At 39.6% G+C, this 72,089-nt stretch overlaps 1 protein-coding gene across 1 annotated transcript; it reads left to right on the top strand.

The window, feature by feature from the left end:
• The first annotated feature begins 38,710 nt into the window (after positions 1–38,710).
• YES1 (YES proto-oncogene 1, Src family tyrosine kinase) lies at positions 38,711–70,358 on the top strand. Its single transcript, XM_065399701.1, has 11 exons — positions 38,711–38,975; positions 44,876–44,975; positions 46,651–46,749; positions 52,599–52,702; positions 52,804–52,953; positions 58,768–58,923; positions 59,580–59,759; positions 64,771–64,847; positions 65,188–65,341; positions 66,333–66,464; positions 69,984–70,358. Exons 1-11 carry the CDS (start codon positions 38,711–38,713, stop codon positions 70,190–70,192), a joined length of 1,626 nt encoding a protein of 541 aa, XP_065255773.1. The 3' UTR covers positions 70,193–70,358.
• Positions 70,359–72,089: the final 1,731 nt, after the last annotated feature.

Genomic DNA, 72,089 nt, shown 5'->3' with positions numbered 1-72,089 from the left:
GAATGGATAGGCCTCCAATCCTACAGAGGCTTGTCCTTAACTTTATATACTGCGAGTAGTCAGATTGACTTGAATGGGACTATTTTCACTGCATAAAGTTAAGCATGTACATGAGTTCCCATAAGATAGGGACCATACAGTGTGTGTGTGTATATATATATACCTTGATTATGCCTTGATTGAGATACATGCACTTGCTTGCATTTATTGTAATGTATGCAACTCCATACGACCTGTACACACATTGATATGAAGTGCTGCACTTTGCGTTGTCAAAGTGCGATGTAACACTAAATAACTTTTTATTCTCAAAACAGATTTCCCCAAACATACCAAAGAATTTTTGTCCTCATTGAAAACTAAGTTTGTTTGTTCATGTTTAAACTAGCTATTTTTGAGATATCCTAGAGCAAACCTGTCTGAAAACAGTTTGTAATGTAGAGAATATTGTCAGGGAATGAAGTTGTTTGCTTTTTTCACATGCTGACAATTTCATAAAACTAAATGGAATTTTATGTCATTTCTCACATAGAATTAACCTTTAGTCACAAATCCAAGATGTGAAACTTCACTGTGTAAACCATAATTTTTTCTCTTAGAAAGTATAAGAGCATGAAACAGACATTTATAATGAATTTGCTTTCAGATATAGTGTTAGTGTCACTACCAAAGTTCTGTAATACAGTTTTAACACAGCTGTTTCTGCTGACTTAATAAATTGCAAAATTGACTCCTTTACTTTGGGCCTGAGCCTTACTCTTAAGTATGTACATAACTTTATTTACAAATGCTTCCATTGAGTTCATGTGCATAAAGCTAAGCATATACAAAAGTTTTGTAAAATCAGGTACTTGATATGTAGTCCCAGGACAAAGTAGTGTTTGTGACATAAATGAACCTTACACATAAGAAGGACTGTATCAAGTTTCAGAGAAAAAACAGTACAGTGAATGCAATTAAGTTTACAAGAAGAAAACTTTAGTGTAAAACACTGACAGTGATTGTTCAGGTCTTTTGTTTGGTTTTCATAAATCATTACTTTTGACCCAAATCCTGAATTTTTGAAGTTGATCGATGTCAATGGGAGCATGATTGGGCTCTAAGTATATATAATTTGTATTTTATGTTTATTTTTTTTGTCCTCAATCCATCTATACCTGCAACTAAACTGGTATTTTAGCTCTATAGAAAAAAACAACTACATCAAAAAATATATTTAAACTGTCAAACTTTCTTAAAGGGACAGGGTGGATGAGGTTATATCTTTTATTAGACCAACTTCTGTTGGTGAGAAGGACAAGCTTTTGGGCTTACACAGAGGTTTTCTTCAGGTCTGGGAAACTAAGCAGCTGTGGGTGCAGGATTGTTCATGGGTTACAGATTACAAATGCAGTGTGTCTATTCAGTCCATGGTTTTTAGTGTCTAGCCAAGTTATGAATTTAAGATTCCAGGCTCATCTTTTGAAAGTGTTGTGCAGGTTTCCTTCAAGGATGAGGACTTGTAGGTCAGATATAGAGTGATTTCTTTCTTAAATATAGTTGATAGCCTTTAGGGGAAAATATTGCAATTGAAGTGTTGTAGAATATTGGGAAACAGTGAGGTGGTATGTAACTACAGACTCTAAATCTGGCATATATTATACCAAAGTAACATAGAACAGCAGAATGTATTTTTCAAAAACATCAACTTTTTTTTTACCAATATTCATATAACATAACAAACAAGAACATTTTCTGCTCTAGAAAGCAATTTTTTTGATTAGATGGGAGGCTTTACCTTCTTGTTTTGATATGCAGTATACTTCCAGCAACTCCAAGAGAGTAAATCGGAACTGTGTTCGCAGTTCCACTGTGGTAAATGTGTATTGTCGTGACGAGTTAGTAAATATCTGTTTTGCGACAAATGTCAGTTTATATAACCAAATCTTGCTTTATGAATTAAGTGGTAACATGACTTTATGTTCTATATTTTCTGTTGTAAAAACTACTTATGGACAAAAGAAAAACATAAGCAACACATTTTCGGTGGACTAGTCCATATGTTGAAGCCACTACTGGGAAAAGTATGCTGTTTCATCTTTATTCACTGTTTGTTGGACTGACTACACTAATTCCATAATCTAAACACAGTTTGAACAAGCAATTTGATGTTAAGAATTTAAAAATTAATGTCAGTGCCAAAACAAACACTGTATCACAAGAACACTAGATTATTCTACTAGGTTTGACTAAACCAACTCTGTCAAATAGCATGCTTCTTCTCTCTTCTCCTCCCCCCCCCCCCCCATCCTCCCCCAAACCCAAACAAACATTAACTGTGTTTGAGAGATTCTAGAAGAAAATGCTCTGAGAACAGTTATTGTGAAAGATGTTAATACTCAGAGCAGATTCAGCACAGACAGTGGAAATGCAAAGTTTCCCACACCACCCTACTGGTGTGATTTAATCTTTCTCCTGGAGTCACCATCTCTGAGTGAGAAGGTAGGCTAACCTTCATGTTCACTTATATCTCTGGCCTCCCTGGGAATGCCAACAAGGGTGCTATTTATAATGGTGGCTTTTGTGTTTCTTTTTATATAAACCACTTCACAGTTGTGGTATGATAACCACTTTCTATGGCTTCTGTGCTAGGAAAGATTCAAACCAGTGACTGAGATTGCAAAGGCCCCATATTGCATAATTAGTTGTCACCTTCTGTAAAAACAAATCTGGAAAAGTTCCCAGGTGTATTTTCAATGTTATGGTAATGATGCTGTTGTCTTATTCTTGGTCAAGTATTTAGATTTTAATTTTGAAGGGCTAAATCTTGGTTCTGTTGAAGTAAAAGACTCTGCTAGGGCTCATCTAGCAAGCCAAACGTAAGTTTTTACATAAGCACACTAGTAGTCCTATTGAAGTCAAACTACTCCAATGGATAAAGTTAAGCATGTGCACAGCTATTTGCAAGATCAGTGGCTAAGATGTTAGTAACAGAAATAAACTGGTTTATAAATGGGTTTTATGTTAATGTTTTTGGTTTAAAATATTGCTTTCAAGATATAAAAATATTCCCATTACAAAAGTGTAAGTGTGTATTAAAAAGTCGATTTAAAGCACAATTAAATTGACATTGTGAGAGAAACTAAGAACTTTGGAGCAATAGCAAATAACAGCTCCTCCCCCACCCATTACTTCAGGCAAAAGTTTGAGTAAATGGATTGGCCTTGCCACATGCCCTGGAGATCAACAGACTTCGTTTCAGTGTATAGCTGTCTCCTTAGGAGTGTAAAAAATCCACACCCTCGAGAGACGTAGCTATGCTGACCTAACCCCTGGTGTAGACAAGAATTCTTCCATCGACCTAGCTACTGCCTTTCGAGGAGGTGGATTAACTACAGCAGTGGTTCTCAAACTTTTGTACTGGTGACCCCTTTCACATAGAAAGCCTCTGAGTGTGACCCCTCCTTATAAATTAAAAACCTGTTTATGTATTTAACACCATTATAAATGCTGGAGGCAAAGCGGGGTTTGAGGTGGAGGCTGACAGCTCATGACCCCCCATGTAAGAACCTTGTGACCCCCTAGGGGTCCCAACCCCCAGTTTGAGAATCCTTGAACTACAGCGACAGGAATACCCCTCCGTTGCTGTAGTGTTTTTAAGAGTATACAGACCCTCATGGTCTGTCAGCCAACAGGAGAAGTTAATTCCAAAATCAAGGACCTTTCTCTGAGAGCTCTAATCTCCTGATGTACCACAGTGGGGATTGTCAGTGAGAGTGCCTTGGTTAATCTCAGCTGTCAGGACTGAGGATGGGGATTTGTTTTGATTTGTTTTTCTTGTCAGGAGTAGTAATATGTAGTGTTACAGGATATGGTTAGAGAGTGCAGAGGAAGTAATGACCACTAAAACCTCAGACTGATATTTGTTTTTCAATTTCTTGAATACTCCAGGAGGCTGCACAGGAAATTAGATAATTTTTTTCCAGTGTGGCTTTGTTTTCTGTTTGCATTTTGGGGGTGGAGACAACTTGCTGGGTTTCTTGTGATCTTGAATGTGCTTCGGATATGTGTGCTACACATGTTAGATATTCAGACCATGTCTTAGCTCACTAGTGTAGACATGGCATCAAAAATGTTTCATATGAGAGCAAACTGTTGACCAACTCAGCTATGTAAACTTTAAATACTGACGCTGCTGCTGCATTTAAAATGATTCTTCACACAAATGATTGGTACTTCAGGGCAAAATCTCCAGTGGATAAATCTGCATGCCCACTGAATAATATTTGGTGTAAAGAACACCCATTAGAGAAGGATGGAAAAGAATAAAGAACACTTTATTCTACCTGGCCTGATTCTACAGATTAACACATAAATAACCTTACATGAGAAACCCCATTGATAAGGTGGTTGTTCACATGAGCAAAGATACTTATGTGTAAATCTTTGTAGATCAGACCCATAGCTCACTTCTGAGGAAACTTGTGGGAGATTTCCTTGTTAGCAATCTGATATTTAAGGTTTGTTAATATTACTATAGAAACAACCATGCTGGAAGAGACCCAGGTCCTCCATTGTTACTTCTATGCACATGTTTCAAGCACTTCCCAATCTCATAACACAGATGAGGCCATAACTATGTTTTAATCATACCATGAACTTCATGGTACAAATATAGTCAGGGTCTCATCTGCATTACAATATGTTTTAAAAACAGGAATGGGAGGGTGGGGGTAGACGGCTGAAGCGGTCATGATGTAGCCCTTAGTTCAGGGGTGGGCAAACTTTTTGGGCCGAGGGCCACATCTGGGTGGGGAAATTGTATGCAAGGCCGAGGCAGGGAGTTGGGGTGCGGGAGGGAGTGCAGGGTGTGGGACGGGGTGCGGGGTGCAGGAAGGGGCTCAGGGCAAGGGATTGGGGCAGAGGAGGGGTGCGGCGTGCAGGAGGGGGCTCAGGGCAGGGGTGTAGGAGGGGTGCGGACTGCGGGACGGGGCTCAGGGCAGGGGTTGGGGTGCAGGGTGCAGCGGGGGCTTAGGGCAGGGGGTTGGGGTGTAGGAGGGGTGCAGGGTGCAGAAGGGGCTCAGGGCGAGGGTTGGGGTGCAGGAGAGGTGCGGGGTGTACAAGGAGGCTCAGGACAGGGAGTTGGGGTGCGTGGTGCAGGCAGGGGGCTTAGGGCAGGGAGTTGGGGAGTGGGGTGCAGGTGGGGTTCGGGCTCTGGCCCGGCGTCACTTACCTAAAGCGGCTCCAGGGTGGCAGCAGCATGCACCGGGGCCTGCCTGCACTGTCCCCAGCCCCACGCCGCTCCAGGAAGCGCTGTGGCCCCTGGGGGTGGGGGGGTCGGAGGGCTCCGCGTGCGTTGCCCTTGCCATGCCTCCAGGTACCTCCCCAGAAGCTCCCATTGGCTGCGGTTCCCCGTTCCCAGCCAATGGGAGCTGGGGGGGGGGGGGCGGTGCCTTGGGGCAAGGGCAATGCACAGAGCCCTCTGCCCCCCCCCCCCGCCCGGGGGCCGCAGGGACGTTGTGCTGGCCACTTCTGAGAACGGCGTGAGGCCTGCGGCTCCACAGGGGGCAATCCCGTGGGCCGGATCCAAAGTCCTGAGGCCAGTGGACCGTAGTTTGCCCACCCCTGCCTTAGTTGCTTCTGCTAAGCTAAGCTTATGGAATGCTTAGCTTTGGGAGGAAAACAATACAGTGCTTGGGCTAACTGCTAAAACTTTTATAACCCTGTTTAATACGCTTACAATTTAATTGTAAGAACAAACAAGTGCTTGTTAATGGATGGTATTTAAAGAGTAATTAAATAACAATATTAAACCTTTATCCACCACAATCATTAGAACTTCTTTGATTTTCTTTGGTAGGACTTCTGTTCCTGATTGTGGATCAATTAATAACTTTCTAAAATAAGTATTGTTAGGTGTTTTCAGTCAATGAAACAAAATTGTTAGAGTTTGACTTAAATACACAAGAAAAGGAATTCAGAATTAGGGCTGGGTCACTGCTTTCTCCTTACATATAAGCTTTAATGGAAAACGAATGGAAATTTAAAGATTATGCAATACATGCTTTCACCACCTCTGAAAGAAAAATCTCAAAAGTGCTCATACCAACCTTACCTCGCTTCGATGAATGCATGTGTGGGGAAATAGAACAGGGGGGCCTTCTTTTTAATAGCCAGAGCTGTGAATCTGAAGGCCCCGAAATAAAGCCCCCAACAGAGATCTGTTATGCTGACTGCCCTTGCACAGGGCGGTGCAGGCCTAAGCCTGAGCAAGACTGAACAACACAGTTTTCTGCCAAACTCGGTCAAGGGTCATGACCAGAGGAGGGGAGGGGGCAAGGAGGGAAAAAATAAAAAGCCCCAGCAGCAGCACTAATGAAATATGTTCATGGCTGATGAAATATAATAACCGCTTGTGTGAAGCAATAGGTAACTTTAGCTAAATGCAAACTGACTCATGCAGCTTCTCCTTTGGGTGATCTGTGACCCACTCCGTGATTCCAGCTATCTGCAAAAATAGCCAATCATAGATCCTCTTTAGGCGTCCCATGGAAACCACCCCCCCCCTTAATCTTTAACCAAAAGACCCCGGAAAATAACATGTGTCTTGAGAAATGTACCCAAACTGGTGCCAAGTACCACCCTGGGGAAAACCACCAAGCGCCCCTCTACCCAAATAAACACCCACTTCTCGGAAAATTAATAAGGAAGGTACTGGGGGGCGGGACTGGACTGAGCCCGACCCTACTTTCTTAACTCGCGGTTTGGGGGAGGGACTAACCCCAACCCTAATTTCTTAACTCATGACGTATTGTTTGTACTTTGCTTGCGGTTTGACGAAATAAAAGTTCGCCTGCGAGCAGTCCTCAGGGTGTCAGTCTTCGGACTGCACCCCAGTGCACTGGTATGTATGTCAATAAACTGGCCTCAGGCTTGAGTCTTTGAACTAAAATCAATGCGTGGGTGTCTTTGACCACAACACATGCAACATATCTACATGACATGACATATATTAGTATTTGTATTACTGCTATCTACGGGTAGAAAAGGGAGCATTTTCTTTAACCAATAACACAATGTAATGTAAAGGATGTTCCATTAAGGAATTAGTCTAGAACTATCAGTTAAACTGGTGTTTCTCCTGGTGGTCTAATAACATGGTGGCCTCTTGCATATGTGCATGTGGTTTGAGCATTGGCCTGCTAAACCCAGGGTTGTGAGTTCAATCCTTGAGGGGGCCATTTACGGATCTGGGGCAAAAAAATTGGTCCTGCTAGTGAAGGCAGGGGACTCTTCCTGTTCTCTGAGATAGGTACATCTCCATATATTAAATATACATATTTGAGGTCTGCCATTGCCAGGCCCAGATTAAAGAATTTTGGGCCCCTGTACGCTATGGAAATTGGGGAGGGGATTCACCTTCCTTAAAGCACTTCTGGCCCATATATTCCCCACACCACACAGCTCCCAGAATGCCCCTCTCCCCACCCAATACACAAACCCACAGATGCCCCTCCCAACCCCATATATACCCCAACAACCCTCCACCAGCCCCCACTTATTCTGACAAACCCCACACATCCCAGCAGTCCTGACATACATCCAACTCACTGCAGCCCCACTGGCCCCAGCTCCCGATACCTCAGCCCCACTGGCTGCAGCCCCTAACCTCGTCATCCCCCAACACTCCACGCTTACCCCATAGCCCATCCCCAGCCCCTCACCCCCTGACTCAGCACTCCACTTCCATCTGAAGCTAGGGTAGCTCCTCCTGACCCTGGCTGCCCAGTTCTGCTCTCTCCCTTTGCCTGTCCTGCACTCCCATGGTCTAACACCACTAAGGTTTGGCCCAGTAGCCCCTCCTTTCAGACCTGTAAAGGCACCTGTTTTCGGTTCTCCAGCTTCTGTCCCTTCAGTTGCAGTTCATATAGTTTATTCATTGCAGGATACATATATGCAGTATCAAACTGGTAGTGAGCAATGTGGTTACCTTGAGTTTAAGGCTCAAGTCTGGTCTCTAATAGCCAAAAAGATCTACAAGTTTGAAAGACCAACTGGTTGAAATTGCACATTGCACACTTCTTCCCATCAGTATTCTCCATGGAAATGATAACATCTTTGTTTTCAAACTGTTTTCTTAAAGTGTTATGGGATTGTATTTCAGGTCAATAGGCAAAATAAAAATGAAAAATGATGAAAAATCTAAAAATGCAAATACATCAAGTGAAATGGTGACTGATCCTTAGCTACAGTGATGTTCATGTAACATTCCAATAATATCACTGCATTTTTAAATTATTTTTGTAAAAAAAACTAGCATGATTTATGAATTGCAGAGTTTGAAGTCCCCTGTTGTTTTTAATTGAAAATAAAAAACATTTATCCAAATAATTGTGTATTATCAATTTTAAAGAAATCAATTTTCATTTGTAAACTCTGGGAAGTATTTATTTGCTCTAAATGTATAGAAACCTAAGTAGTGTTGTTTAATTATGGTTCTGGCTGAACTAACAATTTATCCATGGACCCCGAGAGAAGTGATAAAATTATTTTCATAAACTATCTTCTCTGGGTAGGTCTGACTTGTGCAAAGAACATTTGTGTTTGCAGCTATATTATCTATTGGTAGAAGTAGTATACTGTAGTGGTTAAACCTAGGTATCTTTCTTTTTTTTCTTTTAAACACCTGAGAAGTCTGAGCTGCTGTAGGACTTCTGAATGCAATTTTGATTTGGTATGTGCAGGGTGAAATGGTGGCTAACCTAACACGTAGTCGGTACAATGTAGTTAGACTATACAGTTCTTTTGTATTTTCTGCCACTACTATTATATGAATTATATTTTGAAGTGTGTACAATATCTCATCTTTTTAGACTGACTCATCTCATTTTTATATAGTATGGGCAGTATCCACACAAGTGGATGGTTTAGGTTTTTGAGCCATTTTGAGGCTAGAAGTAATGTGACAGTTTAACTCAGAAGTTATTTTTATGATGCTTGACTGAGATTTGAAATTATCATTGATTTCAGCCTCTAGTCTTTTTAATCTGAAAAGACAGGGCAGACAAATTTAACGGTAAATCCTTCACTATTTAAATCCTTTGAATGCGGTGAACTTTTTTTTAAAGTCCTTGATCTGACTGGCTTCTGATTTGCAAGTCTCATGATTTCAGTCAAAATCAAAATAACACTTCCCACCCCTTAAATTGCTCAATAAAATTATAGAATTAAATTGGTGTGTTAGCTAATTAGGCAAAGAAAAATGTCAGCGTCTAGTGTGATTTGCTGAGATTTTAGCCTACTTATTTTAGGGCTTGATCCTGTTGACATGGAAGTCAGGGAGAGCTGGATTAGGCTTTACACAATAGGTCCAGATTCTCTGATGGAATAAGTGGAGGCAACTCTATTGAAGTCAACTTCACTGAGGTATAAAATGAAGAAAAGTTTTATCTGCTTATCCTAGCAGTGAAATTGGTCCTATTTTCTGAAGCCCAGTCTACACTTCAAATTTATACTGGCATAGCTATGTCAGTCAGTGCTATGAAAAAAGCACACGCCCTAGCGACATAGCAAATTTTTTTGTCAGCATAGCTATAGATGTAGCACAGAAAAGTGCTCCTGCTGGCTCAGGCTATGTCTGCTACAGAGTGTATGCTGGCATAGCCCCCTAAGCTATGGCTACGCTACCGCTACAGCGGCACAGCTGCAGCTGTGCTGTTGTAGCATAGACACTTACTACAGGGGATGGAAAAGGTGGTTCTGTCACTGTAGTAAACCCTCCTCACCAAGAGATGGTAGCTAGGTTGATCGAAGAGTTCTTCCATTGACCTAACACTGTCTACATTGGGGCTTAGGTCAGCTTAGCTATATATCTCAGGGTGTTAATTTTTCATATCCCTGAGCGACATAGCTGTGTTGACCTAACTTTCTAGTGTAGACCAGCCCTTAGCATAGACACAACCAATGTGGATGGAGTTTTTTCTGTCAGTATAGGAGCACCACCTTCACAAACATTAGCTGCATTGACAGAAGCCCATTTCTGTCAACACAGCTGCGTTTACATTGGGAGTTTTGTCAGCGTAGTTATGTCAGTCACACCCTGATCAGCATAGCTATGCTGATGTAACTTTCAAGTGTAGGCCAAGCCTAATGTCATTTGGGAGATAGTGTTCCTACACCAGCAGAACTCCTTCTGTCTCCATACGCTGCAACTACAGTAGCCCAACACAACTATGCCGACATAACTATTCCAATTTGTTTTAACAAACCATATACTGTATGCTGGGAGTTATGCCAGGTATTTCATATTATATAATCATAGTGGTTATTGCTCTTAAGTGTTTCATTAGTGGACAACGCTATATAATCTTACCAGGTGCGAAGGAAAATGAAGTGTGTTTAAAGAAAACAAAATAAAGTAAAAAAACTGGACCAAATTTCTGCCGCCTTTTGTTCCAGTGTTCATCCAGAATAACTCGTTTAACTTCAGTGGGTGAAGACATATTACGGTCTTCTATATAGTTACTAGATTTTATACAGTGATATCCAAATTGTAAATATGAAGGATATTGAAAGCCAAAGTATCCGTGTTTACAATTCGAATACAGTGCCTATATATGCAGTAGTGTCTTATTACCCTATTTTTTTTAATGATTCCATCTATTGGAAGCATTCATTTAATAACAGATCACTCTGATTTCTTTCAGTAAGCACTATATGATTTTACTTGGGGACAAAAAGAATGATTGTAATCATTTGAAAATTTGAATTTTAAAAAATACTTAGAGCTAAATTTGAGTACCTTTTATATCAAAATGTTATGGGCATAATGAAATACCATAAAATGTAAGAATGAAGATCCACAAAATTCTCAGTCAAGCATCTGTAGTTTTGCACAAATCCCACAAACCATACTCTACAGATTCAGCATGTGTTTGATGCTGATATTGTAGCTTGTGCTGAGTTAAAAGTCAAAGCAGGAGTTCTTTTAAATTTGAGCTGCTAAATTTACAAACAAGACACAAAAGTAACTTTTGGACTGATGAAATGCACTGAATCTTTAACTTCTCCCCGGAAACATTCTGTACTTATATCATCTTCAACTAGCTTAATCTATTGAGAGACCCACTGTGATTTTTAGAAACTCTTGCTGCAATTTCTTTGTGACTAAAGGACATTGTCAATCAACCCAGTCCTCTCCATGCCAACCAACTGTCCTCCTTAATGCAGCAATTCAGTTGAATGAATAGAGTTCCTACTTAAAGGATACAATTGGCTACCAGAGAGAGTGCCAAGTTGATTTAACTTTGCACAAGTGTGAAAGAGTTTTTAAATGGACACTGTCTACCAATGTTGGCCCAAAATTTCAATTGCCTGAAAATTGTAATAATCTGATTGGGATTATGTCCAAATTTATGTGTGTAATATTTTATAATCCACTATTCCTTTGCAGTGAGAGTTAAAGTCCAAGAAACTAGCTAGACAATGCTCCTTGGTCAAACAGAGCTGCAGTGTTCTGATCAAATGTGCAATGTGACTTTAAAATGGACGTTTTGGGGAAGTGCACCACTAAATTGGTGGAGAGAATAGAGGATTAATGTTGTAATCTGCTCCTCCACTATTGAATAACAACACAATGTGTGCTTGAAACACTGTCAGATGTGTGGTACAGTGTAAAAGCAGAACTGTAGTCTACATGACTAATTTCCATGTGTACTTTAACAGCTAAGTGTTAAAAACTGAAATATTATTTAACCAAACTACTGTTGGAGCATGCAGTATCTTGGAAATAACTGTGACTGGTGGGAAAACTTAAATTAATTTAAGAAGCTGACCTTGGCAAAATGCAGCCCTTTTAAACACCTAACCTAAACATCACCATCTTATTCCTCTTGCCTTCCCAAACCCCTTTGATACACTGTGTATGGAGAGGGTAGAAGTTTCTGGCTGCTTTCCTACTAAATGGCTGGCTGCAAGGTAGAAAGAAAACACAGCACTGAATCCCGGTGCAGTGCTCCTTCCTCCTCTTCAAGTGGTGTGAGCCGGAGAGCTATCTTACTGCAGTTGAGGTCTAACACACATGTCTTTGTCTACACTACAGTCTGGAGAGAAGACATGGGAAGAAAGATAGGAGAAAATCCAGGGGGAAGACACAGGATGTAGAAGACTTGTGGTGTCATCCAGAGGGGCCATGAGGTCTGGGGTGAGGCGATATTAGAGTCAGGAGGTATAAATAACAGAACCCATGGGAGGGAATCAAGGGAATAAAATGACTAATTTGTAGAAGTTTGGTGGGGGATAGCTGTTTAGCTACCTATGATGGAATGATCAGTCTATGAATGACAAGAGATTGTCAATTGTAATTGCTGTAAAGGCAGCCAGGCTGCTAATGGAATAATCTATTTTATAAATTAAGACTTAAAAAAAAAAAAAAAAAAAGTATTTAAGTGTGGGAGATTGGGAGAAGGATATAGGGCAACAGAAGGAACTAGGGTGAGGATGAGACAAAGCTATCTCCATCTGGCTTCTGAAAGAGAGACTGATCTTTTTGTTTTTGCTTTTTATCTTACCATTTCCTACCGACAGCCTCCTGGGGGTGTGCTCTACAACTCTGCTCTTCTCTCAGCTTTTTCCACTCCATTTCGTCCCTGTGAATATACCAGTGTGTTCCCCTGTGCATTCCCCCCCCCCCCCCCCAAAACAACATCATAGTGGAATTTACATGATCTTGTCACTTTCATAGCTGCCACAGGGTTCTTCATAGCACCAGTGAAAATTACATGAGTTTTGTTAATTTCACTGCTGTCTGAAAAACCCAATAGCATGAGAGGGTTTGAATTGAGAAGACAATCCTGGCCATTCATTCTTTCACATATGGAATGCTGATTTTTGCAACCACAGTGTTAAAACTTAATTTTTTCTTTTTTGTTTTGAAAAGTTCTGCAGAAATTGAGGGTATAAGCCCCTCACTTGCCAAGGTAATCAATCTTCTTGCCCATAGTGAGTGGGTGGGTGGACTTTTGTTTTCCCCCAAGCCCTAGACTAAGATGTTAAATTCAAGAATATTGTTTTATAGCATTATTAAAAGTGAATTATATTTCCATTAGTCTATTACATTTTGTATGTCAAAATTATAGACTGGGATAGGGAAAGACTGAAGTACATTGTGTTATTTTAAAGAAATATAATAATCTAATTGGAAACAAGCAAAAATGTCATAATGAAACCTGAAATTCCATTTGGGCCTGGTTTATTGAAAGGCTTGAGAGCACTTCGTAAGTCTGGGTTTATTTTCAAATCTTGGGAAGGGTTCTTTGGTTTTGAATGGACAATAAGGCAAAATTCAGTGTGTTTGTATAGATATTGAGAAAAACTTGGTGAGTTTGGCTTTGAGATTCAGGTTTCATTTGAAAACCCCTGTGAACAAAACTGCAGTTTCATATAACTGCTGAATATATACAGTCCAATGTATGTCAAATGTTGGATACTTTTGATAACTTTCATATTTTCTTTAGTGTCTGAAGCTACCAAATGGGCGATTTCTGCAAGAGTTCTGAATTTTTGTACTTTAATTAAATGTTTAAAAAGCAATATTTCTTACGAACAGGCTATTAGAGAATCTCATTTACGAAATAGATGATTCACCCTTCACCTGCCAATTTGGGGGGTGGGGGGGAGGGTCCTACTATAAAAGACAAAACAAACTTAAGATGATTGAACTGCTCATCCTTTTATGAGCATACATTCATGGAATCATACTCTTTAGATTGAATGGGTGGGGCAGAGAGAATTTTTCTTCAGTAAATGTGGCCAAAGATTGCAGTGGTCCACTTGAAGTAAAATTTCCTGTTCCGGATCTTAACAAAGAGACTGCTTAGAAATTTGCATTTTTTTCTTGGAATGTTTACATCTTCTGAATGCCAGAAAACTGTACAATAGACTTGATTTTTTTAAAAAAAGAGGGGTTGAATTTCTGATTTTCTGTTTGAAAATCAGAAAATGCATAACTTCTGTAATTTGGGGGGGGGGGGGGGGAAAAACCTGGAGATGTTAGAACAGCAGTAGAGATGGGAAATGCCAATTGGGATATCCATTCAAGGTGTTTGTGGTCACCTTTATTTGCAACTTTAAAACTCACTTTTTTCCCTGTGAGCCATTTCCCAGAATCCTTTAGGCTATATATCCCAGACTAATTTGTGCTGTGTCAACCAAAAATCCCAAAGTGGTGGTGTATGTAGTAATAATTTTCTTAAGTCATTATGCTATATTTGGCTTAAGAAGATATTTACATATAGTGCATATACACTTGATTTCACATTTTTTAAGAGTCAAAAAATGTGAATTGTTACTGAACAGTTCATGAGTTACATAGTTCTTAACTTTGTATTATTATAAAAGTACACTTTGGACTTAACTAAAGTAGATGTTTACAATATGATATTTATGTTGCTAATAACACCTAAGATGATTAAAAGTGATATAATATAATATAATATAATATAATATAATATAATATAATATAATATAATATAATATAATAATTATTTATTATTTGTATTACCATAGTGCCTAGGAGCCTTAGTCATAGACCAAGACACGGTTGTGCTAGGTGCTGTATAAACCTAAACCAAAAAGACACTGCCTTGTAAGCTTGCATAAGGAAAATTAAGTCTGTTTTACTTGCAGATTTTATAGTTGTTTTTACATTCCAAACAGACACATTGTATGTTTCCTTAGAATTTTTTTTGTCCCTCCCCACTAACTCACTAACTTTGGAAAAGATCAGTTCCTGGACTCCGAAGAGCACGGAGTAAAATTATGCCAGGTCTCAGTGGAAAAGTAGTTGGGTGGGAGGCAAGTGGGTTGGATAGAAACCAAAGGATACCTTTGTCCTGCCCTCCCTTCCCACAAATGGGGCTGTGCAAAATCTGACTGAATACGCCATAGAATTCTGATAATTGAAATAACCAAGAGATCCCTATAACCGCTAATGGGGGAGAAGTGTTAATTTTTTTTTTTTAAAGGCATATTTGTGTAGAATGGGAGTGCTGATTTTTAGAAAAATACTACCTATTTGCTACAATGATAGTATTGCTATTTAATGTGACTGCCTTCATTTTCTTTATGCCATGATCACACTTGTAAAAAGCCTAGCTGATTTAACCATTTTATTTCCTCATAATTGATTATATATAAAGAAGGATGGAAAAATAAAATTTCTGGAGTTGGTGTATTTTTTTTTTTAAAGTTTACACCACTTTCTCTTTCCTTTCCCCATTGTGTGTGTTTGTTGTTGAATTTGATTCCTTCAGAGTCCTAATTTTCTTCAGAAGCACAATTTTTTTATTTTTAGGCTGATTAAAAGACTGTAAATCACAGCCATTCATATATTTTGATCCAGCTATATATACAATTTTGTTTGAGAGAGATTCTTTAGAAACCATCTTATAAATTTTCCATATGACTTTCTGTATATGGTTGTATTATTTTAAAATAAAACTTTCTGATATTTAGTATGTTATAATTATCATGAAGATGTCAAATGTTTGGAGTTTTTACGGAAAGATTTGCTCTTTTTTTTTTTTTTTTCTTTCTTCACACGGACAGAGCTCTGACCACTGTGTATGGGGGGAAATAGTAGTGCCTGCTAATTTTTAACTAAGCATAATTTAAACCATTCCAGATACAAATTTAGAACGTTTTGTAAATGAGAGAGAATTTAAAAAAAAAAAAAAAAAAGTTTCATTGGCAAAGTGGTTGCACAACCTTCTGAAATGAATTCTTACTTAAATCGCAACTATTGTAAACTCACATAATTATTGTTCAAATAACATTACTAACACTAGAGGCCAGGATCATTGTACAACATGTAGTTCAGCTGTGTGGCACATCCTCCTGTTTGATGTGTGCTTACTTCAAAATACTGCATTAGTGGATTTTTGGAACTGTTTATTTTTCTCTAACTCTATTTTCTTGATTTAAGGACGTTTCATTGTGGAGTATGTTTGCTTAGGTCATTCAGAAACCATTGACATTTCAAAGCAACCTGTTGAGTTTACAAACTCACAGGGAAATTAGAAATATTTCATTTAATAGGCTGTGTGTGGGGGATGACATGGGAGGAGTAGGGTTAAACTGTTTACATCATTAACATTTAGTAATAGCCTTAATAACTATGCCCAGTTTTCTGAGCTGCAGAACATCCATAATTCCCATTGAAGCCAATAGGAGTTTGATACCTCTGAGAATTAGATCATGAGGCTTTATTTTAAAGAGGGGAGAAAACAATTTAATTATTAAGGCCTGGTCTACACTAACCCCCCAATTCGAACTAAGATGCGCGTAGCTGAAGTCGACATACCTTAGTTCGAACTTACCGCGGTCCAGACGCGGCAGGCAGGCTCCCCCATCGACTCCGCGTACTCCTCTCGCCAAGCAGGAGTACCGGAGTCGACGGCGAGCACTTCCGGGATCGATTTATCGCGTCTAGACAAGACGCGATAAATCGATCCCAGAAGATCAATTGCTTGCCGCCGAACCAGCGGGTAAGTGTAGACATACCCAAAATAAGAGTACTTGCCCAACTGACTGTTACGCCAGTTTAGTAAAGGGTCTCTGCTTTTCTCTTATGAATTTGTTTTTAGGGATTGAGGTATCTATCCCAACACTTACTTTCAAGTCAATAATATTTGAAGGAGTTCAGCACATCACAGGATTGGACACTTAATTTGTGTTTCTTTTCACATTGAGTTGAAACTTGAAAAAATCATATTCATTTCTCATTGTGCCTTAACTACCATGCTTCCCCTTTAAGGGTCTCTTTTCTACTCTCATGCTGTCTTTCTCTCCACAACTGCAAATGGGAGTATCAATACTGCATCACCCTCTCTTGGTGGCTACAGGTGTATATATTGGGTTCTCTGCTACTCCTCCCCAATCTCAATATTTTTGGGTTCTTATCCTTTGTGAATAGCTGCAGAGCCCAGATATGCTGCTGTTCATATATTGGTAAAACATTAGAAGAATTAAATTGACTTGCTTCTTGACAGTTTCACTGCATTTAGCAAATAGTGGAGACAAAAACAGTGATGTTTAAAAAACATGCAGGCTGGCCTAGGTTCACTGTAAGGGAAGATAGCACCATATTCTCACTTACTTGGAAGATGACGTTTGCAACCATAAGAATTAAAAGTTATTCCTTTGTAAATTGGAAGTTTGAATTCTGCAGAAATTCATGGCTTAGCAACCCCTCCTCCATCCACTAGGGAATATTTCTCACTCTCCACTTTCAAGCAGCCAAGTGTCTTTTTCATGTCTTGTATTAAATAGATCCCAATTTTATCTTTTCTAATGAGAGAGTAAGAAACCTGCATGCAGGGGGTTCCTGTGAACCCCTAGAAAAAAGCCCAATAAGAATTGGGACACTGGAATTAGAGAAGTTGTTTTAGGACGTTACAAAAGTTAATTCAGAAGTGCTATTTTAAATACACACACACTCTACTTTTGTTTTATGATTTCCTTGTGAACAACTTTTTCCATGGTAAAATTAGTTTGTTTTTAAATGCTTTTTAAAATAGACTTATTTTTAAAACAGCTTTGAGTTAGAGCTATCGTATAACAGCATTGCTACAGGGTATGTTTCAGCCCTCTGTTAATACATGCCTCAAGTGTTTGAAGACATGCAGTGTGTTGTCTTCACAATGTACCTGTTGTTTAATGCATTATTAAATGTCTTTTAAAAGTTGTTCATTTACTATCTCCATTGTTGTTACTCATAATTTAAATATTTTTGTCATCCAGCTTTCAACACTCCAAAACCTCTTGGGAATAAACTATGAACTGGTCACTTGCCAAACTTACTTTTGCCAAATCTCAGCCTTTTTTCTAAACCTATGAACCTTTTTAAAAAAAAAAAAAAAAAAAGTAAAACATCCTTTCTTCTTTTTTGATAATACTCTAGTAGCTAAAACAGTTCTACCAAAAGCTCCATTTTCTAGTTTAGAAGAAAAAGAAAACTTGCTACGGGGCTGAACTTGTTTATTTTGCCTTAAGTAAATCTTTAAACATGAGTTGCATACACCTGAAACAAGGTGGCATAATGCCTGATAATTTGAAATGACTGATTTCTTTATATTTTTATAGGTATAGATATGGGTGGGAATGGAAGAAGGAAAAATAAGTCTAAACCTGGAAGGCTGGTTGGCAATATACCAAATAAAATGTTCACCTAAAAACAATGATTTTTCTTTTTCTTGGTAAACTGATATTGATTCTTTTTGGCTCTTCTCTTTGTTTTATAAAAAGAGAACTGATTTTCCACAGGGCTTGCTCCTTCTGATATTCCAGTTTCTCAGTGTGACTGGGGTGCTAGGGGGACCATGCTGCGATTGCTCAATTAGGGCAAACTGCAAAGAATAGGGCAGACAGTCCCCAAAACTGATGGTTGGTCTAATATTTAGATTCACCAAGCCAGCAACAAAACAGCTTCCGCAATACCTTACTTGTTACCCAGAAGCCAAAAAAAGTTCCCTTAAAGCAACCCAGCCTTGGGCTTCCTTCCAGACAGCCAAGTCAAATATGATGATGATTACTGAAAATCTTGTTCAACATATAAAAAGTTCTACCAATCCAAATGATTGGACACATTACTCACCCAGGGCAATGAATAATTCACATCTTACCCAAGTACATGCTTACAGCCAATTCTTATTAACTAAACTAAAATTTGTTAAGGAGAGAGTATTGGTTAAAAGATCATTATACATAGAGGTAGGAATAGAATTATTAGGGCAGTTTCATAGTCGAGATGGTAAGCTTTAGAGTTGCAAAGAGTTCTTTCAGAATTAGTCTTTAGGTTCAGTCCAATGTCCAATATCAGGGTGATCCAGATGGGACTGGAGACTTCAGTCTTTCGGCTCACACTTCCCCTGATGAAGCTTAAGCAGATCTGAGATGAAAAGGATAAGGGCCCAAGAGTGTGTGTGTGTTTTGTTTTAAATACAGTTCCTGGGCAGCCTCTTGACAGTATGCAGTCCTTGGGTGAATAATAGACAATTATCCTAGCTTTTGAAGTAGACCTCCTCTTTTGTAGCATCACTGATAATTAGCTAAATGGATTAACGTAAGACAATTGCCTGTCTCCTGCCATTTACAGGTAGTTTGCTACATGCTTCCAAGGGAAATTAAGACAGTGATATCACTACAAGCACAGTTCATTTAAATGAATTAACAGAACACTGGGATGGACAGGAAGTGTTTGGTTACATTGTCAACCTCCTACAATATATATGTAAACACACACAACACAAACATTATCTACTAATATGTAGGGCCCTACCAAATTCACAGCCATGAAAAACACATCATGGACTGTGAAATATTGTCTCCGCCTGTGAAATCTGTATAGTATAGGGTAAAAGCACACACACAAGACTAGATTTAACGGGGGAGACCAGCGTTTCTCAAACTGGGGGTTCTGACCCAAAAGGGAATTGCGGGGGGGGGGGGTCGCATGGTTATTTTAGGGTGGTGGGTCATGGTATGGCCACCCTTATTTCTGCACTGCTGCCTTCAGAGCTGGGTGGCTGGAGAGGGGCAGCTGCTGGCCGAGGGCCCAACTCTGAAGCCGGCGCCCTGCGAGCAGCAGCGCAGAAGTAAAGGTGGCAATACCATATCAAACCATCCTTACTACTGTGCTGCTTCTGGCAGTGGTGCTGCCTTCAGAGCTGGGCTCCCGGCCAACAGCTGCCACTCTCCAGCTGCCCAGCTCTGAAGGCAGTGCCACTACCCCCAGCAGAGCGCAGAAATAAGGGTAGCAGTACCACAACCCCCCTACAATAACCCCCAACTCCTTTTTGGGTCAGGACCCCTACAATTACCACACCTTGAAATTTCAGATTTTAATAGCTGAAATCATAAAGTTTACTATTTTTAAAATCTTATGATCAAAATGGACCACGACTTTGGTAGGGCCCTACTAATATGTTTCTAAAGGTTGAATCTGGGTCAATTAGCCTGATAGTTGTGTAACAGTTTCTGGACCTGTGTCACACCTGGCCTTTCCCACCTCCCATTTTGTAACCATTCCTCTCTTTCCCCCAACCCCCCCGTTTTCTTTTATTCCTACAGGCTTAATCCCTTGGTTTGCTCTGTATGATGGAATGGACTGGAAAGTGGCAGTTGCTAAAATGTTGGTAGGCTTCACTTTGCAAACTGTGGAGCACAGTGACTTACAGGGCTTTGTGTGTGCTCTGGATAGTTTAACTTTACTGTCTGCAATATGGATAGCACAATGGCGTTTGAGCTGCAGAATGCCAAGTTACAGGGAGAGACTGTTGAGCGAGTGCAGCACCCTCTGTTACATATCCCTAAAAGAGAGGGAGAGCTGGCATATCCTTAAGAGATTACATTTTTTAAATTTGTGTTTTTACTTACTTTAGCGCTCCTTGTGAATATGAAATGGATGGTTGGTTGTTCTTACTTCACTCTTTCAGGTAGAAGCACCACTGAAAGTTTTTGATATCATTCAACACTGTTTCCTCCTCCTTCTATAATGTCTTTCCTGAAAAGTCTTTGGCCTTTGCCTAAAACAGTTGCAGCAATTCCTGTTTGTTTTTCCACCTGCATTTGAAGGTCTGTCCAAAGGGAAACAGACAAGGAATAGGAAATGCACAATATGAGGTTTCCTGTTACCATCAAGCATTGCAGACTTAGTATACACAAAACATTCTGCTGAAATTGCTTGTCCTGAGTTGGAAAGAGTTGAACACTTTGATTCATCTGGCCTCTGAGTCAGCAGGAGTTTATATTGCCTTGTAAGATTCATGGGACCAAGGTCTAGGCTTTCCCAGTGGCTGGCCCACAGTTGTGTAAGTCCCTCCCTTCAGCTGTTGGAATTAACCAGGACTGAAGACATCTCTTAATACCATTGTAATAGCAGCAACTCAAGAATAGCCAAGTTTCACTTTCCAAAGATAAGAGGAGAGGAGATGTATTTCTATTTTGTCCAGGACTGTAACAGCAAAAATACCATGTCTATGCTGGAGAATCTAGCGCAGGGATGGGCAAACTTTTTGGACTGAGGGCCGCATCAGGTTTCGTAAATTGTATGGAAGGCCGGTTAGGAGAGGGGGTCATGGCCCGGCCCCCACCTCCTATCTTCCCCTCTTTCTCTCTCCTCCCCCACCCCCCCGGATTCCTGCCCCATCCAACCCCCCTGTTCCCTGACAGACCCTCTGGGATCCCTGCCCCATCCACATACCCCCGCTCCCTGTCCCCTGACTGCCCCCGGATCTCTGCTGCCCCATCCACCCCCTCCTTTCATTCCTGATGGCCCTCCAGGACCCCTGCCCCCATTCAACCCCCTGTTTTCCCCCCCGACCACCATCCACACCCCTGCCCCCTGACCACCACCCTGAACTCCCTTGCCCTCCAACCCCCCTTGCTCTCTGCCCCCTTACCGCACTGCCTGGAGCACCAGTGGCTGGCGACGCTACCACCACCACGCAGCACAGAGCACCGGGTCAGGCCGGGCTCTGCAGCTGTGCTGCCCCAGGAGCTCACAGCTCTGCTGCCCAGAGCATTGCGCCAGCGGTGGGGCGAGCTGAGGCTGCAGGGGAGGAGCCGGGGGCTAGCCTCCCGGGCCAGGAGCTCGGGGGCCGGGCAGGACGGTCCCGTGGGCCGGATGTGGCCTGCGGGCCGTAGTTTGCCCACCCCTGGCCTAGAGCATTTGTAGTAGGGTACTGCACGTTGCAAAGCCTAGTATCCGAGCATGGAGGAATAATTGTTTAATAGGCACTTCTGCATCACTCCATTGCCCATGTGGTCCTGCAGAGAGTGGATCCATTGGCCCTGAACTCTATGTGGGTAGGGAATCAGAGAACCACATTTGTTGTTCCTTCTTGTGGTCTGCATTTTCAGGAGTGGATTGGTGCAGTGCTAGCTACTCCAGGTTTGGTCACATTTCCTTTAGCAGTCTGCTCTTTTATTTGGGTATTTGGGCATTGTGGTCTTTCCCAGTATTTGATTGATAACAAAACTCCAGGACTGAACAAAACAATAAGAAAAAATGTTTGTCAAACTTGGATCCTACCAACACTGAATTTCTCCAGTACAATGATGCTGTATCTGCCAATATATGAAGCAATACAATATAGGCAATACAACAGCAGTAATGATAGCAGTTGTCAATAATACACCTTGTTTAGGTAAAATTTAATATAACTGTTCTCTTGCAATAAAGTTGTTTAGAATGGAGTTGTGGGGGAGTGTTACTTTTCGTGTTTAATTTTGAATTTCTTTGACTTAAATACACATTTCCTTTTTATGCACAAAATAAAACAACCTTTTGTAGCATTAAATATACTTGAGTGGCTGTACTTGTTTATATATATTTTAACTTTTTGTATTCATGAAAAGGTTGACTTTTTCCAGCTGGCCTTCCTGATATTTCTATTGTTCAGCAGAGAACTAATTGACTAATGAGACCTGGGTATATGGCCTTTGAATAAATTAGTTGCCACTTTTTACCAGTAATTGGTATTAGACACTTTAAGCACAGCTTTTGTTAATATGCTAGTGATTATCAACTAAAGAAGTAATTAAAATGGTCACACTGTTTTTACTCTACCTACTGTTGTAATAATTTGCCTTTTTGAAAATTAGTAGAGGCTGAGAGGTCTCTTAAGAATTTTATATATAGAATCAATGCTCTTGTTGTAATATCTTTTTAAAATCTTCTTTAAGGTTTTTTAAAATAATATAAATAAAAGTCCCAATCTTGCATCTACTTCGGCACATACTTAACCTTTATATTTGTGAGTAGTCCCAATAATGCATAATTGTCTGCAGGATTGGAGTCAAAAATAGCAAATTACAAAAGATATATTTTTATTGGAGACAAGTGCAAACTAAAGACAATATTCTAATAACTCTGGATTGCTACCTCTTCCTTCCCTGCTGACCCAAATCATTGGCGCTTCTGCTGTTCCTGATACATAGATTTATGCATCGTTCAATGTAAATTGCATTTATCTCTCTCTCATTTTTCAAAGTTCAAATTCCCCATCACATAAGAGTCTGGAATGCTGGGCACCAAAAAGCCAGAGAATTTTGTTCAGTGTGATAAGAACATAAGAACATAAGAAAGGCCGTACTGGGTCAGACCAAAGGTCCATCTAGCCCAGTATCTGTCTACCGACAGTGGCCAATGCCAGGTGCCCCAGAGGGAGTGAACCTAACAGGCAGTGATCAAGTGATCTCTCTCCTGCCATCCATCTCCATCCTCTGACGAACAGAGGCTAGGGACACCATTCTTACCCATCCTGGCTAATAGCCATTTATGGACTTAGCCACCATGAATTTATCCAGTCCCCTTTTAAACATTGTTATAGTCCTAGCCTTCACAACCTCCTCAGGTAAGGAGTTCCACAAGTTGACTGTGCGCTGCGTGAAGAAGAACTTCCTTTTATTTGTTTTAAACCTGCTGCCTATTAATTTCATTTGGTGACCCCTAGTTCTTGTATTATGGGAATAAGTAAATAACTTTTCCTTATCCACTTTCTCAACATCACTCATGATTTTATATACCTCTATCATGTCCCCCCTTAGTCTTCTCTTTTCCAAACTGAAGAGTCCTAGCCTCTTTAATCTTTCCTCATATGGGACCCTCTCTAAACCCTTAATCATTTTAGTTGCTCTTTTCTGAACCTTTTCTAGTGCTAGAATATCTTTTTTGAGGTGAGGAGACCACATCTGTACACAGTATTCGAGATGTGGGCGAACCATGGATTTATATAAGGGCAATAATATATTCTCAGTCTTATTCTCTATCCCCTTTTTAATGATTCCTAACATCCTGTTTGCTTTTTTGACCGCCTCTGCACACTGCGTGGACATCTTTAGAGAACTATCCACGATGACGCCAAGATCTTTTTCCTGACTCGTTGTAGCTAAATTAGCCCCCATCATGTTGTATGTATAGTTGGGGTTATTTTTTCCAATGTGCATTACTTTACATTTATCCACATTAAATTTCATTTGCCATTTTGTTGCCCAATCACTTAGTTTTGTGAGATCTTTTTGAAGTTCTTCACAATCTGCTTTGGTCTTAACTATCTTGAGTAGTTTAGTATCATCTGCAAACTTTGCCACCTCACTGTTTACCCCTTTCTCTAGATCATTTATGAATAAATTGAATAGGATAGGTCCTAGGACTGACCCTTGGGGAACACCACTAGTTACCCCTCTCCATTCTGAGAATTTACCATTAATTCCTACCCTTTCTTCCCTGTCCTTTAACCAGTTCTCAATCCATGAAAGGACCTTCCCTTTTATCCCATGACAGCTTAATTTACGTAAGAGCCTTTGGTGAGGGACCTTGTCAAAGGCTTTCTGGAAATCTAAGTACACTATGTCCACCGGATCCCCCTTGTCCACATGTTTGTTGACCCCTTCAAAGAACTCTAATAGATTAGTAAGACACGATTTCCCTTTACAGAAACCATGTTGACTATTGCTCAAGAGTTTATGTTTTTCTATGTGTCTGACAATTTTGTTCTTTACTATTGTTTCAACTAATTTGCCCGGTACCGACGTTAGACTTACCGGTCTGTAATTGCCGGGATCACCCCTAGAGCCCTTTTTAAATATTGGCGTTACATTAGCTAACTTCCAGTCATTGGGTACCAAAGCCGATTTAAAGGACAGGTTACAAACCTTAGTTAATAGTTCCGCAACTTCACATTTGAGTTCTTTCAGAACTCTTGGGTGAATGCCATCTGGTCCCGGTGACTTGTTAATGTTGAGTTTATCAATTAATTCCAAAACCTCCTCTAGTGATACTTCAATCTGTGACAGTTCCTCAGATTTGTCACCTACAAAAGCCAGCTCAGGTTTGGGAATCTCCCTAACATCCTCAGCCGTGAAGACTGAAGCAAAGAATCCATTTAGTTTCTCCGCAATGACTTTATCATCTTTAAGCGCTCCTTTTGTATTTTCATCGTCAAGGGGCCCCACTGGTTGTTTAGCAGGCTTCCTGCTTCTGATGTACTTAAAAAACATTTTGTTATTACCTTTGGAGTTTTTGGCTAGCCGTTCTTCAAACTCCTCTTTGGCTTTTCTTATTACACTCTTGCACTTAAGTTGGCAGTGTTTGTGCTCCTTTCTATTTGCCTCACTAGGATTTGACTTCCACTTTTTAAAGGAAGTCTTTTTATCTCTCACTGCTTCTTTTACGTGGTTGTTAAGCCACGGTGGCTCTTTTTTAGTTCTTTTACTGTTTTTCTTAATTTGGGGTATACATTGAAGTTGAGCCTCTATTATGGTGTCTTTAAAAAGGGCCCACGCAACTTGCAGGGATTTCACTTTAGTCACTGTACCTTTTAACTTTTGTCTAACTAACCCCCTCATTTTTGTATAGTTCCCCCTTTTGAAATTAAAGGCCACAGTGTTGGGCAGTTGAGGTGTTCTTCCCACCACAGGGATGTTGAATGCTATTGTATTATGGTCACTATTTCCAAGCGGTCCCGCTATAGTTACCTCTTGGACCAGCTCCTGCGCTCCACTCAGGATTAAATCTAGAGTCGCCTCTCCCCTTGTGGGTTCCGGTACCAGCTGCTCCATGAAGCAGTCATTTAAAGTATCGAGAAATTTTATCTCTGCATTTCGTCCTGAAGTGAAATGTTCCCAGTCAATATGGGGATAATTGAAATCCCCCACTATTATTGGGTTCTTAATTTTGATAGCCTCTCTAATTTCCCTTAGCATTTCATCATCACTATTACTGTCCTGGTCAGGTGGTCGATAATAGATCCCTAATGTTATATTTTTACTAGAGCATGAAATTTCTATCCATAGAGACTCTATGGAACCTGTGGATTCGCTTAAGATTTTTACTTCATTTGAATCTACACTTTCTTTAACATATAGTGCCACTCCTCCCCCTGCACGGCCTGTTCTGTCCTTCCGATATATTTTGTACCCCGGAATGATTGTGTCCCATTGATTGCTCTCAGTCCACCAGGTTTCTGTGATGCCTATTATATCTATATCCTCCTTTATCACAAGGCACTCTAGTTCACCCATCTTATTATTTAGACTTCTGGCATTTGTGTACAAGCACTTTAAAAACTTGTCCCTGTTTATTAGCCTGCCTTTTTCTGATGTGCCAGATTCTTTTTTATGTGACTGTTTATCATCTGATCCGGCCCTTACATTATACTTTTCAGTCCTCTGCTCCTGACTATAACCTGGAGATTCTCTATCATCAGACTCTCCCCTAAGAGAAGTCTGTGTCCGATCCACACGCTCCTCTGCAGCAGTCGGCTTTCCCCCATCTCCTAGTTTAAAAACTGCTCTACAACCTTTTTAATGTTTAGTGCCAGCAGTCTGGTTCCACTTTGGTTTAGGTGGAGCCCATCTCTCCTGTATAGGCTCCTCCCATCCCAGAAGTTTCCCCAGTTCCTAATGAACGTGAACCCCTCCTCTCTACACCATCGTCTCATCCACGCATTGAGACTCTGAAGCTCTGCCTGCCTACCTGGCCCTGCGCGTGGAACTGGGAGCATTTCTGAAAATGCCACCATAGAGGTCCTGGATTTCAGTCTCTTCCCTAGCAGCCTAAATTTGGCTTCCAGGACATCTCTCCTACCCTTCCCTATGTCATTGGTACCTACATGTACCACGACCACCGGCTCCTCCCCAGCACTACACATAAGTCTATCTAGATGCCTCGAGAGATCCGCAACCTTCGCACCAGGCAGGCAAGTCACCATACGGTTCTCCCGGTCATCACAGACCCAGCTATCTACATTTCTAATAATCGAATCTCCCATTACTAACACCTGCCTTTTCCTAGAAACTGGAGTTCCCTCCCCCGGAGAGGCAACCTCAGTGCGAGAGGCAACCCCAGAACCATCTGGAAGGAGGGTCCCAACTACGGGAAAGTTTCCCTCTGCTCCCATTGACTGCTCTACTTCCCTGGGCCCTTCTTCCTCCTTAACAGCACAGGTGCTGTCTAAGCGGAGGTGGGACAATTCTACAGTGTCCCGGAAAGCCTCATCAACATACCTCTCTGCCTCTCTCAGCTCCTCCAGTTCCGCCACCCTGGCCTCCAAAGTCCGTACATGGTCTCTGAGGGCCAGGAGCTCCTTGCACCGACTGCACACATACGCCACCCGCCCACAGGGCAGGTAATCATACATGCAACAGTCGGTGCAATAAACTGGATAGCCCCCACTCTGCTGCTGGGCTTCTGCCTGCATTGTATCCTAGTTAGTGAAAGGGTGGTTTACAGAAGGGAGTTTTGGAATGTGGTTTAGAGAACAAGTGATTAGTAAGAAGGTAATTATGAACAGAACCACTGAACTTGAAATAGGAAAACATTTATTTTTATCAGTTACTATATAAATAATGAGGTGTTCATATTAGGTAAACTCAATCCCCTCTATATACTATTCTGAGTAGTTAGCATATAAAGTATGTCCACATCCTTATAATTAGTTTTTTATATATGAAGTAAGAGACTTTTTTTTTTTTTTTAATTCTGTGAAATGGTAAAAATAATAGATAAACAATATAGTATCATTAGAAATATAATACATCAGTGTTTTGTCCTTATTAATAGAATTAGGTTTGGCAGAATTTGACTTTTTATATAATTTTGAAGGATAAAATTGATTCTTTTAAAGAATTTTTCTCTTTTTAATGACAGTAGACATTGGGATTCAAAAGGCTAAAGCTTTGTAACTGTTAAAACACAAATTGTCAACATCGTATGTCAAAACGTACAACATAAATATCCTTAAATCAGATTCTAAAGTTCTCAAGCAGCATTTTTCTTTCTTTGCTTATCTGTAAATTTCTGTTATTGATGGAAATATTTTTTTCATGGGTTTGTGTGTTCAGTGAAATCATGTACCTACCTTTACTAATAAAAATCGAATCCTTCCACGCATAAATAAAATCGATGAAAATACTGCAAGAGGCTTTTGTATTTTTCAAACAGTGAGATAAGAATTAAAATTAATATTATAACACATTTTAAGTATGTAACAAAGGATATGAGAAAGAGAAGACAGAAAAAGGAAAATATAGAGTAAGAAGAAAGGGGTAACTTTAATGTCTCCCTCATTTACTACTAAAGTTTATATGATCTTTTGTTTAAAATAATTTGCAGAAGAATGTGCACAAACTTGTGTGCCTTCTCAAAATATAACTAGACATATGTGCAGAGTCATAAAGTTCCAGACTTGAACCCATTCCAGTATGGTGGAAGAGTCAGGGATTTTCTATCATCTACATATAACCAATGGAGCAACCATAATTAAAATTTGAATCCGCTTCCATTTATCTCTCTCTCTCACTTTTCAAAGTTCAAATTCCCCATCACATAAGAGTCTGGAATGCTGGGCACCAAAAAGCCAGAGAATTTTGTTCAGTGTGATAGAGAACAAGTGATCAATAAGAAGGTAATTATGAACAGGACCACTGAACTTGAAATAGGAAAACATGTTGATCACAACGCCTCCAATGTTTGTCAGAGAAGTGATTTGCTATCTTGTCCATATTTACTGGTATAATGGGTTATTATATTTTATACTATATTTTAACTCTAACACATTTTTTGAAATGGAACAAACACAAAAGACACTATGAATGACATCTCAAACCTCTGGCATCAGAGCTCTTTCCCATTTATTCATGACCTCTTCTTTAACAGGCATGGAAGACGGATTATTTTGTACAATCTTCCCATAACATTCTGAGGTTCCTTTCTTAAAAACAGGATTTACTCAAAAAGAGAGGCACTCTAGTACAGGCAACTTTAACTTCAGGCCAAGTGAGAAGACTACTTATCTGAAGATACACTGAATGAAGCAAACACTTGTAACATTAAATTTTGCACATAATTTTGATGTCAAAACACACTAAACTACTTTTATCAAGACTAAATGCACTGAAAAGGGAAAATTATTTCTTGAATGTTTGTGTGACATACATTACAGGAAAACTATTAAGGAAATATGTTTGAAGTAGATGGGGCAATCGTAAAGAAAGCAGAGCCTTTAAAAATATGCCTTTTAATATAGTTTCTAGGACTGACTCTTATCCATTATTTCTTTTAAGTTGGTTAATGGAGACTGTAAATAAAGCTTTCATTGATATAAACCTTGCAGACTTTGAACTCTTCTCCACTGTTCTTTTATATTAGTCTACATTTCTCTAACTATAAAATGTAGTTGCCACACTTGGTGGTCTTAGTTTTGTCCTGTCTGAAAGGACAGTGCCTAGGATAATCCTCTTACTATATGGCAAGTTTTATCTCTGTAGGTAAAATTAGAGCTATTGTAGGCAAACCTCATAAGATGCTTAGAACTCTAAATATTATGGGCTTGCAAAATCTTGTTAGCGTCAATAGGAATGATGCTAAATAAGTGTAGAAGTCTGAAAAGATAAGTGTCTTCATGGTGAGAAATTAATCTGCAGTTAATCTAGTTCTGAAATAAATTTAAGTAAATGATGCATATTAGGAACATATTTAAGCATGACTGTTAAATTGTGTCCATTTGCAATAGTTTTAGCAGGGAAAAATCTATTTTTTGTTGGTTTTTATTACATCTTTGAAAAATAGTTGCATATTTTTCTTTTACAGTGCTTTCTCTGAATGGTAGTAATGTTGAGCTTTTTATTTTTAAATTTTGTTAGTGTAGTGGTTTTTTCCATACTCATGGGAAAGAGAATCTAAACATGATTGTGGTTGGTGTACGAAAGTTTTGATATGTAATCAAACAACCAAATAAGTGTTTGGAACACAATAAACTTATTGGAGTGTGCTTTGAAAAAAGTGTCCAAAGTGGTTAATGCATTGTTGCCTCATCTCACTTTTTCTGATGCTTTAAACTTATGCATAATGTGAGTTTTTGGTTTGTTTGTTTGTTTTATCTTTAGGTCACTCCAGATATTGGAATTGTGTGTGTGTGTGTGTGTGTGTGTGTGTGTGTGTGTGTGTGTGTGTGATAGAAGCAGACTTAAAGTTGTTCTCCGTACTGTGAGCTCCATAGAGTACACTAGTGGTTTTATAAAATGGCTTTTTAAAAAGTTGTCAGATGCGTCTTTCTTTGAGAACAAATGTATTAAATATAGAAAGTTTTTGGAAAACAATGAGTTGCTTAAATATAATCTGTGAAATGAACAACATTCACCCAGCTGCCCTAGTGCAAATAGGTTTCAGAGATACCAGATATATTTTGTTCCTGGCAGTAGTTCATAAAGTCAGTCGGAAGTAGACTAGGTGGTTTAGGTAAGTTGTAACATGTATTTTATTTTAATTTGAAATCAACTTTTGGCATGCTTTTTCACACATGCAAGACTCTTAAATCTGTTAAATGTTCTTTAACCATTCAACTAAACATCCATAGGACTAAACTGCTTTTAAGTGCATCAAAAAAGCACTGGAATTCTTCCCTTGTTACTTGTATTTGTTGCATTGATTGATTGACTATGTACATTTAAGGAAAAGAATGCACTGACTAGACTTTGTGGAGCAATAGCAATAGTTTATGGTTCATGTATTGTGGTGGTGTGTTTGTAGTATCTTTAGTACTTAGAAGATTTCATGTGGTGACGGTATGCTGCAGCACAAAATACATCTCACTCCTGAGACATGAATTTACATTTTTATTTTAAATATTATGCCTTCATACTCTGCACATCTGCTGTACAGAAAATTTCTTTTGCAAACTGTAGTTTTAGCAAAAAATCTCTTGGATTCTTGGCTGTTGGAGTAAGGAAAATGAATCATCAGCATCACGTACAATTTCATGTGGTTTGAATGGGGATTTTTTAGGATGCACCCAAGAGCATAGTTAATATATATATATTTTCACTTCTTGAATATAAACAATATGCTGACTTTTAGAGAACCTTGAAGGGGACACCAACAACTTAACAGTGAAAATCTAATTTGAAAACTTTGTATCTGTTGTTGCAAGTAACCCCTAAAATTACTTGCATGTTTTTCTGCCTGGATTTTTGGCTCCAGTTCAGGCACCCTCAACCCTAGCTGTTGAGCAGTTTTGTGTCTACTGCAGCCCCATCTCTTTGCAACCTCCCCCTACCCCCCAGTCTTCAGTTACCTCACACTGGGTAGGCAGCTCCTGAATGAAGTGGAGCACACTAATGGCAGCAACAGGAGTGCAGAAAGGGAGGCTGGTCTTTCTAGTGAAGTGAGTGGGACTCAGGAGATCTGGGTTCAATTCTTGATTCTGCAACAGACTTCCTGTGTGACTCTGGATAAGTCATTAAGAGCTTGTCTACATGGGAAAGTTTTAACCATATGATTAATCAGTATAGCCATTCCTCCTTTCCCTTTATGGAAGCACTTATTCTAGTAGCTTAAACCCATTCCTAAACTGTATCAGATAAACTGAATAAAATAAAAACAGTGATATCTAGCTCTTATAGTGCTTTTCATTAGTAGATCTCAAAAAGCTTTACAAAGGAGGTCAGCATCATTGTTTCCCCATCTGTAAAATGGAGATAAGCACAGGCAGATGCAGTGATTTACCCAGGTCACCCAGCAGGCCCGTGGTCAAGCCAAGAATGGAACCCAGGTCTCCTGAGTTCCAGTCCAGTGCTCTGTCCAAGGCACTCATACCAGAAAAAATGTGCTTACACCGTAAGGTTATAACAGTATAACTATTGGTTCAAATTCATGCATTAACTCATTCTGATATAACTTTCCCATGTAGACAGACAAGTCATTAATCTATCTATGCCTCCGTTTTCCATCTGTAAAATGGGGATAATATTTCCTTTGTCTGACTTGTCCATTTTAGATTTATAAGCTCCAAGGCAGGGACTATTTCTTGTTGTATGTACGGCACCAAGCACAGTGGGGCCCTGATTGTGGTTGGGGCATCTAGGCACAACCATAATACAAATAGACAATAACTTCAGGAGGAGCACCAGATGCTGTAGCTTCCATGGAGCCCTTCCAAATACAGTTCACCTCCCACAATAAGCACTGAGCAAGTAGTGGATCCCGTAGGTCAGGCACCAGGCAAAAAAAGGAGAGCGCAGTCTGAAGCGGGGACTCCCAGTCCTCCCTACTGATCTCAGCTTCACCCAGCTCTTGTGTCATTCCCTAGTTCTGCTTCTTTTTGGTGTGAAAATAGACCTTATTCTCCCTCTGCTCCTTGAAACTACAATCCCATAGGACCTTGGGGTCAGGTAGTAAGGCTTACCTTGTGTGGCAAGTATCTTTCAGGGTATATCTATGCTGGGATAAAAGACCTGTGGCACGGCCGCAGCTGGCCCAGGTCAGCTGACTTGGGCTCACGAGGATCAGGCTTTAGGGCTAAAAATCGCTGTGTAGATATTCAGGATCGCACTGGATTCTGCACCCTCGAAAGGTCCTTGTTAGTCAAGAAACTGGCTCTTTATTGAGAAAATCAATCACCCTCAAGAACCCACTTTGACAGAAACATAAATCTAATTTCGGAAGGAACCGCAAGCTGGTTGAGGACAGGTGTAATATGTTCATCTGCGTAACTTTTTTTAAAACTAGGAAGTTTTAACAAGTTTACAAGTCTTTGAAAATTGTTTTATACAGAAAGCTAACTTTAATAGAAGCGATGGCATCTGAGCAATTAAGAAACACAATTTATAACTAATTTATATCAATCTTTGCAGACAACTTTCCCATCAAAAAACTTTTTAAAAATATACAGTTAATATAAACGGCCTTTTCTTACATAACTGATTTATTCCCTTTATGTGTTCAGAGTCCTGTATTTTTGCTTCACTTCAGTTGCTGCAGTGCAATAGGAGACTGCTGGGTTTTATTCTAGTGTCTGCATAGTCAGTGAAATAAACTAAATTCCAACTGCAGCACCAAATTCTGACCTCAGTTACTTGTGCAACCCTGTTGAGGACAGTATTTGGCATGTGGAACCTCTTACTGGTTGGTTTTACAGTGCTATCAGTAAGGAAGGGGAAAAATATGTATTGCTGTTAAACTAAACAGATTTTGATCTGAGAGACACAAAACAACGGAGCCAACGGTGCTGTTTTTCCAGTAACTTTTCATTGTAGAACTACACTTTAATACTAGCTATATTAATCACAGAACTTCTGGTAGTTAAATTCCATCCATTGTTTCACTGGCTTCTTTTATGCTCCTGTCTCACTGTCTTCACTCCTTCCCTCTCACCAAGTCATTATTTACAACCAATGACATTTTTAGCTGCATAACAACAGACTGGGGATTTAAAGTGGTGGTTGTATTATGCTAATAGTGTTATAATTAATTATGATGAGAGACCCTGTAAATGAATGGTCTCAAATTTCATGGGTTGGTCACAGCGAAATTAGAAAATTTCATGATTGTCAGTTTGTTAGATAAAGTGTATTAAATAATACATGTGATGTATTCAAGTAAATTCAAAGTAAAGACAAAAGATTATGCCAGTTTTGTGAAGACTAGAAACCATTCATGTTTATCCTTTGAAGTATGCATTTCTTCTTCACTTTTTATAGCAAAGGCAATACCTTTCATATCCAAACATATACCTTTTAGATGGAATTAGTAGAATGTTATAATAGAGCCAGAATTAGGAGCATAGGTTTTTAGCCATTCTTAGCGGGGATCTTTGATTTCCCCCATTCTTTTACTCTGCACCACCCTCCTACTTTATTAAATCAGTTTTAACTACTACCATCTGAAACCACTAGGGTGACCAGACAGCAAGTGTGAAAAATCGGGACAGGGGGTGGGGGGTAATAGGAGCCTATATAAGAAAAAGACCCAAAAATCGGGACTGTCCCTATAAAATTGGGACATCTGGTCATCCTAGAAACCACCTGTTTGGCTACTGCCATCTGAAACCACCTATTCCACTGTGCTTGTCCAACAATACAGTAAGCAAGCAGTCTCCACTCAAACAAGTGACAGTAGAGCTGAATTTGTGAAAGTAAACAATCAGATGTTAAATAAAGCTAGAAGATCCACTCAACTAACCTGCAGAATATTAGTGACATTTTGAATTGTAAAAAATATTCTATTTTTATAATCACACAGAATTTTAATAAGACTTTTTCCTTCAACACTAATTTGGAGCTTCAAGTGTCCATAAAAAAGAGAGAGAATTAAGTTATATGCTTCGTATTGACTGCATAGAGCCAGTCTATTATTAAGAGGGGGAGAGAGAGGAGTTCTAGGCACTCTGAAAAAGAGAAATGTATAAACAAAAGTCATTCTCTTCTCCCTTGTCATCAGAGAATGACAAGCGCTCAGACTGTAACGAAGAAAGAGGAGAGAGAGAGAGAGACCCCAAAAAAGGCTTCCCTCTAGACCACTTCAGAATCACACTCTGTAAAAGGCATCCGAGTGTATGATGAATCATGAGGAAAGTAAGAAATTAAAACCAAAAAACAACAACAAAAACACCCTTCTTTTCTGGCATGGCTTCTAAGAGGGAACTCTGCATTCTCCTTGATCCTAAGGAGAAGAATGTTATCAAATCAGAGTAGGCACAAGTGAACCAAACATAAGAGACTCTCACATTATAAAAATTCAGTGTGGCACCCAAATTACTTAAAAAAAAAAAAAAAAAATCTGCGTTCACTACTCTTTCCAACATGCATACAGCAGTTGCCAGCCTGTTGAATGCTCAGTAATTCTCTGAAGCTTTGGAAACCAAAGATGACTTTTTGCCCAAAAAACCTCAGACCACAGGGTAGAATCCACCTTATGGAAAAATTGAAACAGCTGTTCTGAGGGCTTTTCAGCCTGCTTTGCTCTGGCTATATTAGCCTTAAATGATTGTCAGAAGTTTTATCCATCAGTCCTAAAGATGTAAAGATGAGCCCTTCCCAAGATACTTCTGGTACAAGCCTTAACATCAAATATGGCCTCTTTGAAGCACTGTGGGAGCCAAGTGTTTTAGAGAACCAATGGAAAAGCAGTTCTTGAAACAAAAGATATTTTCAGGAAGATTCTCCTATCACAAGAAGGAATGAAAAACAATAAAAAGCAGGCATTCCTTTTGTGACTCCTTCCCTGCTAGATTCTGTAGACAAGACTCAGACACACAGAAAAAATTAAAATCGGAAAAATAGATGAGTTGTCCAGATGTTCTGCCACAAAAACTTGGAGTGCTTCTTGTCCCAGTGCATTCTTGGAGATATGGTGGCTCTCATCAGTTCTTCAAACTAGGAAATCACCCCTTCTTTGAACAGGTAGGTGACAAAGATAATCAGCAAGGTCTGTGCAACAGAATTAATCACTCAGACCTGCAGATTTGGTTTTCCCCTGGCCCAACATTCCATAATCTAACAAAGCACAAGTCAGAGAATAGAAGATGGAGAAATAGCCTTTATATTTTGAGCCTCTCAAACTACTCCACTTTGGACAGAGACCAAGGGATGCTCTATCTTCCATCACCAAGTTCTCAAGTTGTTTTGATGCTTTGCAAATATCTTTGACCTGAACCATTTGGACAAATTAATCAAAAGGGCAAAATTCAATATGGAAACTCGAAAATCTCATTTGTCAACTGTCTCCTAGAACAGTTTTTCTTCTGTTGGCCCTTGGGGAGGCTTACCTGATATTCTCTATCAGTCCTTCCCGCAGCCAGTTTCTCATACTCTTTTTGGACAACATTCTAATTGGGCCCCATTCCAGTCAGAGAGCAGAATTGGACACCTACATTTTTAGTCCTTTTCCTTCAGAACATAGTTTCCTGGAAAACTGTCACTTGATTCCCAAGTCAGTGCCATGGAATCATATGTATTCGTCTCATCTCCAAGGAGCCAAGTGTAGGGAGTCTGTCAAGCCTTTATCCTTAGTCAGATTTCTGTGAAGCCTAGTGAATGATGTTGGTTTCGTGTAAAAACATAACTTGGGCAAAGTTTTTATTTATACAGTTATACTTCAAAAGATCTTGTTCTTCCTTCCACGTGTCTGTTTATCTCGTCTGTAAAATGACCTTGGTCTGAGGTGAAAAAACTTAGTGCCCATGGAAGGGAGGCATAAATTGTAACTGGGAAACCTATCCTTCGTATAACTATTTTTGTATTGTCCCTGGTAAGACCAGCAGAAAAGAGGTCTTAAATACTTGTTGGAAGCTGCTCTGGTTATATACATTTTTAGTAACACATACTGTACTATAATAACCAAATCCCCACATTACAGACCAGCTGTTTAGGATTTTTCCTTTCTCTAGTAATGCATTACAAAGCTAAATGCTAAAAAAAAGCCTATTGTTTCTCTCTCCAACTTCCCTAACCCTCCTTTCCCCCTCGATATGTTGTAGAAAGTCTTCATGTATATTTTTATTCTTTTAAAACAAGGGCTTTTGTCATTTTCTGTTTTGTGTTTTTAAATGGTGGGGAGTATGTGATTTTTAATGTAGAGCTCTTGGATTTTCTTTGTCTGTTTGTGTCTGAATGTGGCTTTTCCTTGAAGTGCCGATTGAATATCTGTTGTTAATCTCTTAAACCTCAGAAAGAAGATTACCTTAACAGTGAACCAAAAGGCAGGGGGATCTACTGCGTTCCTTGAATATGAATTCAAATCCTCAATAAGTATCTTTCTGCAGTCTGTTCAAATATAACATGACGGTACTTTTCACTACTAGCTACTATTTTAATTAATGAGGCTTGTCACAGAAACTATTTCTAATCATTACAACATACATTAACATTTACATTGTACATTTGGCCAAATGTACAAGTGCTCTGGACAGAATCCAGCAGGTTTTACTAGGTCAAGCGAACTTTTTTTTTTTTTTTTTTTTTTTTTTAAATCCTGAAGTCTCATTAGCTTGTTAGCCAGATGTTAAAGATAGAGTAAAAAACTTGACAGAACCATCTCTGAGAGATATTTAGTGGCACAGTATGTTTTGAGGATGCAGCAGCTTTTCCTTTTGCCGTCTTTTTTTAATCTACATAATTTTTGTTTTAATAAATAATGCTCATGTATTTGTCTTCTTGAAGCACTGACTTTGTATGACTTTATAACTACAAGCCAGATAATATATCATTTTATTTTAAGTACTGCTAGCAAAACACACTTTCACAAAGGCAGTACGGTTCATACTGTAAACTTTTAAAAAAATGTTGCAATGGAGATTCTCTACTAAAGGGGGTAGGCCTCAGGATTAGGCAACAAACCACACTGAGAATCCAGACAGACAAAATATGGTGGTTCACATCCTACTGGATGCAATTGTCCAGACGTAGTGGAGAGGTTATAAATAGGTGTTCGTCATTGGATTAAATTTAAATGGGAGTTACCTATTAGGAGCTTTCCAGATCTATATTACAGGATTTCTTTTGTAAGGTGTTTTTAAACAGCTGAACTCTAACTTCTCTTGAAGTCATGCATTTATGTGATCCTTTACTTGGTTGTTCTAGTAACATTTAGACATTATCAACAGATTAGGGTTAACTATAGTAAATTAAAAAAAACTCCTTGGACAAATTCTGACATTTCCATGATATTTTTGTTTTGTTCATCCCTGCAGAATTTTTAAACTATATTTGTAGACTGCAACAATTCAGCTAGGTTGGATCTCTCTTATTATTAGCTAGTACAGTACCACAGATGTTAGAGACCAAAGTGATATGGTGAATATTCTTATACTGATGTATAGGAATTTATGTGCATTGAAAGGAGAACATAGTTTTGTGTGCTTCCTCTGCCATGTGTTCACTGTCCATTCCAGAGCCTGAGAGTTAGTTTTTAAGAAAATGAAAAGTGTCTTTAACATTTTAATGACCAGATGAAAAGAGAAATAATACACACACACAACTTGAAAAAAAATATTTGAAAGTAGATGGATTGGGACAATGATTAGAACTTAAGTTTGTTCCAGATGCATATATCTAATGATTGAAGAGATTGGTGATGATTGCAAATGAAAAAATGTGTACACAATTAGTTACTTGAAGGAAGAACTCCAGTATTCATACTTATTTGACCAGCCATGGAAGAAAGATTCATGAAATATTAACCATAGATGTCAATGAAAAGAGACTATATATTTTTTTTTTATTAAATGCTTCCAATTTGTTGCTGGTTTCAATCATTTTCCCTAAATTTCTCAGTGATGTGGACAGCTAATTATTTCATGTTAAAGGAGACTTCCACTTTTGAAGTTAAGACAGAATTATTAACTCTGGAATTGTCATGTCATTTCAGTGCTCCAGCCAGCATACAATAGAACCTCAAAGTTATGAACGCCTTGGGAATGGAGGTCCAAGTTCAGTCTCATCTCCTATAAGTCTTCCCACGGCTCTAATCTTTCCATTACCCATCTTCCTACTTTTTCTGTCTCCTGAGAATTTACAGTCCAGGGAGGAATCATAATGATGAATATCCAAATACTGTTCTTGTTAAGGGCTGTCAGGGTGTAGCACTTTGGGGAAAAATAAGTTTCTATTGAATCTATGAATTCTACAATTTTCCATCCAGAAAACTTTTTTCATTAGTATTTGTAATCCAGGTATGCTAGCAAGCTAACTTAACTATTTTCTCCAGCATTTATCTATTGAAATTTCAGCAGTTTCTGTGGCTGTAAAACCAACTACCACCTTCTTTTTAATTTTTTAAGCAGTACTTAATCAGTATTTATAATAAGCCTTTTTCATGTTTTCTCCATTAACTATATATCAATGGTGAGATGATTAATTTGTTTTTTTTTTTTTCCTTTTCTCTACAGAAGTAACCATGGGGTGCATTAAAAGCAAAGAGGACAAAGGTCCAACAATGAAATATAGAACTGATAACCCTCCAGAACTTGTTAGTTCCCACATCAGCCATCATGGATCAGATTCTCTCCAAGCAACACAGTCGCCTGCAATAAAGGGACCATCAGTTAACTTTAACAGTCATTCCATGACTCCATTTGGAGGACCTTCGGGGATGACCCCCTTTGGAGGAGCCTCTTCCTCGTTTTCAGCTGTGCCCAGTCCATATCCTAATAGTTTAACAGGTGAGATTTATGTAAAATAATTTAGTTTTTATCTGTTGACAGTCTCATCTATTAAATGTTATAGTGCCGTACAACACAAGAAAACGTATAGGACCAAAACAGAACACTTTTCTAAGGGCTTCTGCTTTTCAAGGTCTTTACCATTCAGATGGTAATTCAGTGGATATCATTCCAAAGAGTACAGCAAAGAGAATGTCAATGGAAATCCAAGGCAGAAACAGGAGCAGGTAAGACTGTATTCGTGAGTCTGAGACATCAAAGATACCTGTATGGAATAATGACCTTGAAATTTGGGGGAATGATTCAAAGTGTAATAATACAGACAACAAAAAAGATTCAGGAAATGTTTTTTGACATAATTTCTTACTAGGCATATTAATACAGAACTTTGAGTATTAATTCATTTAAACTACAGTATAGAAACACATTTCCCGCACCCATCAGGAGCAGTGCAAAGGCTTGGGGGAGCTGGGTAATGGAGGAGCTGAGGGAGAGGGAAGTAATTGCTGGGGAAGAAGCCTTGGGAGTGAACCTGAAGAGGCGTTGGGTGTGGATGGGAGAAGCATGGAACAATGTTTTTGTGTGTGTGGGGATGGGGGTGGAGGAAGGGATTGTTAGGGAGTTGGGGAGCCTTCCCATCAGACCCTGGCTGAGCCTAGCCTCTCCCAATCAGTCAAGCCCATCTGTCCCTGTTCCCATGTGGCGCTGCGCCTCCATTCAGCCATCTGTCCTCCCTGTCCCTGTGTGGCACTGTCCCTCCAGCCCCCGTCCCCATGTGTCCCTGCACCCTGACTCCCATTCAGCCCCCACTCCAGTCTGTCCCGCCTCGAGCCCTTCTGAACCCCAGTCTATGTGAACCCCCAGTAGTCCCGTGTGTCCCACTCCGTCTGTGCCCCCATATTCTCTTGCCTCCTCACCTGGCCCCCTAGGCAGGGAGCTTTGAGGAACGCAACCTCTCCTTCTCCTCCCTACTGGCTGCTAACTGCTACAGCCAGTGAGCGGTGAGTCAGCTGCTGCTGTTCTGGCACCACAGCAGCCCCTGGTGGGCGAAAGGCGTAACTGCAGCACCTCTCTGGCAGAATGTATTTTCTGCGGAGAAAAAAAATCAGCGGAGCACATGAATTCTGCATGTGTGCAATGGCGCAGAATTCCTCCCAGGAATACCGTCAAGCACTTCCTTTACCTTGACAGCTATCTGTTACAGAGAGCTGACATTGGTGAGGAAATTCAATACCACCTTCAATGCGCCATATGGTGCTGAAACCTGGGTCACGTACAGTAGACACTTCAAGATTCTTCAACGATACTATCAACAGTGCCTCCAGAAGATCTTCTGAATCAAGTGGGATGACCAATGCACCAACATTAGTGTTCTGTCGCAAGCCAAAACCTCCAGCATTGAAGCTATGATCATCCACTACCAACTCCGTTGGGCTGGTCATGTTCTTCAAATGCCAGAAAATCATCTCCCAAAGCAGGTCATGATCTGCCCCATCATTGGGAAATGTCTGCCCCAATTGTGACAGGATCTGTGGATCCTGGATCCATCTCATTAGCCACCTGCGGATCCACCAGTGATAACTGACTATCATTTTATGGAAGGCAATCATTAAGGATACAATTCTGTCACAGATTCTGTGACTTTCTGGGACTTCTTCTCAGGCAGGGCTGGAGCAACTGTCAGTCTCCGGGCTGCTGGAGCTGTCAGCAAAAGGAGCCCCCGGGGGGTGGCAGCCAGCCTGAGTTGGGTCAGCTCCTGCTAGGGCTGGAGCAGTGATGGGGCTGGAGCAGGTGCAAACCCGGCAGAACTCTGTTCCCCCCATGTCTCCCAGAGTATTTTTAGTAAAAGTCAGGGACAGGTTGCGGGCTTCTGTGAATGTTTGTTTATTACCCATGACCGGTCCCTGTCTTTTACTAAAAATACCCGTGGCAGAATCTTAAGGTTAACAATCATTCTCAAACTCTGAGGGATCACTAATTAATCCAGTCTGGGCTGGGGTGCACGTTACCAAAAACTCAAAGTACTTGGCCACTGAAACACATGGCAGTTGACACTCTGTGTAAACATCCGATAACTCAGGGCTGTATGCTGTGCCCTGAAGGTCTTTCCTCCCATCACTGCAACATCAAAGTATTACACGTCCTGACAGGCAATCACTGAGTCTCTCCTTAGATGTAAGGAAGCTGTGGCTGTGATACATAAAACATCATATCTAGTCAGTTCTCCACCCAACAAGAGAAGAAAACATACAGGCAGAGATTAGTAAGCAGAAAGACCTAAATCTAGCATGAGTGGTCTCTAAAACAAACTAACCAATGTCCTCTTCCAGAATGGGACCACCCAGATATCAACCTCTTCACTTCCAGAGCAAACACAAAATACCTCTTGTACTGTACCAGAGACAGAAGAGTCTAGAAATCCCTATCAGACACTTTCCTTATGAGATGGTGTTCATAGCTCTTATGTACCTTCCTTCAAAACTTTTGTTTCTCAGAGTCTTTTGGAAGATCAGATAGACAAAGCAATTCTCATTCTTGGACTATGTCTACACTACTGCCGTATCTATGCTCTGCAAATAGATGCACCGTGAGTCCATTTAGCGGGTCTAGTGAAGACCCACCAAATCAACCACAGATTGCTCTCCAGTCGACCCCAGCACTCTTATGCCGAACGAGAAGAGTAAGGTAAGTTGACGAGAGAGAGATTCTCCCGTCAACACAATGCAGTGTAGACATTATTCAAGTAGCTGGAGTTGCGTAACTTAGGTCGACTTACTGTGGTAGTGTAGACATAGCCTTGTAGCCCCCCTAAATCCACACCAACATTGTTACTCTGTTTCCTAGAGCTGATCCTTATTGCCTCTCCCTCAAGATTACAAGCTTTAAAATAGTCAGCTTGCAACGCAGAGGATAATATCCCAACCATTACTGACCACTCCTGGTGACAGAATGCAGACAGTTCTAACCCAGTCGAGAACGGACCTCTACAGTGAGGTGTTGCAGGCAAAAATAGCATCCAAGATTGAAAATGTTGCCTAATAAAGATTTGATTCCATCTTAGTCTAAAATTGCTGGAATTCTGGCCTGTTTTCTGTATAAAGTGCTTAGACCTGTCTGCAGCCTTTCGAAGCACACCTAACAGCTCCTCTGCTTACTATCAACATGTTGAAGCAGACTTATATTTTTCAGTCCACTGTTACTAGATTTTTTTTTAAAGTCCTGATCAATGCATTCACCCTCTACCAAGGAGCTTTATGAAACTAATATATGCCCTTCCTTTGAACCTCTCAGGGAAATTTCCCTAGAGTGAGTCTTCTAAAGGCTGCTTTTCTAATTGCCATAGCCTCTTCTAGGAAAATAAGTGAACTACAGACCTTAATGACTATGCCACTTTCTATTGTGATCCACAAAGAAAAAGTGATTGAGACCCCCACCCAAGTGTTATTCCTAAAGTGGTATCAGATTTCGACCTCAGCCAGTATATGTTCCTCCCTATCTTTCCCAGACCTATTCCCATCCTGGGCAGGTAATTTGCACAATTCACATGATAAAAGAATGTTTTTCTATTTAGAGAAGACAAATAGGCTCTTTGTAGCTTATGGGAAAGATGTCTGGGAGAAAGTCAGAAAATCTTCAATGAAATAGTTTTCCATCAGAAGAATGCCATATTGACAAAATTGAAATTTTTCACAAAATCATATTCGTTTCTATGACCGTTCCGTTTGGGGGGGATTTGATTTTTTTTTCCCTCTGAGTGTCAGTGTTCTATTTTGACATGTTCAGAAGTAAAAGTTTCGATATTTTTTTTACTTCAAAATTTATTTTCTATAAAAAAAAAAAAATTGTCAATCTAAATTAAATGTTTCAAATTTATTGAAGGAAACATTCTGATTGAACCAAAACTTTTTTCTTGATTTCAGTATGTAAAAATGTTTAAATTTTGGCTTTTCATCCTAATTCAGAATGAAATTTTTTTTTCCCCCCTAAGTCTCAATTTTTCACAGGATGGGGAAGTCCATTTTGTGACCAGCTCTAGTCCGGGAAAACCTAGATCTAAATAGGGTCTTCCTTGGTAGAGTATGAGGTGCATAGAACTATCTAGCATCTTAGCTAGACTGCCAATTCTTGCAGGCATAAGATCCCCCTCTGAAGGCTGTGGAGGTATGGGCTTCAGAGCCCAAGCTCCAGCCTGAGCCACAACTTCAAAGTGCTGTCTATCCAGGTATTTTCCCACTGGCCTGAGTCCATCAACTGAGGCTTGGAGTCTTGCTCCCACAGGCTCCAAAATACTGTGTAGACATACATGTCATTAGAATTTAGCAATTCAGGAGAAGGAACTGAGGTGGTTGTGGGGGAGCACATTCCTTTATATAGATCTGGGCATCTGATGTATGATGTGACGTTTGGTTGCTCATGCTCCTACCCAGCAGAGATGCCTTTGAAAGAGGTTTCCATGTATTCACAGCCAGGGCAACGGTCAAAGAACAGCACTGGTAAATAACTTTGGCTGTGTGGTTTGCATTTGCATGCATTATTCTGTTGTTTTGGTTAGTATTGTGTAGTTCAACTGAATTAATAACTTCCTAGTTGCTGTAAATTGTACAGTTTATCATGAAACGTGTCGGTTGGCTGGTAAGCAATCAATGCATCTGTCATAATGGCACTCTAGAGTATTAACTTTTGTCAGATGTTGAAGCTTAAAATATAATCAGATACAGCTTGTTCCCTTATGTTTGAGCATCATTGTATATTTCTGTGTACATTCTCGCCATTTTCATGTTTTGTGCATCACCTTGACTTCAGACTAAGCGAGTGGTTACCAGGCAAAACTGATGAAAATCATGCTGATTTAATTTGTTTTATGCACCATCCTTCAACTTCTGAAAAAGTGCAGACATCATGCTCAATTTCTTGGGCAAGCCGTGGCCAATTCTCTATTTATAACAGGCTAAATTCTTTGTGGTCTAGGCTGTTGCAATTCTTTTTAAATCCTTATATGACTGTAAACTTAATTTTCAGTTTTGCTTCTTTCTCATAATGTTGACTTGATGTGATTTCATGAACGATCTAACAAGATGTCTTCCACGAATTTAGCTTAGGGCCTCCTAGCAACTTTGCTCTCTGCCTCAGGACAAATGGATTGATGCAGTGAGCTCACTTCTCTTACGAAAAATCTTACTCCGCACTTCTCCAAGGGTGATGCAGCTATGCGTCATCCTCAACACCGGTCTCCCTTCCTGCTTTTTATGGCTGGGAGATAACATGTGTGTTTTAGTATTGGATGGAATTATGCTATAATGAGGACTTTTTTTTTAAAGCATAATAGAATGAAAATTCTTTGTCCCCTCTGAAATTGACCTCTTGTCCAGTTAATCCCATGCATAGATCTTGATATTTAGTTCCAGAAAGTGGAGAATCCATAGTGTAATGTCTGGAGATGCTCTGCCATAAAACTAGTTTAGTTTATAAAAATCTAAGTTAAAAACTTAAATATGATAATGGCTTTTGAATGTATTATATATCACTTCTTTAAAATATATTTTTAAAAAGCAACATTTGAGTTTATCATTCTTGATGTCTTGTGTATATTAAGCCCTATATATGCTCTGACTGAAAGTACCACTCTCTTGATTCTCTAATGAACTGCTATAATCTGTTTTTTATAACTCAACTCACCTTATCTGAGGATTCTTTTTATATAAATTCTCTCTTAATCAAAAGAAGTTAGCCAGTCTATTGATAAGTCAGCTTTTGCAGATTGACAGGATCTAGTATGCAAAGAACATTTTGTTTGTTTTCAAAGCAAAATTGATTAGCTGCTGTCAGACTTCTTCTTTTTTTTTTTTTTTAATTAATCTTACAGTGGTATTGCTACATGACATGCCTCTTTTCTTTTCAAGGTGGTGTAACTGTTTTTGTGGCCTTATATGATTATGAAGCTAGAACTACAGATGATCTTTCGTTTAAGAAGGGTGAACGGTTCCAGATAATAAACAACACGTAAGTATTTTCTGCCAGAGACTTCTATAATTAGTGTTACGTTGAAAATAAATACCTTTTAAGAATATTTCAGATACCTTTAAGATTTTTCAACAAAGAGTAGACCGGTTTTCACCTGATTTACAAAGCTCCATAAATATAGGCTTAAGAGGACGACATTAACATGCTAATTAGAGCTGGATAAATAATTTGATTTTATTTTTTTTCAATTTGGCCAGCAAACCAAAATTCAGAGAAAAATACTTGGTTTAATTCTGAAAATAATTTGAATTTGTCAGCAAACTGGAAAAGCCCAATTTGTGTAATCCAAAAACGGAGGGGGTGTCCTGTTCTGACCTTTTAGTTCAGTGTTTGGGGCACTTGCCTGGAAGCGGGAGCCCAGTTGGGTTTGAATCCCAACTCTGGAGCAAGGATTCAGATCTCCCTCCTCCCGGGTGAGCATCCTAGCCAATGGTCTATAGGATTTTCTGGGGTGAGCTGCTCTCAACCACTTCTGTTGAAGTTGTTCCACTTTGTGTAATACTTAAATGTTCATTGGGCCAAAGAGGTAAAGAGCTTGGTGATTAAGGCACTCGCCTGGGAGGTGGGAGATATAGATTCAAATCCCTCCTTTGAATCACAGAGTTGCCAATTTTGTTTGGATGTATTCCTGCAGGTTTTATTACATGACATAATATTCAATTAAAGATTAATCTTTAATTCCTGGAGACTCCAGGACAATCCTGGAGGGTTGGCAATCCTAGAACTACATGTGGTAATATGCTCAATTCATATAATTCTCTAATCTAAAATTTGTACACAATTTTATTTATTTACTTTGTCCCTCCCTTGTAGCTCAGTATGTACGTAAAGGCAACCTGCTGTGGTAGCTACAGAACAGTACTTAGAGATCTCGATTCAACAGAAAAGGACTAGAGAACTGGGTTCCATTCCCAACGCAGTCACAGACTTGGTTTTTGACCTTGGGCAAGTCACTTAAACTTTGGGTGAAGTCCTGTCCTCACGCAAGTCAACGGGGAGCTTTTGCTATTGACTTGAGTGATTGGGATTTTGTTCCTTGTCTAAAAACTGGAAATTAAAGGATGGAAAAAGCACTCTGAGATCTCTAAATTGCCATAAAGTATGTGGTACATCTCTTAATTTGCTTATCTATAGTTGACAATTTTCTACAACATTATAAATACATTCATCACTTTTTTTTTTTCTTTTAGCAGTTTTTTTTTTATCCTGTTCATCATGAGATGCCATTTTGTCCAAATTGTCAACAGTGGCAAATATTTGTCTGAAATGTGTGAACGCGATTAGAAGACACTTCTTAAAACACCAGCCTAAAAATTGAACTTTGCAATATATAACTGGAACACCAATATCTTTGCTTAATAATCATTTAACAAAGCAGTCTATTACTGACATGTAAGATGTAGAGTAAATGTCTTTCTCTTGTACATATTTTTGTTTTAAAATATTAAACGAAATTGAGATGTACACATACAGCTTATGATGAAGTGAAAAATGTACTTGCAGGTACCGCATTCTAGTTGGGTTAATGTCCTCTGAATTTAAGTTTGCATTGGCTAAAATTTGATCTGAGTTGAATATTTGTGAACGATAATACATCATCCTGTAACAGAGGCAATGTTTATGCATTTTAAAGATAATTGCTATTGCATTTCAGGGAAGGAGACTGGTGGGAAGCAAGATCCATTGCTACAGGAAAGACTGGTTACATCCCGAGCAATTATGTAGCTCCTGCGGACTCCATTCAGGCAGAAGAGTAAGGCATTATTCAGTCTTTCATCAGTCATTTTTGCCCACAATTTACTAGTAAAGAATTGTATGTAGGAACTAATTTATTACAGTGCCATATAGGTACCAAAATAACATTTAATTCGCTAAAGTAGGAATATGATACTTCTCACTAATTAATGGATGGGAATACTACTTAAATAGTAACAAGTATAGATATGTGACTAACTTTTTAGTGGAATGCATAAATAGCTATGAGAGTGTGTGTGTGTGTGTGTGTGTTTAAAAAAAAAAAAAAAAAAAAGTCGGGAATATGCCCGAGTGTGAAGATACCTCAGTTGGAACCATACACTTCAATTTGTTATTGCTTACATCTAACAGACATCTGTGTTTCAATCAAGATATGTACACTTTGGAATGCAGTTTATAAAATGTTGTTTATTAACTGGGGTGGGCAGACCCAGCAGGATCCATCACCCTGACAGTGAGTGAAATCAAAGTTCTAAGCAAACCTTTTACACAGATGGCATTCCCAAGCTGTTCAGGGTTTAAAGCCATTGATTCCTCCAAATCTAAGGGACAGATCTGTGTTAGGGGACAGAAAATTGCTCAGCATCCCCAAAGATCACTGAGAATTGAGGCAACATTACCATTTTTACTGCCAGAACTTCTTACAACTGAGTACAGACACAGCCCATAATCTTTAATGTAGTAGTTAAGGAATCACCTGGAGTTACTTTAGGGATTCTGAGATGTCTCAGGTAGTGCTTGTTTGCTAAGTGGAGGGTACCTAGTTATTGCATTCAGACTTACAGAGCTCTACTGCCTTTGCCGCCACAATGCTGGCAGTGGGAGTGTTTCCCAGCTTCCATTGCCCTGTTATGTGTCAGGACTTTTCCAGTCCTTTTCGTCACACATCTCACTGCACTTCTGGGAAAGTAGCCCAATTCCCAACTTGCTTCCTGAATCTCAAGCTGAGACTTCATTATAGCACTACTGCTTCTGCTGCCACTACCTTGCCTTTTAATATTGAATAACAACTGCATCAGAGAGACACAACCATTTGTTCTTAAAAATTAATCTTTCAGCTGCTTACAAAATGCTGCTCTATATAGCCAAAAACATAATATTTAAAATTCCTTATTGAAGTTTATCATAATTACTATGGCTGCAGTGCTGCACCTGTGATGGCCAATCAGTGGCATCAATGGAGATGCTAGTGCTGTACTACCCAAGGTTCAGGGATTGTTTCTGGAAGTGAGATGTTACCCAAAGAGTTACTCTTGGGGGAATTCTGCATCACTGCACATGCACAGAATTCATGGCCCCCGCAGATTTCTTTGCTTCCCCACAGAAAAATGACTTCTGATGGGAAAGCAAAGGGAAGCCATAAGAGCAGTCATGCGCCCTTCCCCTGCAGCGTAGGCAGATCAGTTTGAGCGCCAGAGCAGCCAGTAGAGATGTAAATCACCGCCAGGGCGGGGGGGAGGGGGACTGGGTAGTCGTGTGAGAGAGAGATGCATTCTGTCCCTCTTGCTCGGTATTGCAGCACGCTTGGCGTGGAGGGGCAGGGCTTTGGGGTGTTTCTGAGGAGGTAAGTGTTGGGCAAGCTTTGTCCCCTCAGGCAGAGTAGAATGTAGCAGCCTGCCTGCTTAGTGAATTGTTTCCATTGTTCTTAGTGAATTCCCCCAGGAGTATAAAACAGGCTTAAAAATGTTAAGGCTCCTTTACATTGCCAGAGTGGTATAAAGGCTCCTTGTTTAAAGGACAGTGTGGCCTTATAAATGCTTATGGTGCTTTAGTGATTAGAACTAGTCTAAATTTTTGGACTGAAAAAATTTCCTATCAAAATGTACTCCATGAACTGTTTGCTACTGACCATCTTCAGAAAGGTCAGTAGCCAATATAAATTCTGAGTTTGAGTCCCCAGCCCTCACTTGCTCTTCTGTTGCCTATGATGTAACACTGAGCATATGGCTGCATATATTTGTTGATTAATAACTAGAAGTAAAGGGTCAATACTAGCTACATTACTATTAGACAGAGGGGGTTTGAGGATTTCCTCCAATGCTCCCCACTCCCATTCTCCGTCCATTGTACTGTAGTTTAAATAAATTACCAAAATAATTGAAACCAGTGTGATTATATTGCGTTATTTTAACAAATAAAATATGCAGAATTTTGCAGAACTTTAAAATATTATGTGCAAAATGTTTAATTTTTTAATGCAGAATTCCCCTAGGAGTAAAGAATATAGGTAGGAAAAGGGAGGATTGTAGCAGGTGAGTTAGAAGGCTGGTTCTCAAGTGTAGAAGAGGGGGACAAGCTGAATTTTAACCCTTTAACTATTTTAAAGAATTGCCACTTCTATTAAATATTGCTCTAGTTCTCAAAATGGGATGATCCAGAGTTCAGTTTATTAGCCCTTGACTTTTAAGAGCATTTACAGATTGTCCATTGAGCTTGCCGGTGGAGTTAAAGGGGAAAGAGCATCACACATTGTGAAAGTACTAGTATTTTACCTCTTAGGCAGTGACTTCTGAGCCTGAAAGAATTATATTGTAAACTTTTTGAGGCAGGAGCCATGTCTACTATGTGCCTTCTGAACACTACCACAATATACATATGAAATTATTATGAAAAGTTCATATAAATTCTCCTTTTATTTTTTTCAAGGAGTAAAACAAAATGGAAGTTTAAAAATTATTTTGTGGAATGTTGTAATACTCTGATGAAGAGGATTTTCAGTGGGAGGTAGTTACTCAAATTGAAAGCCTCTTCATTCAATAAGATAGTTTACACCCAAATCAGCTTAAAAGTATAAATTGGTGTGGGGAGGCACGTGTATCTGTAATTTGTGTATATATACATTTATTTTCAAACTACAAGTACGGTATGGCAGAAAAATAATAGTGTGGTGTGCTAGAAAAATTTTACTGTCTTGAGTTTGGAATGTCTAATTTAGTTTGCAGATCATTCAAAAGGAGTGCCGATAAAGCCATTATATACCGCACCATTTACTTTTTTCCCTGTATGACGTGCAACAGTTTTAAAAACACTTTAGAGAGATTATTGGTATTGTTTTTCACTTCCCTCCACCTAAAAAGCTAGCCTCGCTTGATGCCATGGTTCTAAATGCACAAGCCCCAAATTAAAACACTAGAAACTTAAAAAAAAAATTTACATCCTTTCATGATTTTTGAAGCACAGTATCTTCTCTACTGGGGTAGGAATAAGTGCTCTTCCTAGCCGTGGTGGTTCACAGTTTGGACCTTAAACTTATACTGGCCCATGACTAAATTTTGTCTGTCCTGCAAATCAGGAGAATATATTTTGGGGGTATAAAAAGGAATTACTTTTTATTGCTCATGTTTAGGCAAGGTAAATGGCAGCTGTTTGGAATGTTAGAAATAGTACAGAGATGAACGAGGAGTTAGAATGCAGGTGAGAGGGGTAAAAAGTGCTTATTGTATGGATAGTTCCAGGTGCATAGTGTGTGTGTACACATGTAGGCAGAGCCATGCATGCACTTGTGCGTACACATACTTTAAATTACATAATCCTCCTGTTTTACATGCAACAAGGCTGCTAGGAGGGATAGTAAGGAAGCATGGGCTGCTGCAGTGTTTTCAGTATGCTGGTAATGTATTTTTTTTTCATCTGATCCAGCCTGTGCTGTTGAGCCCAATCTCTAAGGAAGTTCAGAGGAAGGTGTTAGGTTTGGTCCTGGGTTTTATGTTCTGTTAATATGTCAAGGGAACCTAGCACTTACAGAGAGAGGCTTCTTTTTGTATATTAATATATACAAATTATGGGACAAATTATTTAATAATAAATTTGTGAGCACCTATAGAATAATAGGGTTGTAAGGAATAGCCAGCATGGATTTGTCAAGAATAAATCATGCCAAACCAACTTAATTTCCTTCTTAGACAGGGTTACTGGATGGATAGGGGGATGCAGTAGATGTGCTATGTCTTGATTTTAATAAGGCTTTTGTCACGGTCCCACATTACATTTCTAATCAAATAGTGACGTGGTCTAGATGAAATTACTGTAAGGTGGGTACAGAACTGGTTGAAAGACCATACAAAAAGAACAATTATCAATGGTTCACTGTCAAACTGGGAGGGTGTATCTAGTGGGGTCCTGCAGGGGTCAGTCCTGGGTCCAGTGCTATTAATATTTTCATTAATGTCTTGGATAAAGAAGTGGAGACCATGCTTTTAAAATTTGTGGATGACACCAAGCTGGGAGGAGTTGCAAGCACTTTGGAGGATAGGGTTAGAATTCAAAATTACCTTGACAAATTGGAGAGCTGGTCGGAAAGCAACAAGATAAGCTTTAATAAAGACAAGTGCAAAGTATTTCACTTAGAAGGCAAAATCAAATGCACAACTACAAAATGGGGAATAACTGTCTAGGGAGGTAGTAATGCTGATAAGGATGTAGAGCAGTGGTTCTCAAACTTTTGTACTGGTGACCCATTTCACGTAGCAAGCCTTTGAGTGCAAGCCTGCTTATAAATTAAAAACACTTTTTAAAATATATTTAAGACCCTGGAGGCAAAGCAGGGTTTGGGATGGAAGCTGACAGCTCCTGACCCCCCATGTAATAAACTTGCGACCCCCAGTTTGAGAACCCCTGGTGTAGAGGTTATAGTTGATCACAAATTGAATGAGTCAACAATGTGATAAAATTGTGAAAAAAGCTAATATTATTCTGAGGTGTATTAACAGCACTGTCCTATGTAAGACACAGGAGTTAATTATCCCGCTCTACTCAGCACTGGTGAGGTCTCAGCTGGAGTACTGTGTCCAGTTCTAGGTGCCACACTTCAGGAAAAATGTGAATAAACTGGAGAGAATCCAGCGGAGAGCAACAAAAATGATTAAGCTTTAGAAAAACTGACCAGTTGTTCTCCCTGTCCTCTGAAGGTAGGACAAAAAGTAATGGACTTAATCTGAAGCAAGAGAGTTTAAAGTTAGATATTAGAAAAAACTTTCAAACTACACCTCTACCTCTATATAACGCTGTCCTCGGGAGCCAAAAAATCTTACCGCATTATAGGTGAAACCGCGTTATATTGAACTTGCTTTGATCCACCGGAGTGCGCAGCCCCGCCCCCTGGAGCACTGCTTTACCGTGTTCTATCCGAATTCATGTTATATCGGGTCGCGTTATATTGGGGTAGAGTTGTATAAGGTAGATAAGGTCTGGAATAGGCATTCAAGGGATGTTGTGGAACCTGCATCACTGAAGGTTTTTAAAAACAGGTGGGACAAACACCTGTGAGGGATGGTGTGGGTTTACTTGGTCCTGCCTCAGTGCAGGGTGCTGGACTTGATGATTTCTCGAGGTCCCTTCCAGCCCTGTGTTTCTATGATTCTATTAAATGAATAGAAAAATATAACCTGTAAAATATGCTAGCACAGTGCCCCTTAATGTAGAAGTCAGAATTTCTTTGCAGTGAATGGAAGCTCAGTCCAGAGATTTTGCTGTTAAGAGTGAAGTCAGATACTTAAATCCCTGCTGTTCCTTATCAGTAGTCCAACAGATAGTAGTAATATAGATTTGTGTGAACTATATTTAGATGAATATAGTGTTTGGGAGTTTGCATTATGAGCAGAAACACTTTAATATTTGGCCTTCTGTTATAAATCACTACATGAGTAATGATAATAAAGCAGCATTGCATCTGTATCTCAAGACCTTGCTGCCTATTTAGGTGTAAGGGCCTAGGAAAGGCCCCTAAGATTGGGGGGGGGGGGAGTGAAATTTATACAAGCAGAATTTATAGTGCTATTTTATGCAGATTATTACCACAGTATTTTCACTTACCTTATCAAATATTTTATTTTCTTTAACTTCTTCTAGATGGTATTTTGGTAAGATGGGCAGAAAAGATGCAGAGAGATTACTTTTAAATCCTGGGAACCAACGTGGTATTTTTTTAGTACGAGAGAGTGAAACCACTAAAGGTATTTTCTTTAAGCTTACTTCCTTTCTAGGGCAAATGAGTTAATTGTTTCATATATACACACTTCTTTGTAAGAAACAAAATTTTAACTGTTTTTTCTAGGTGCTTATTCCCTTTCTATCCGTGACTGGGATGAGGTCAGAGGCGATAATGTGAAACACTACAAAATCAGAAAACTTGACAGTGGTGGATACTATATCACAACTAGAGCACAATTTGATTCTCTACAGAAGTTGGTTAAACACTATACAGGTAGGCTGAAGTCCCTATGGTCCAATACTAGTTTAATGGTTTTTACAAGAAAAGAAATTTGAGTAAATGGTACATGGGTATGTTTACATTGCAATGGGCTCACTCAGACTTGAGCCCAAACCCCCCTTTTGTCTACACACTCATCTCTCAGGCTTGGACCTAGGAATCCATCAGGGACCAAAGGTTAGCCCTATTACTTTTTGGTGTAGACCCAGAGTGCGCGTGCACACACACCACCTCGGGACCCTGGGAGTCTGACAAAAGTATCCCATGGGACAACTTCCATTGTCCTCTCTATCCCAAGAATCTCCTGTTGACTCCAGGGAAATGGAAGCAACCCCCCGTGGTGTAGTGCAGCAGCTTCATGAGTCAGCGTTTAACCCGTCTGTTGTCTGCTGCAAACATTCCATCAGAGAGCCTTCTGTGTTCGCAGTGGAGATGATCAGAACAAGCCTTTTGCAAAGTTCAGTGCTTCATGGTCATGGGGGCACAGCCAGATTTTGGCGCATCTCTAGAGCGAGGCCAGCAAAACAGTGGATTTTAGTAAGAGTACCGGGAATGACTACACATACCAGCAAATAACAAAGAAGCTGGCAGCATTGCAAATTAACCAGAGTGGATTCAGTGGCTCAAGACTGAGTACATGAAAACAGGAACCAGAACTGCACCTTGGACAACTTGCCAACATCATGCCTGTTTTATATGGAGTTTGGCTGGATGCTGGGCACTGCACTGAACATGGAGCCAACAGTAGTGCACCATGATTTGGTCAGCCAGAATGGCGCCTTTCTAGCCCCAGAATCCAACATGGGGACTGATAGGAGCCAGCAGCAGGTGCCAAGTGAGGACAGTGAAGTGACTCTCTTACTGAAACTGGTCCCAGAGGAGGTTTTGTAGCAGGAGAAGCAGCAGCACATCCTGGGGCCATACTCAAAGGAGCTGTTTGATTTTTCCCCTCCCACTCCCCCCACCCCCACCCCCGAGGCACAGCCCACTGCGGAGCCTGCAGCAAACACAGACGGGACAGAAGTTGTCCCTGGGCCTGGTAAGTTTCTGGCTCCATTATAATGTTGTATTACTATAGGGATAGGAGGGATTTCCATCCTATGAACCAATGCAATAGTTATTTTAAGACCCAGCTAGTAGTGTGTATCCGCTAATGGCAGATTGTATGCCACCAGTGGCTTGGCTCCCCGCATCCTACCTTCCACTATGTGGAGTTCAAAATGGCATGCAAACAGTAAAAACACCTTGAAAGTGAATTTTTACTAGGGCATTTCTGTTTCTTAAATGTAACCTTACGTTGCCAGGCCTGTAAGTATGTGGCTCTGTAACCACTCAACAGTGTAACGAGTCGCCTGGAAACAGTGATCTGAATGGGTGGGTGGGGCTGGGGCAGGAGGGAATGAATGTGTTCCATTTACAAATCTAGTCCATTTCAGTTAAAGGTAGTCCATGCAGTCCATAGGTGAAAAAAAATCATTTGCCCCAAATTCAACTGGGGTTTGAAATTTTGTCCGGAAATGGGGGAAGGGGGGAGAGACAAGGAGAAAGAGAACTTCACAGCCAGTGTTTGCATGCAGCTGTGGAGTTCCATACAGGCTAAGCCATATGGAAGCTAATACCTGTTGAGTCCCCTTTATGAATTCTGACCCAATCCCAGATGCTGATAGCCGCAAACTTTTCCTGAAGCGGGAACTCCAGATAAGCAGTCACATTTTGGGGAAGGGCATATTTTCTATGGCCAGCCGAGTAGCTGACCAGCCCACTTCATTCACAGATGAGCTGTTCAGTCACTACACATTTGAATACTTAGGTTGCATACACTGCAGGTGTCCCACCAGCAGCTTGAAATAAAATCTCCTTTGCCGATTGGGCACCACAGCAACCGTTATATCTTCCAAAATGTGGAAGTCCTGAAATAATAGAAAAAGCTTTTGTAGCATGGCTGCTGATGGCACCCCTCCCACCCAAGTAGTTCTGCAATTTTTAGAAAACAAAAAACATCTTTGAATGTTTAACTTACCATTGTCTCTGCACTTCCTTTGCTGAGATTAACCAGGCTGTGTCCAGGGAGCTTCTGTGATCTGAAGCATTCTACTTACAATATATTAAAGTTCAGTTTGGAAAAATAAAGTTTTCTGTCCTTGAATTTCCACAATTTCTATGCTCCTGCAGTGAGCTATTGAGACAATAGCCCTCTGTGATTTGTCCTATTCCAGCCCCCTTGACCACTACTGGCTCTGATACCTCCACAGCTCACCCACACCGCAGCAGACGCCTGGGTCAGTGTGCTTTCACGGACCATTCCGAGAGGAAGCATTTCCGTGATGAATTTGTGATTGAAGTTCTGGACAGGGCCAACAAGCAGGTCCAATACCATAAACAGAGAGGGACTTATGGCTAGAGGAAAGGCATGGTGAGAGGCAAGAGGAAAGGCTCTGGCTGGCTGCACAGCTTGAGGGCAGGGTTTCAGTGAGAGAGCAGGCACTTGTCTCGCAGTTCCTGGAACAAAAACGGCAGCTAAGGATGGAGGACAGACCTCAGCAAAAAGAGTTGTTTGAGCAGCTGATATCACTAATAGTCACGAATAGTGGCTCCTGCTGCATCACCAATGCCACAGCCTGAGTCCCCTGTGTGGTACCCGGTGATGCAGTCCAGAAACAGCTTGGGAAAACTCCATGAATGGGTGGCCCATGCAATTGGGCCCCATGAACAGCTAGGCAGGGTAAGTTTGCCCCATGTAGTCCTCCATATTGTACCCGCTCCCATATGGATGCCTCCACCCCCACTGCCAAGTGCATGGCAAACAAGGAAAGGACAATGGGGGGGGGAGGGGCACATGCAACAGTAAGGGGCTTCTGTCTTGTACATGGTTTCACTGTTTGCACTTGTTCATGCACTTTGTTTTTTTTCTTAAAGGTTCTGTTACTGATGTTTGGCTTGGTAATGGCAGTTGGCTGCCTGGCAATGGGTGAATGTTGTACTTTTCTAATACATGTTTATAAATAAAGCTTTTATTTCATCAAGAAAGTGTATTGCGATCGCTGCATCACATCATACAATGTGTATTTAAAATAACAAAGATAAACACATGATCGGGGCAATTAGGAATTAGTTTGCAAACACACTTCCTCAGTATGGTTATCTACATAAATCTATACTTTAACCACTTCCTTACATCAATCCATACTGTAAATCAGCCCCCGGCCCCCATTTCATAAATGGTCAGGTCATTCATAAATACATTTCATGGCAATCAAACCCCCACTGCTCCCCAAGCACTGAAATCCTTCACAATTGACCCGCAGTCCTACCCCTCCACAAGCACATTCAGAAAGGTACTGTTCCCCTCTTCAGTTGTGTCATGTAAGTCTATAATGTGAGAGCACAAACCATTCCCAACTTCTGTAGCCTGGGTGCATCCAGCTCCAGCTGTGGTAGGTGCACTTTCTGGCTGAGTTTGCCAATTCAGTGGCCCCTTGCTGTCATGGGTCCATTTAGGGGAAAATGGCTCACTTCTGGTTTCACAAAGATTGTGAAGAGTGTTGTCTGTAGCTACCGGTGTGGTGCTCTGCTCTTGTTCGATGACGATAACAGTCGGCTGCGTGTGTGTTCCCTCTGTGTGCTGCCCCGGCTCTGCGCAGATAGCTAACACAGCAAACCCCGAGAGAATCCCCAAAGACCACAGACTCCAGTAAGGTACGAAGGAACCCGAGCCAGGTTTATTGTTAAACGAAGCACAGTAATAGTTTCCCGTAGACTCTACAAGACATACTACGAATTTGTGCCCCCTGGCAATGGACCGGCTCAGTCAGTGGCGGGACTTTCCACTGCCCCCTAGGCCAGACAAAGATGCGCACTCCAGGACCTACTTTTATACGGTTACAGGACAGATTGCTCATCCCTACTGACGTATTGAAGTACAGCCCCTTGGCTCATTCGGGTGCTGTCTCCTCCTTTGATTATGTTGTTTCAAACAGGTCTATCCATCATGCTGTCCTTTTGACCCTGTCTTTAAGATGCACCTGCCTGTTCCTTGTTATGTCTGTGGAGTGTTCTGATGTCATCTTGGCACAAGTTCCTCTTATTAGCACTTATTTGTGGATGCACCTGCTTCTAGCAACCCTCTTCTCACCAAGTTCTGTGAGTGGGGCCTGCCTCTGGCTCACAGCCCAGCTTTTGCTTAGCAATGCCTGGAAGTACTTTGGTTCAGGCTTCAGGCCTCAGACTGGGCCTTTGATACAAGAGTTTATGTTTCAGGGCCTCATCTTACTACAAAGAGTACAGCACAGTAATTTGGACAACATTGATGACACTGACATCCAAATGAGTCAGTAGACAGACATCTCCACCAGGATTCAAATGAACATTTCACAATTATTCTACACCTGTTGACAGTGTAATTAAACCATCTTTTGCCAGAACCTCTGAAACCAGAGTATGGTTTCATAAGCCAAGGCAAAAGGGGACATGGTGGGGTTCCCCAGAATAATGGTAGGGACAATAACTCAATTTATGACCGTGTCATTTGATGGGAAGTGTGTCCCAGCCTGTCCATAAATACAGACGCCCGATGGGCGAAAAACCCTGGCATCATGAACTTCCCAATGCAACTCTTGTTGACATTCATAAATCATCTTCTGTGGTCCATGAGGGCATGCATAACAATGGAGTAGTACCCTTTGTGGTTTATGTACTCGTGTTTCTTGAGGAGGGCAAACTATAAGTCCCATCAGTGGTTCCTGTGCACTTTGGAAACCCCATTCTCTCAAGGTCAGTAATTTACCTCAGGATTATCTTTTATGCCCACATGGGGTAAACCACACGTCTGATTGCCTCAGAAATGTCCGCCATCACTTTATCCACAATCAACTTTCCGACACTGAACTGGTTGGCAATGGACCTGTCTTTACGCTGGAGGATTGAGACAAGCTGCCTACAAACTCCAGAAATGTAGCCGCCTTCATGCAAAAGTTCGGGACCCACAACTGGTCATCCCAGGTCTGCATGATGATGTGATCCCACTGGTCTGTGCTTATGGCCCTGCACAAGAAGCATCAGTCTACGTAGGGGGCATCAGCAGCTATACCGAATGTACTGAGCAGCATCAGCCAGCGCAAGTCCACGATGTATGGGTATACCTCCACCTGCTCTATCCTAAGCCCCGTCAGGTGCCTTTGGTGGTTCAGAAAACACCCCCAGAATGTCCACCAGCACCTCATGGATGCTCTACCTGTTTCCTGACACAGGAGTAAAAGTGCAAGCCAGAGAAGTTCTTCAAAAGGTGTCGCCTCCATGTTGCTGGCTTCGGTAGCTGGGTGTGCACAGACCACAAAGTCTTCTCAGTAGCCTGTGTTGTTGGGCTGATCAAACTTCCTGTAACATGCCAGGTGGGCAATAAAGTTTTCCCACTGTGCACTGTGGTCAAAGGGCTAGATCAGCCACGTTTCGGGAGGGCGCTAGGGACTTTGGGATATGGTCGATTTGATTTGGGTCTGCGCGCTGCAGCATGGACACTGGAGCCCCAGGTTCAAGCCTGGTTTAGAAAAGTCTAACATGGGTCAGCTGACTCGAGTCCCACCAACCCTGGGCTTACATTGCAATGTAGACATACCATATGTGTCTGGTGGTTCTTTTAGTAAGTGTACTATTTTTTTTTTTTTTAATAATAATAATAATAAAGCTCTTTTTAGCTATGGCAAAAAAAATATAATATAACTTTTTGATAGACATTCTTTGTATTTTATTTCCTTTTATCATAGTCTTTTGCATATTGTTTAACTTAAATGATTTCATTTTCCAATTATCCAGAACATGCTGATGGCCTGTGTCATAAACTAACGACTGTGTGTCCAACTGTGAAACCCCAGACCCAGGGACTATCAAAAGATGCCTGGGAAATACCTAGAGAGTCTTTGCGGCTAGAAGTTAAGCTGGGCCAAGGATGCTTTGGGGAAGTATGGATGGGTAAGAGTATGATATGTGCACCTATCCTGTTGGAATTATTTGTTTTTACCTAAAATAGCATAGTCTAGAAAGATAATCTGATGAAGAGTTGAAGGCAAAATTACTAATAGCAGTGATGTGTCAAGAACCATGCTTTCAATGCAAAATCCCCTGTAATTTTTGGATATGAATTCACACCATGAATTATGAGCTTTAGCCAGTAGCAAGGACTCTGAGATTAGGGGGTATGAAGCAGTCCAGCCACCATAAAGGAAGAGTGAGGAGGGAATGGCAATCACAAGTGTGCTGGGAGGAGAAAAGGTGGCAACAAGAAGTAATAAATGGAGGAGGAGACCCCAACATCAAGTGTGAGGGGACGCAGAATAAAGCTCATTTGAAAAATGAGCTTTAATAATTCCATCTCAGTTGTTTATGTGACTATACAAATAATTTTGTTTTGTAACTTACTAGATCTCCATAATTAAATTATGCCCTCATTATATGTATTTGGTAATTCTATATATTTATATATAGTAAAATTCAAAGCTAATTTTCAGTATAATTTTTACTGCTTTATCCCCTTAAAAAAATTTTTTTGAAACAAAGAATGAAAGTAGTTTCAGTTGAAAATCTCTTAAAAGCGTAGCTGAGGCAGTAAAATGTACTTGTTTCTCTAGGAACATGGAATGGAACCACAAAAGTAGCAATCAAAACACTAAAACCTGGCACAATGATGCCAGAAGCTTTCCTGCAGGAGGCTCAGATCATGAAGAAATTACGACATGATAAACTTGTTCCGCTATATGCTGTTGTTTCTGAGGAGCCAATCTTCATAGTCACTGAATTCATGACAAAAGGTATGTGATATTAACTGGAAGGCACTAAGTTTAAAGGTTAATAAAAGTCCCAGTAACCAAAAAAGGTATATTTTGATTCATGTTGAATACTGATATGTGTAAACCTAGCCCAGCATGTGAATTTGTGATTGGGTTTTAACATATGATAGGTTCTGAAATCATCTTTGTTGAATCTGATTTTTTTCTATTCTTAATTTTGTGCTACCATGATTTGTTCAAATCTGTTTATTTACTGAACTCAACCAGATGGGTTTTACAAATGATCCAGGTTTTTAGTTGCTAGGAACTAACTGGCAGAGATGCCTGTTAGTGGGAAAAGTCTTTGTAATCATCCCATTGAATCAATAAAACTTGTTGAAATTAAAAGAAACACTGTTGAGGCTAGTAGGTCAAAAGTTTGATCTACTTGCAATAGTTCTGCAAACTAAACAGTAAACTAAAATTGTTTGCTGTGCTTTTTCCTTGCATTTTTTCCCCAGTCTACCCCTCGCCCCAAAAAGAGAGACATTTGAGGGTTCAGGATGTGTGTAATAGGGTTTAAATGTTTACTTCCAGTATTAAACAATCTTTAAAAAGAACAGGTCCCAAATCAAATACTTTAATTTTTGAAGAATTTGATCTCTTGTGCTCATCTTGGAGAGAGTTGTGGCAATGTTAGGAGGATAGAAATCAGATTGAAGTCAGAAACTGAAATTATAAAATTTATAAATTATATCAAAGAGCATATATCATATAAAATATTTTTTAAAACTTTGGATCAGGCCAAATAGGGTGGAGAGGAACGGAAAATTTCAAACTTTTAAAAATAAAAGCAAAATGGAAATGAATGAAATGAAGCAGTCTCTCTGATGGCAGATCTTAAAACAGCCTTGTGAAATCAGGTTTCACTGTTTAGAATAAGCCATTTATGTATTTATTTATTTATTTACTTACTTACTGGAGATGGAATGGTACAAAACAAAGATTAAAACTTGAATTGGAACATTGCCAAAACAAAGTAGGATTACTATAAAGAATTACAAAAATCTACTGTACAGTTGTCAATATTACAAATGTAAATCTCCAGCAAACGTTTCCATTTTAATCTGAGACAAATTGTTCATTATTTTTCTGAAAATGTAAAAAGCCAGTGGAGGGGGGAGGGAATCAGTTTGATACTAATGCATAAACTGTTTTGTTAGTGTTTACCCCCAGTAGCACAAAGCCATTGAAACAATAAGGTTGTGGCATTTTAATCAAATCAGGTTGTTCGGTTTTGTTTTTGGTGTGGTTTTGTTTTGTAAGTATTTGTCATTATTTGCACTGCTTTTCCCACCCCACCCCAAGAGAATTGCCAGCGCTACCTCTCACGGTTCATCTAGCTAGCCTCAGAGACTCCAACATTAAAACAACCTTCTTCAAGGAAAAGAGAGCTGCATGGAAGCACCACAGAGCCCAACAGCATTTTTCCTGGTCAGGCAGATTACTAGAAGTTGGAGTAAGGTCTTTACTCCTCCACAATACTCCTTCCTCAAGAAACAGGATATGGAAATCTCGTGTCTCATGAATTAGTGCAGAACATCAACCACAGAGATCCTGGTTTGGCCCATCGCAGTTCCTTTAAACAGAAAATTGTAGCAAGCGATTATAAATATATCAGATGTATTTAAAATTGTGGCAGTTACAATGATGAGGTTGCTCTGAAAAGTCTGTGACATGTTTATTTTTAACATTTTTCATTCCATTTTTGTCTTTACCATTTTGGAAGATGTGACTTTCTTAAATTACCCCAGTTCTTAGAATTTTAACAGATTTTCATACTAAAGAGAACATTTTCTTGAACCCCTATGGTATGCTTACAGCTGGGCAAGCTGCTATATCAGAGACCAAGATTTAAGATTGACCATAATTTGTACTCCTTAAAAGTACAAAAAATACAGCAGTTATTAAATCACTGCAAGTCCTTTCAAGCAGTACTAATGTTTTAATGTTCTTTATATAAATGTGATATGTAGTTGAGGAAAGACTATTAAAATGTGTGTCTTAAAGAGGGGAGATGGATTTTGGAATCAAGAAGAACGTACAACAAACAAAATTGCTGCTTTGATATCTTAAGAGAGCAAAAACTGAAACTATGTAACATTACAATTTCCCTAATATATAATTGAGGTTGAGTGGCAGAATAACTTCCTTAATGTATTTTAGGGAAACTTAGTTCACATCCAAAAATTTTAAAAAAAATTATACTCTAAACACACATGAATGTATTTAGTTATGCAGTAAATAATGTTTCTTCTTCACTGCGAAAGAGGCTGCAAACAAAGCATTATACATTATATAAAATGTTTCTGTTTTTGTTAAATGGTGTATGTAGCTGACAAGGAGCATCAGTGATGTAAGGATGCTTCCTGACCCTAAGAATTTATTAGCTTCCAGTTGTCCAGTAGCAGTCCATTTTGCTAGTGTTGAGAGTACTTAACATAGTCTATATAAGATGTGCATGCCCTATTACTTTTACTGTCCTCATTTGAAATATTATTTACATTTACAAATAGCCATGATATTTCACATAAGGAGCTATTGCATTTCAGTGGCAGATAGGAAACACTCTTATCTTTTTTTCTAATCCTGGAGCACCTTTGCACGCACAGGGAACAGTACAGCATTGCCATTCATTCCTGTCTATGGCTTCTTCCTCCGTTAAGCCCAGCCTGGTCATGTCCCTGTGTATGATGTCCTGCCATCTGGTTACTTGTCAACCTCTAGGTCTGACTGACCTTGGTTGTATTTATATTTTTTTTTTTTTTTTTTTTTTTTTTTGGCATCCTATCATCTGTTTTTTCTGCAGTGTCCCCACCATCATAATCTTTTTGATTGTAGCCAATCCCATATCCTGATTTTACATCTTACTGTCCTAACATCTTCATTTGTCTTAAAATCATTCCACTTTACACCTGCTATCTTTTGAAGATCTCTCATCTCTATTGCTTCCAGCCTTCTGATGTCTGTTTCATTTAATGCAGCTGCTTCCAGACCATAGACGATACTGTTGGTACACTGGTTGGATAAATTTTCACTTTGGTATCAAATGTAATGTTTCCTATACATATACATATATGCTTTTAAATTAAGTTGATGAAAGCAAAGGATACTGTGTAACTAAAAATGATCGTGCTTCAGTTTGCAGGTGCTAAATATTTAATTTAAAACTGCATTTATGGCCAGATGTATTAATGAAGCACTAATGATAGTGATATAGTCATTGAAAGAATTAATGTTGTAATTTTAATCCCTTTATATATGCCAGCACATTTCACTTTGATACTGTTATCTAGAGCTCTGATAGAGACATCTATATAGTTAAGGTTGCCTGATGCTTTCCATTATAATACCCTATTTTCAGTTCCTCATTAGTCTGGCAAACTTCAACAATTCCTGCAGAAATTTTCCATTGAGAGTGTCTGCCTCTGGCTGAATTTTTTTTTTTTTTTTTTTTTTTTTTTTTTACATTTCAGCAAAATGGTTTTGCTGTTTCCTTGAATGAGGTTATAGGAAAATATTATTTTTGCCCATGTTAATTACAACCATTTCATTGAAAAGCTGTTCTGTATCCATGCTTTAGAGTAGGGACTTGAAGTTTGGCAAAGGTGTCAAGCTCCTGTCAGCAATGTATCTCTTGCTTTCCCTGTGAAAAATCCACACAAATGTAGCCAAATTATACATTTCTGATCATTTCAGTTTGCACATGCCCAGTAACATGTTTGCTAGTGACTGGCAGCATTATTCTTCAAAGATTCAGTCTGCACCAAACATGTTCCATCCTGACACAGTTTCTATGTGCCTACCAGACTGATCTTGCACCATCCCAGTGCTGCAGGGGCTGAGCAAGCCTTTTCCTGCAGTTGTTTCTTCTTGCTGCTGGTGGCCACTCTGGCACCAGTTACCAGATCTGAGGGCAATGAAACTCTTTCGTTGTTCTCAATGCTCCCCCTGCTGTCTCCCATTTATCAGGGAGGAAACAGCCTAGCTTGTTCAACGACAAAGGGATGAGAAGAGATAGATGATCCAGTAGAAAAATACTGGGATCATGTAATTAAAGACTGTATTGTAATGCACATGCATAAGGTAGCTGACTTAAGTCACGTTTCTGAACTTTAGAGTGCTTGATTTTGCAATCTTAATGTTCTTTTGATATTTTTTATGAAATAATTTATATTTAAATATTGTGTAATGAATTATGTTCTCAATAAATTACTTGCATAGACTACTTGCTATATACAGTGGCACACAGGATTGCAAGATTCTGCACATGTATCTAAGGTTATATAATGTATTATTTGAGAAATAATACCTAAATCAGTTTTCATCAGTAGAGCTCAGTGTTTTACAAAGGAGGTCAATATTATGATCCCCATTTTACAGATAGACTATTAAGCACGTGAATAAGGAGCGCTGTTAAGATGGCATGTGCAAAGTTATCTTGGGCAGTTTCTGGCTTGTAAGTGCTTCCTCATGCAACCATAACATTCTATTAATGTCAAGATTTTGTATAGATTAATTAAAGTTTAGGCTAAACCTTTTAAGGATTCCCATGAGCATCCAAGGCATTGTACCAGTAGGTGACACAGCAGCATTTTATTCCTAATGTCTGCTTTCTTCATATTGACCTTGTGAGCACTTGTTTCTGGAATGTGGGGAAGTAACAGAGATATGGGAGGAGGAGAGACATTCTTATGACCATTTTTTTTATTTTAAACAGAGGAGCATGCAGAATTGGATGAAACTTGCTGTTAGTAATTTTCATGTGTGCAGTTAAAAGAACACTATTAGATCGTGCAAACCCAATATTTCCTTTTGGAGAAGGAAATATTTAGGGGGAGATTTTCAAAGGCACTGGGATTTTGAAAGTCAATGGGAGTTGGGTACCTAAATCCCATCTGTGCCTTTGAAAAACTCCCTCTTAGAGGCTTTCAGCTAGACCTTAATGATTGTGTCTGTGTTTTCCTAAATTATATTTATCTTCTTTTTACAGGTAGCTTACTAGACTTCCTTAAAGAAGGAGAGGGGAAATGCTTAAAACTTCCACAGTTAGTTGACATGGCTGCTCAGGTACTTTGTATAAGTCAACAAATGAGTATTTTCCACATAGAAAACATGTTAAAAATGTGAAACAGATATACCAACCAAAGATCACAGCTGAATGTTCTATACGCTTTTACTCTTTAAAGCTTCTGTTGAAGTTTTAGAATTTGCTACAATAAATTATCTCTGTATTAGATGTCCTGGAGTAAAATACACTTTATTAATAATCAGTAAGCTATCATGGCCAGCTGTGATGTATTTTATAGCAGAACTGGCACCAGAAAGACTGCTTTGTTATACGTTATGTTTTTGGAGAAATGAGCCTGGTCACCAAAAATAGCTTTTAAATAAAACCTTTCTTTTTCAGATTGCTGATGGCATGGCGTACATTGAAAGAATGAACTACATCCACAGAGACCTTCGGGCAGCTAACATTCTTGTAGGAGACAATCTTGTGTGTAAAATTGCAGATTTTGGTTTAGCAAGGTTAATAGAAGACAATGAGTACACTGCCAGACAAGGTAAGACAGATTTATTTACTGTATAAATAAATCCATATACTTTGAGTTATTTGCTCAAATATCAAATTTAGGGGAGTATCAGAGTACTTATCTACATACCAAAAATTTATGCATATATATGTAATAATCATACCCTTGAAGGCGTATATGTTTGGTCCCAACCCCCACTACTTTACCTGTTAGTGAAAGCTGCAGTAATTAAACTCTGAAAATTATTTGGTGATAATGGCTTAAGTTATCAAAAATGACTAGTGATTTTGGGTACCCAACCTCTAAGGTACATTGTAGAGGTCTGAATTTCAGAGGGAGGGTGCCCAGCTCTTCCTTAAAATAAGGCCCTTTTTAAGTGACTCAAGCTTGGCACCAAAATCACAAGTCACTTTTTTGAAAATCTTGGCCAATGTTTATTGCTCTAATGTTTTCCAGTCTGAAAAATTCCTTTATACTAAAAGATATTAAGCCATCCAACTAATTGAACTAGCAAAGCAAAATTTAAATTCTGATAAGTGAAAAATGCTGGTTAACTAAGAGGGAGGGAGTTTGGAGGCGGTGTGGGGCTGAGGCTTGGAGCGCGGGACTGGGGGGTGGGGAGCGGGCTCTGGGAGGGAGTTTGGGTGCTGGAGGGGGCTCGGGGCAGGGGATTGCGGCGCAGGAAGGGATGTAGGGTGCCGGATCCAGAGGGGGCTCACCTTAGGTGGCTCCCCACATGCCAAGAGCTGCGGGGACGGCAGCAGTGCACAGAGTCGCCTGCCACGCCTCTGCCTAGGAGGAGCAGGGACATGTCGCCGCTTCCAGGGAGCCAGATGGAGCCAGGTAGGGAGCCTGCCGGCCTATAAACCAGACTTTCTATGAAGATTAGAAATGTCGGTTTATGGAGCTTTCCAGTTGGTACGGGGCCAGATAACACAGCTGTGTGTGTGTGTGTGGGTACACAAAGTGTGAGCAAACTGTATCTAGAAAAAAGTGTGTCTGTCTTTCTCCACTCTTTTAGGAGCCAAATTTCCAATTAAATGGACAGCTCCTGAGGCAGCATTATATGGTCGGTTTACAATCAAATCTGATGTGTGGTCATTTGGAATTTTGTTGACAGAACTGGTAACAAAGGGTAGAGTGCCATATCCAGGTAAGAAAGCATTAAACAAGCCTTTATTAGAAGATATTACACCAGTATGTTATGATAATCATAATGGGATTTATATAGTTTGGTGTTAAGGTAATGAAACTCAAAGAAGATATCCCTTTTAGTCCTAATTTCTCAAACTGCTAATTTGGATCCTATTCCAGTTTACAGTATAATCTTAAATAAAGCTGTTTGAAATCTTCCTCCTGCTCCTTTCTTTTCTACTTCTCCTATGTCTGAATCAGAGGTAGAATAATGAATACTGGAAATATGAACCGCTTCTAACAGAAGAAACTTTCTTTCTCCTAGTAGATTAGACTGTTAGACAGCCATTTTAACATGCTCCACTTCAGATCTTATTGGAGAAAGCAAAGCTACCCTTTAACAGACTATTAGAAGAGTAAAATGATTTTCCAGGAGGAAAGTAATGGTGTATAGTGCTCCATTATATAAAGTTGCAAAAAGAGAAATGTCAAGCCCTGTTTCTATAACACTACATGCAGCTTGGGCCTTATTAATAAATAAATTCGAGAAACCGGGAAATTTTTCTTCAATCACAGAAAGTCATCTTGACTCAGGCCATAAGGATGTTTAATCAGTGTTGTTGATTGATATTCATTACTTTTAAATGTTCGGTTTGGTTTGGTTTGTGGTTTTGCTCTGTTTGGATTTTTGTTGGTTATGTGGGGTTTTTGTTTTTTGGCTGTTGTGTTTTTTGCCAGTGTTGTAAAAAGCATAGTATACATTACATTACATTGTTACATGCCAAATCCTCTTCCCTGCGCATGGGTGAGTGCCATGAGTTTCAAGGGTAAAGTATTTTTACACCATAGGTTACAGTGTTCTGTGGCTGCTACTGCCACCTCCTGTTGGAGGAGGAGGAGAGCAGTGGACCTGCATAATTGAGGATCCATTGGCCATGCCATGTCCTCAAAATCTTCCCTGTGTGCTGCTATGGATGGGCTCTGCAGAGCATAACATTCTAATATGTGAGGGTATAGAACCTACTAGAGGAGTTCCTGCATCATAACACATTCTGCATCCCTATGCATCAGAACCACACCAATTTGTAATGCTTACCAGGCTATAACCAACCAAAAAGACGGGTGCAACATTTATTCCTAAAGAAGGCATAATATTTTGAGTGTCAAAAGGGTAAGACTTGCAAATAAGAGTCTTCTCTCAGAATGTAAGCAAGTCCTGAACACTCACTTTTAACATAATTTTGATACCTCAGGATTTTAATGCCGTTGTGACTCATACCAATAACTTCCAAAAAACTATTTCAGTGATCCAGTATGAATAAACGCTATGAGGACAAGATGACAAGTCCTAAGCTAAAATATTTTAACTCACACTTGATTATTGCCATAATTAGTCACGCTTCTTTAGGACCCAATCCTTTTCTCTGGGCCAACTCCAAGCAGCAGGATTTAACGCTAGTGGTTTAATAGAGACTGGAGGTGAAACTTACATTCAGTATGTAGTACCCCCAAGCAATGGAACCATTCTGGCAGTTGCTGCTACTGCTGCTGCAGCCTTGAGACTGCAGTAGCAACCACTGCCATTGGTGCAGAAAACAGTGGCAGCTAGATCATGGAGGGGCAGATCCCCTAGCCTTAACTCTGTTTTTGGTGGATTGCCTCTGCCCTTCCACCAATCATAATGTGCAACAAAGTGCAGGGAGCTCCTAAAAAGTAAGGCTTCACAGCATGCAGGCATCTACTCCCCAAGTCCCTAAAATCTGCCTACAACAGTCTCCTATGCAGAACACCATTTGGACTGCTGTGGACCTCCATGGCTATAGGGGAGAAAGCAAAGTGCATTGCTTAAGCAGTATCATTTAACCATTATGGCTGAGATTTTCAAAGAAGCCTAAGGGTATGTCTTCACTACCGGCTGGATCGGTGGGCAGCGATCGATCCAGCAGGGATCGATTTATGGGGTCTAGTCTAGACGCGATAAATTGATCCCTGAGTGCTCTCCCATCGACTCCTGTACTCCAGCGCCTCAAGAGGCGCAGGCAGAGTCGACAGGGGAGCGGCAGCACTCGACTCATTGTAGTGAAGACACTACGGTAAGTCGATCTAAGTACGTCAACTTCAGCTACGTTATTCATGTAGCTGAAGTTGCGTAACTTAGATCGATTCCCACCCCCCCAGTCTAGACCAGGCTTAGTTAGGCATCCAAACTCAATGGAATTCAGGGGGGTTAGAGCACCATGCTCCTGTATGCTGAGATTTTCAAGAGAGCCAACACCTTTCCTGAACTAGGACGGCTATTTACTTAATAAAGTGTATTCTGAAATTTTGAAGTGTTTGTTTTTAGGGAAATATTTTGATAATTTTCATAAATGAATCCTTCAAAAGCCACCATTTTCAAAAACAGAAAATTGTGGGAGCTGGGGGTATTGAGTATTTTTTTAAAAAAACTCCACTATTCATTTAGGCAGATAAATATAGACTTAGGAGCCTAACTTTAAGCTCCTGTTTTGGAAAATCCTGCTCTTACTCTTTTTGAAATGTAAAATGTATTTTATAATTTTTATTCTAATTACATCTATCTAGTTTTTTGCCTTGCAGTTTAATTATTGCATGGTTAAATTTAAAGTGCTTTAGGACCCCATAGTATCTTAAATCCCACTGATAAGGTTTAAGAGTACTGAGTACAGGAGAATATTAAGCTTGCTTTCTACCTGCACGCTTCTGAAATTTCAGATTTGGGGCTTTCTTGACTTGCAGCAACCTGATGCTGTCTGCAGCCAGAATCTGTACAGTATGTGTTGAAAATGGCTGCCTTATGGAAGGGTTCCACAGTTTTCGATCAATAAATGTAAATAATATATGAAATATTTTGATGTGTTGATTTGAGTTTATATAACACTTTTTTGTTCTGGGCAAGTTATCAACTGAACTTTAGTATACAGAATCTCTTAGTATTCTGACAGGTTTCAGAGTAGCAGCCGTGTTGGTCTGTATCCGCAAAAAGAACAGGAGGTCTTGTGGCACCGTAGAGACTAACAAATTTATTTGAGCATAAGCTTTCGTGGGCTACAGCCGAAGAAGTGGGCTGTAGCTCACGGAAGCTTATGCTCAAATAAATTTGTTAGTCTCTAAGGTGCCACAAGTACTCCTGTTCTTTTTAGTATTCTGTTCAGATCAAGTGGCCAATGAATAAAACTCCAGACAGGATCTTGTTGTGGGGCTCTCCTTTGCAGGAATTTTCCCCAAGTAAATAGGAAATGTTATGTAGCAAAAGCATTTGAATAAGCATGAGGATGGGCCAGTACTAACTATTTGAGAAACATGGGTAAAATTGAATATTTCAGAAAATATATTTATTTTAAAATTTACAAAATTAATCCAACATACTGTGTCTATAGGGAAGAGTCCCTTGTGGCAGTACAGTTATCTTGAGAGTTAAATTTAACTCTCAGGTGGTCTGATGCCAGAAAAAAGCTGAGGAATTTTTGGAAACTGTTCTTTGTGTAATGTCATTAACACCTAAAATTCTTTATTGTAGGGATGGTGAATCGTGAAGTTCTGGAACAAGTAGAACGTGGGTATAGGATGCCTTGCCCACAGGGCTGTCCAGAGTCTCTCCATGAATTAATGAAACTGTGTTGGAAGAAGGACCCTGATGAAAGACCAACATTTGAATATATTCAGTCTTTCTTGGAAGACTACTTCACTGCTACAGAACCACAGTACCAGCCTGGAGACAATTTGTAAGCCAACAACCTACATAACATGCACAAATCTGCCAAATGTAAAGGACTTTCGAAGGGTTCCTCGCTTCTTTAAAGGAATCAAAGGAAAGAAAATCTTCACTCTGCATGCTTTTAATGGCAAACTGGAATTCCATACTACAGTTGCACAAAACCACTTTTAAACTGTTATACCCTAATTTACCAATGATGTGATTTTTCCCTCCCCCCAACTGATTTCAGGGTCCAAAAGGAGTTTGCTGAAATTACTCAGTGGTAAAGTGAGTGTTGGCCTGACCATTACTAGCAAAAAAAAAAAAAAAAAAACCCTAACATTAATAATACATTCTGTTAAAGGGAGAATTGTCTTAAATTACACGCGAGCTTGGGGTGGAAAAAATTTTAAACAAAGGAACTTTATGGGACCAAACAATTCCATTCCAGTTCTATTAAATTTCCTGTGTTCAGAATTAGATGGACTTTTTCCTTAAAGATGGTACAGCCATATCTGAGATACTGATAGTAATCTTCAGTTTAAGCTTCCTCTTGCATGGACTTAATTAGGATAGACAAGGTTAAAACAGAAATTTAAACAGTGTATGACAAACTTGATTAAATGCTAGACCTCAGTAGTGGAATTGGAGAGCATAATGCACTGTGTTCATATTTGTATTAATGTAACTGGAAAGTAGCATGAGAGATTTTTCATTTTTATTTTTTTCTGCATAGTTAAGAATAATGAAGATAACTATAAAATGAGGTAATATTTTATAAAGTTGTGTTGATAAAATATGATAAAGTTTGAACTTGAAACCATACAGTACAATCAGAGGGAAAATTCTCTAATCTTTTAAGTTCCAATCCTACAATGAGCTCTGTGTGGGAAGACTACCTAAACAAAGCTCATTGCAAGATCAAGATCTTAGCTGGTAAATGGTCACCTTTAGACAGTACACATTAAAACACAGATTTGGTACTGTGAGATATGGCTAGTATGTATTAACAGTGATGGGTGCCACAAATGTAAAATGACACTAGTTCAGGGATTTGATTGCACTTTTGCTTTTCTTGACTATAAAGACTCTTACACACAGAATTATTTAAGTGAGAATAAATAGGAGAAGAAAATGTGAAGGCCTAAAAATTTAGAGGGATAAAGTATATTTAATATTGACATAATACAGTGATGACAAACCTTTGCTGGCATTCAGCTCAGCTCACACTACATCTACGATATTTTCTTCAACTACTGACATATTAAGCAATAACTTCATGTCCTCTGTTCATCTGGTGGCATGAAGTTTGGAATTTCAAATTAAGCTAACATACTTTAATTATTAAACTAAATGGTTTTCTCCAGTATCATGATGATGATTATACTATCCGTGTAACACTATCTGACAAATGAATTTCATGCAAGTGGGCAATATAGTTCTGGTACTAAAAATTGTTTTTCACATGTTTACACTACGTTCTTCATACTGAATCTCTCCACTAAATGGAACTTTGTAAGAACAGTGCCATCATTTTGCATTTTCCCTTATCTTCTATACACGTGTGATTATCAAATTTTAAAAGGGCTTTATGTAAAAAACCAAGAACACTATGGAATTGTAATTTTTTTTCTAAATATTTTAAAATGGGTAACACAATCGTACAAGTTTATGTATTAATACAGTTACAATAAAAATGCCAGAAAATGGTGCTGGCATTAATTGGATTTTAATGACTGAATGGAACAGTTCCTTGTAATAACATTTGTATAGTAAAGAAATAAAACACTAACTTAATGAGTTTGTTCATTGTAAATGGTTGTGTATTATAGAACTTCTCCAGAAAGAGTTTCTGTATGTATATGAAATTTTTATTTTTAATCGTCTTTCACCTCAAGACATTGATATGGATCTTACCCTAACAAAAAG

The sequence above is a fragment of the Emys orbicularis genome, chromosome 2 (genome assembly GCF_028017835.1).
Source record: "Emys orbicularis isolate rEmyOrb1 chromosome 2, rEmyOrb1.hap1, whole genome shotgun sequence".
Lineage (NCBI taxonomy): Eukaryota > Metazoa > Chordata > Testudines > Emydidae > Emys > Emys orbicularis.
This window is presented reverse-complemented; position numbering and strand designations above follow the sequence as displayed.

Bases quoted from the DNA above. Each gene is read 5' to 3' on its own strand.
- YES1 (XM_065399701.1), top strand. From the start codon at position 38,711: ATGGGGTGCATTAAAAGCAAAGAGGACAAAGGTCCAACAATGAAATAT. The intron at 38,976-44,875 runs GTGAGATTTATG...TTTCTTTTCAAG, and splicing joins ATATCCTAATAGTTTAACAG to GTGGTGTAACTGTTTTTGTG. The intron at 44,976-46,650 runs GTAAGTATTTTC...ATTGCATTTCAG, and splicing joins TTCCAGATAATAAACAACAC to GGAAGGAGACTGGTGGGAAG.